Below are 72,089 nucleotides of genomic sequence, written 5' to 3' on the forward strand. Positions count from 1 at the left end.
ACATGGAGACTCAACTAACAGAAGTCGCAACAGGTCCAGTGATGTACACCGAACCCAGCACAGCGGAACCACTCAGGTGATCAGCCCGAATACGTCACTCTCCAGTCCTGTACACCCCTTCGGGTCCGGCGCAGCCGACCCCTGAGAGACAGCCCCAAGCGAAGAGGATGAAGGATTTTCCTTCTCCAGCTATCGAAATGGACGACCCGTCAGACTTGGCGGGGGGAGGAGTGTTATAACCCGACCCAAAGTCACAGGGTCCGCACCATCAGGTACCCAATAGCCTCATCTCCCCAGATGACGGGGTGGAGCTACACCCTTAACCTAGGGGACCCTGGGATGCAAATACCCCGGCCTAAGTGTGGGTCGGACACAGGAGACACTTCAGGGAATAGGGGTGTATTCGAATAGGTAAATATATAGTGTGTTTTCCTAAACCATCATCGCTTCCGTGAGATCACTTGCCTGGGCATTTATAGTAATCTTCTTTGCAAGTCATTTCTCATGCCCCTTTTTGCTCTTCTAATTGCTTTCTGAAGTTCCCTCTTGCACTTCCTATATTGCTCTCGGGCTGCAATTGAATTTCTCCCTTTGGACTTGCTAAAAGCCCTCCACTTCCTCCTTAGCCAGTCCTTGATTGTCCTAGACATCCAGGGTAGCCTGAACTTGTTGCTCCTATATTTTCCCTTATTGGGAACATGTTCGACCTGTACTCTCCCCATTTCCTTTTTGAGTGTCCTCCACTGTTCAGCTGTAACTTTTCCAGCAGGAAGCTATTCCCAGCAAACTTTGGCCAGATCCTGCCTTATTTTAGTGAAATCTGCCTTGCCCCAATCCAAAACCGTCTTTTGCAGGTCATCTTCTTCCTTGTCCATAATATACTTGAACCATACCGTGTTGTGGTCGCTGTCACTAAAATGTTCCCCACTGCCACATTGAACACTTATTCTGCTTTGTTCCCCAGAACCAGATCCAGCACTGCTCCATCTCTTGTTTGGCCTTCTAAATATTGATACAAAAAGCTCCGCTGGGGCATCACGGTGACGCAGTGGGTTAGCACTGCGGACTCACGGCGCCGAGGTCCCAGGTTCAATCCCGGCTCTGGGTCACTGTCCGTGTGGAGTTTGCACATTCTCCCCGTGTTTGCATGGGTTTCGTCCCTACAACCCAAAAATGTGCAAGCTCAGTGGATTGGCCACGCTAAATTGCCCCTTAATTGGAAAAAATGAATTGGATACTCTAAATTTATTTTTTTAAAAGCTCCCCTGAATGCATTTCAAGGATTTTGCCCCGTTACACTCTGACTATCCCAATCTATGTTGGGGAAGTTGAAATCCCCTAGTATAATTACCCGATTATTATTCTTGCACACCTCAGTAAATTGACGACATTTCTGTTCCTCTATTTCCCACTGACTCTTTGGGGGCCTAGAATACCCTCCCAGTAATGAGTCTGCTCCTTTCTGTTTCTAAGTTCTACACATAAGACCTCATTTGAAGACTCATCCAAGATATCATCTCTCTTCATTGCAATAATTGATTCCTTAATTAATAGTGTAACACCACCTCCTTTTTACACTCTCCTCTGTCTCGCCTAAAGATCACATATCCCAGAATGTTAAGTTGCTAGTCCTGCCCTTCCTGTAACCATGGGCGGGATTCTCCCACCCCACGCCGGGTTGGAGAATTGCCGGGGACTGATGTGAATCCTGGGCGTCATTCTCCGACCCCCCGCCGGGTCGGAGAATGGCCGTTGGCCGCCGTGAATCCCGCCCCCGCCCCCGCCGAAGTCTCCGAAGGGAGAAAAGTCGGCGGGGCGTTAATGGCGCCGCTGCCGCGGAGAATGTCACGGGCCTGCGCAAGGCAGCCGATTTTCGGCCTGCCGATATTCTCCCTTCCGGATGGGCCGAAGTCCCGTCGACGTGATGACCGTTCACGTCGACGTCAATCAAACCTCCTTTTCATCGGCGTGACCCGGTGCTCCAGGCTCACGCCGACCAGCGAGGAGGTGAGTGACGGCCTGGGGGGTTGGCTCTGGGCAGGAAATGGCGTGGCCGCAGACTGATTGCCTGAGAAGAGGTGTGTCTCGGCTTGTGTGTGTGTGCGGCGGGGGGGGGGGGGGGTGGTTAGAGTAGGCTGGGCTCCGGGGGAGTGCCGGGAGGGGGTCCGTGCCGGGGTGGAGGTTGTGGAGGGGGTCCGTGCCGGGGTGGAGGTTGGGGGTTGTGGAGGGGGTCCGTGCCGGGGTGGAGGTTGGGGGGGGGGGGTCCGTGCTGGGGTGGAGGTTGGGGGTTGGGGAGGGGGTCCGTGCCGGGGTGGAGGTTGGGGGTTGTGGAGGGGGTCCGTGCCGGGGTGGAGGTTGGGGGTTGTGGAGGGGGTCCGTGCCGGGGTGGAGGTTGGGGGTTGTGGAGGGGGTCCGTGCCGGGGTGGAGGTTGGGGGGGGGGGGGTCCGTGCTGGGGTGGAGGTTGGGGGTTGTGGAGGGGGTCCGTGCCGGGGTGGAGGTTGTGGAGGGGGTCCGTGCCGGGGTGGAGGTTGGGGGTTGTGGAGGGGGTCCGTGCCGGGGTGGAGGTTGGGGGTTGTGGAGGGGGTCCGTGCCGGGGTGGAGGTTGGGGGGGGGGGGTCCGTGCTGGGGTGGAGGTTGGGGGTTGTGGAGGGGGTCCGTGCCGGGGTGGAGGTTGTGGAGGGGGTCCGTGCCGGGGTGGAGGTTGGGGGTTGTGGAGGGGGGTCCGTGCCGGGGTGGAGGTTGGGGGTTGTGGAGGGGGTCCGTGCCGGGGTGGAGGTTGGGGGTTGTGGAGGGGGTCCGTGCCGGGGTGGAGGTTGGGGGGGGGGGGTCCGTGCTGGGGTGGAGGTTGGGGGTTGTGGAGGGGGTCCGTGCCGGGGTGGAGGTTGTGGAGGGGGTCCGTGCCGGGGTGGAGGTTGGGGGGGGGGGGTCCGTGCTGGGGTGGAGGTTGGGGGTTGTGGAGGGGGTCCGTGCCGGGGTGGAGGTTGTGGAGGGGGTCCGTGCCGGGGTGGAGGTTGGGGGTTGTGGAGGGGGTCCGTGCCGGGGTGGAGGTTGGGGGGGGGGGTCCGTGCCGGGGTGGAGGTTGGGGGTTGTGGAGGGGGTCCGTGCCGGGGTGGAGGTTGGGGGGGGGGGGTCCGTGCTGGGGTGGAGGTTGGGGGTTGGGGAGGGGGTCCGTGCCGGGGTGGAGGTTGGGGGGGGGTCCGTGCTGGGGTGGAGGTTGGGGCGGGGGGGGGTCCGTGCCGGGGTGGGTGATGGGAGGGCAAATGAGTTGGTCCACCTGGCCAGGTGCCAGCCTCCAACAGTTGGACCCATGCGGTCCATGCCACCTGGCTGGGGGGAGGAGGGGATATGGGCAATGATGACATGTCGTCGTTCCCCTCCCCCCCACCAGGTCGTCATGTTTTCAGATCATCCAGCGATGTTGGCCGCCGTGGTGGCAGCCGCTCATGTCTATGTTGCCCTGGATGAGGAGGAGGAGGAGGAGGAGGAGGAGGAGGAGCGTGCCAGAGAGGCGGCGCAGGCTGCCGCAGAGGGGCAGGCGGCAGCCGCCCAGGCTGGAGGGACACCTGACCGACAGGACGAGGAGGGGGAGGAGGACGTCGCGGCCCCACGGCAACGGAGGCACCCGAGGGCGCCCCGTGTGTACCGGCCCCGGCAGTCATACCAGGACCTCACGGACCGGGAATGCAGGAGGAGACTCCGGATGAGCCGGGAAACCGTGGCACACATCTGCCACCTGCTGGCACACCTGTCACCGCGTGGCACTGGCGGGGGACACCCTCTCCCCGTGTCCGTCAAGGTTACGGTGGCCCTGAACTTTTATGCAACGGGGTCATTCCAGGCACCGAGTGGGGACCTGTCCGGCATATCGCAGACATCGGTGCATCGGTGCATCCGGGCAGTGACAGATGCCCTTTATGCCATGGCGCACCGCTACATCCGCTTCCCCGTGGACCGGGCCAGCCAAGATGCCCGGGCCGTGGGCTTCTCTGCCATTGCCGGGTTCCCCATGGTCCAGGGCGCGATCGATGGGATGCACGTCGCCGTGCGGCCACCTGCAGATAACAGGGCCGTGTTCACTAATAGGAAGGGGACCTATTCGATGAACGTACAGGTGGTCTGCGACCACCGCATGATGATCCTGCACGTCTGCGCCCGTTACCCAGGCAGTGTACACGACTCATTCGTGTTGTCGCGGTCATCCATCCCCGGCATGTACGAGGGACGCCATCCCCGGCTGAGGGGCTGGTTGCTGGGCGACAGGGGCTACCCATTGCGATCGTGGCTGATGACGCCTATACGGAGGCCACGCAATGAGGCGGAGAACCGCTACAATGATGCCCATGTAGCGACAAGGGGAGTGATCGAGAGGTGCTTTGGCGTGCTGAAGATGCGTTTCAGGTGCCTGGACCTCTCTGGGGGCGCCCTCCAGTATCGGTCAGATAGGGTCGGCCGCATCATTGTGGTGTGCTGCGTCCTGCACAACATAGCCCAGCAGAGGGGCGATGTGCCGCAGGCAGAGGAGGGCGGAGTGGAGGAGCAGCAGGAAGAGGCCCAGTCCTCCCCAGATGAGGGGGATGGGGGCAATGGTCAGGGCAGACGGGGTAGACACAGACGGGTGGCTGTCCACCGTTACCGGCTGGCCCAGCGGGCACGGGACAGACTGATAGACGCCCGCTTCACTGACTAGATGGGCGTGGGAATCGGGTAGTATGGCCACAGACCGCACACCATGACAACAGCCGACCACCCACACCCCCCACCCATCCATCCACCCAGCACCATCACCCCCCTCCCCAACCCCACACACCCCACCCGCATGCACACCACCCCCCCACTCCCAATTGCCGATCCACCGGCGGCACAACGGGCCGGGCTCACCCAGTTGCGGGTGGACGCGTGTCTATCGCAGGCCATGGAGAATGATGACAGCCCGCCTCCGATGAGCTCCTGGCTCTACATCGTTGGACTATGTCTGACCCATGGCCACAGTACCACCATCCACCCGGACCATCCCTGCATGCGGCTGTGATACTGCAGCGCACGGTCCCGTCCTCTGCCCGGGGGATGTTGATGGCGGCCCAGGGGGAAGGGGGCAGACTCACCTGGGGCTGAGGTAAGACCACCCCTCACACACACACTTGCGCTCAACGTACATGACACCCCCGCACACTTTGGACAGAGCATAAAGGCAGCTTCGGTAGGTGTAACATTGACTTTAATAACCAAAGGAGTTCATGCACGTGCCCTAGCGCCTAAAACTCATCTGTGCCCTGCACCCGTGCCAACTTACTCAGTGTCTAATTGTTTGGCCTTACGGGCCCTTTGACTACGTCTACGTGGTTCCCCAGACGGTACAGCAGAACTGGAGGTGGACTCCTGTGATTCCTGCCCTCTGACACTGGATCCCTTTGGCGGCCGTTTCCTGGGGCGTCCTGGCCTAGATGGGCCAGGCTGCGGCCCGGGCGACTGGGATGGCGAGCTGCCAGCCTGTCCTGCCCGTTGCCCACCCGATGCACCTGGGACGGAAGGGGGGGAGTCCGAGGTGTCGCGGTGTACCGGGACCTCCCCTACAGAGGGAGCCGGGATGGACCACACCACCTCCTCCTCCCTCGGGGTGCCCGATGGCCCCCAGGCCTCTACATGGGTGGGGGATGCGAACGGACTGGCCATCCGACGCGCCCCCGACATCTGGCGCTGCCAGTCCTGGAGGCCCGTGCTGGTATCGACAGGGGTCTGCAGGTTTGCAGCCATGGAGCCCAGGGGGTTGTCGAACCCTGTCTGCGACAGTGCGACGCCAGCTCGCACATGGCCACTGGCGCCGATGCCCTCAGCGATGGCCTGCTGAGACTGGGCCATGGCCTGCAGAGACTGGGCCATGGCCTGCAGAGACTGGGCTATGGCCTGCTGAGACTGGGCCATGGCCTGCTGAGACTGGGCTATGGCGTTGAGCGCCTCTGCCATCTGGCGCTGGCACTGGCTCATGGCCTCCTGTGAGAGGGCAGCCATTTCCTGGGCCACAGACGCCGCCTGCACGGAAGGCCCCAGGCCTCGCAAACCGTTCCCCATGTCTGACACCGTCGCACCCATTGCCTCCACCGCGGACGCCACCCGTGCGGTGTCAGCCTGGGTGGCACGCATGACCGGGACCACTCCCAGCTCCTGGACGCGGGTGGACTCCTCCACCTGCGACCGCAGCCGCCGCAAGCCACCCGTCACCCTATTCGCTCGTCTCCGTGTCGGTGGTTGCATCGGATCTATGTGTGGGTGTGGTAACTGCAGGAACCCGGGATCCATCTGGGCGGCAGATGTTCGCTTGGCCTGGGCTGCCCTCCGACCGCCCGGTCCCTCTGCTGCTCCTACCTCCACCTGCTGTACCGGGACGGCTGTGTTGTGCGCACCAGTGAGTGTACCAGACGCCTCATCACTAAAGTGCCCAACCGTGGTGAGTGTTTCTGCGATGGTGGAGGGTGTTGGTGACAGCAGTGGCGTTGTGTCGTGCTCTTCGTCCCACTCTGAGTCCATGGCACTTTGGGGTGGGGGTTCGTCTCCACCCATCCACTCTGAGTCACTGTCCGGTATTTCGTCTTCCCGGGTAGGGGTGTCCTGGGTAGTGCTGTCCCGGGTAGTGCTGTCCCGGGTAGGGGTGTCCTGGGTAGTGGTGTCCCGGGTAGGGGTGTCCTGGATAGTGGTGTCCTGGGTAGTGGTGTCCTGGCTCGGATGTGACGGGGGCCTGTGGCTGCCCCCCTCATCGCTGGGTGGTCGCTCCCGCACGTGACGGGGGTGTCGTCTCCCTGTTGCTCCAGGTCTCTCCGTCTCCCGTGGTCTCCGAGGGGCATCCTGCGGGCGTCGCATGCTGGAGGGTTCGGGTCTCTCCGTCTCCCGTGGTCTCCGAGGGGCATCCTGCGGGCGTCGCATGCTGGAGGGTTCGGGTCTCTCCGTCTCCCGTGGTCTCCGAGGGGCATCCTGCGGGCGGTCTGCATCTGCGGGGATGGGTGCCTGGACGTTTGGTCCTGCGATACACAATGAAGCATGCATGGTTAGACATCAGGCAGTGATCAGGTGATACGGGAGAGGGGGATATAGGGGAGGGGGGATATGGGGACGGGCTGTTGGTGGCTCACTTGCTCGTGGGGCCCCGACCTCTGCATCAGCAACCTCCCGGTCGTCAGGTCCGCCAGCCAGTTCCAGGGCCCTTTCCTCGTGTACGGTCAGTGGCCTCTCATCAGCGGGCCCTCCTCCAGTCCTCACATGCTCCCTATTGTTGTGTGCGCGCTTCTCCTGGGGGGGGGGGGGGGGGGGGTGGTGGCAGGGGTAAAAGGCAACAGTGTTAGGCAGGTATATGAATGCACGCCATCGGTTGCGCGTGCATTGCAGAGGTTAAGGTTAGGGCTGGATTCACTTGGGGATATGGGGGATATGGGGGAGGGGGGATATGGGGGAGGGGGGATATGGGGGATATGGGGGAGGGGGGATATGGGGGATATGGGGGAGGGGGGATATGGGGGATATGGGGGAGGGGGGATATGGGGGAGGGGGGAATATGGGGGATATGTGGGAGGGGGGATATGGGGGAGGGGGGATATGGGGGAGGGGGGGATATGGGGGAGGGGGGATATGGGGGATATGGGGGAGGGGGGATATGGGGGAGGGTGGATATGTGGGAGGGGGGGATATGGGGGAGGGGGGATATGGGGGAGGGGGGATATGGGGATATGGGGGAGGGGGGAATATGGGGGATATGGGGGAGGGGGGGATATGGGGGAGGGGGGAATATGGGGGATATGGGGGAGGGGGGATATGGGGGATATGGGGGAGGGGGGGATTTGGGGGAGAGGGGATATGGGGGATATGGGGGACGCTCACCCTGCCTGCTCTGACGAGGTCGTTCACCTTCTTGTGGCACTGGGTGCCTGTCCGTGGTGTCAGGGCCACAGCGGTGACGGCCTCTGCCACCTCCCTCCACAGACGCCGGCTGTGGCGTGGGGCAACTCTGCGGCCGTGCCCGGGATACAGGGCGTCCCTCCTCTGCTCCACCGCATCCAGGAGCGCCTCCACATCGCGTGACTCGAACCTCGGGGCTGAGCGACGGCCAGCCATCAAGTCGGGTGTTGCGGTCGGCTGTTCCGGTCGGGTGGGGGGGGAGCTGCGCGGCCTTATGAGCCGTCACGCCGTGCAGCGCGTATGACGCTGCACGGCGTGAACCACTGCGCAAGCGCGGATCCCGTTACGTCGCTGCTAGCCCATTTCGGGCCGCAGACTATCGGCCCATTTTTATGACGTGACGCAAGTGGGATTTGCGCCGTTTTTTGCGCCGATCGGCGGAGTTTCCGCCGATAACGGAGAATTTCGCCCCCTGTCCCCGCCGTGTCCCAAAGTCTCCGCCACCAGAGATTCGGCGGGGGCGGGACTCGCGCCACGCCGGTAGGTGGGGGGGGGGGGTGGGAATCGCGCCGGTCGGCGGGGGCGGGAATCGTGCCGGTCGGCGGGGGCGGGAATCACACCGCGCCGGTCGACGGGCCCACCCCTGCCGATTCTCCAGCCCGCAATGGGCCGAAGTCCCGCTGCTGGAATGCCTGTCCCGCCAGCGTGGATTAAACCACCTTTGAACGGCGAGACAAGGCGGCACGGGCAGGCTCCGGGGTCCTGGGGGGGGCACGGAATAGCATTAAAGTAAAGACCCGGGGCGACATTCTCCGCCCCCCCGCCGGGTCGGAGAATCGCCGGGGGCTGCCGTGAATCCCGCCCCCGGTTGCCGAAGTCTCCGGCACCAGTGATTCGGCGGGGGTGGGAATCGCACCGCGCCGGTTGGCGGGCCCCCCCCCCGCTCGATTCTCCGGCCCGGATGGGCCGAAGTCCCGCCGATAAATTGCCTGTCCCGCTGGCGTAATTTAAACCACCTACCTTACTGGCGGGACAAGGTGGCGTGGGCGGGCTCCGGGGTCCCGGGGGGGGGCGCGGGGAGATCTGGCCCCGGGGGGTGCCCCCATGGTGGCCTGGCCCGCGATTGGGGACCACCGATCCGCTGGCGGGGCTGTGCCGTGGGGGCACTCTTTCCCTTCCGCCTCCACCACGGTCTCCACCATGGCGGAGGCGGAAGAGACTCCCTCCACTGCGCATGTGTGGGAAACTGTCAGCGGCCGCTGACACTCCCGCGCATGCGGCGCCCGGAGATGTCATTTCCGCCAGCTTGGGGGGCAACAAAGGCCGTTTCCACCAGCTGGTGGGGCGGAAATTTCTCTGGCATCGGCCTAGCCCCTCAATGTTAGGGCTACACCCCCAAAGGTGCGGAGCATTCCGCACCTTTGGGGCGGAGCGATGCCCGTCTGATTGGGGCCGTTTTGGGCACCAGTCGGCGGACATCGCGCCGTTTCGGGAGAATTTCGCCCCTTGTCTTACTTTCCTCAATACTGTTGAATTCACTCTGACTAGCTTACTTTACTAAAGCATGATGTGTCTCTATTTTACGAATGCACTGTGTTCCCTCCCCCTGCCAAACTAGTTTAAACTCCTCCCAAAAGCGCTAGAAACCTACCTGCAAGGATGTTGGTCCCAATGTGGTACTGGAGCAAATAGTCCTACTGCTACATGTCCCACCTTCTGCAGAAACCATCCCAGTTACCCAAGAATCTAAATCCCCACCCCTCTCCTGCACCAAATATTGAGACATGCATTCACCTGCCCTATTTTCCTATTTCTAAACTCGCACGTGGCACCAGAGATTACAACCTCAGAGGTCCTGCTTTTTAATCTGCTGCCTAGCTCCCTGAATTCTTGATGCAAGACCTTATCCTGCATTCTACCTATATCGTTGGTACCAACATGTACCCCAACCTCTGCCTTTTCGCCCTCCCCCTTCAGGATACCCTGCAACCATTCAGTGACATCCCTGACTGGCACCAGGAAGGCAACACATCATCCTGGGAGTCACGTCTTTGGCTGCAGAAATGCACCCCTGACTAATGAATCCCCAATTACTGTTGCTCTTCCTTTTTTCTTCTTCCACCTCTGTACAGTCAAGCCGCTTCTGGTGCTAGAAGCTTGGCTGTGACTGCACTCCTCTGAGGTACCAGCACCCTTATCAGCTTCCAAAATGGATTACCAATTTATGAGCAGGACGCGAGGATACTCCTGCTCCCCATGCCTGTTCTTCCTGGAACACTGACAAAGGAGAGTACTTGCAGGCATGGAGATGGGTTGAAGTGTGTATACTTCAACGCAAGAAGCATCAAGAATAAAGGTGGGTGAACTTAAGGCATGGATCGGTACTTGGGACTACGATGTGGTGGCCATCACGGAAACTTGGATAGAAGAGGGGCAGAAATGGTTGTTGGAGGTCCCTGGTTATAGATGTTTCAATAAGATTAGGGAGGGTGGTAAAAGAGGTGGGGGGTGGCATTGTTAATTAGAGATAGTATGACAGCTGCAGAAAGGCAGTTCGAGGAGTATCAGCCTACTGAGGTAGTATGGGTTGAAGTCAGAAATAGGAAAGGAGCAGTCACCTTGTTAGGAGTTTTCTATAGGCCCCCCAATAGTAGCAGAGATGTGGAGGAACAGATTGGGAAACAGATATTGGAAAGGTGCAGAAGTCACAGGGTAGTAGTCATGGGTGACTTTAACTTCCCAAACATTGAGTGGAAACTCTTTAGATCAAATAGTTTGGATGGGGTGGTGTTTGTGCAGTGTGTCCAGGAAGCTTTTCTAACACAGTATGTAGATTGTCTGACCAGAGGAGGGGCAATATTGGATTTAGTACTTGGTAATGAACCAGGGCAAGTGATAGATTTATTAGTGGGGGAGCATTTTGGAGATAGTGACCACAATTCTGTGACTTTCACTTTAGTAATGGAGAGGGATAGGTGCGTGCAACAGGGCAAGGTTTACAATTGGGGGAAGGGTAAATACGATGTTGTCAGACAAGAATTGAAGTGCATAAGTTGGGAACATAGGCTGTCAGGGAAGGACACAAGGGAAATGTGGAACTTGTTCAACGAACAGGTACTACGTGTCCTTGATATGTATGTCCCTGCCAGGCAGGGAAGAGATGGTCGAGTGAGGGAACCATGGTTGACAAGAGAGGTTGAATGTCGTGTTAAGAGGAAAAAAGAGACTTATGTAAGGCTGAGGAAACCAGGTTCAGACAGAGCGTTGGAGGGATACAAGATAGCCAGGAGGGAACTGAAGAAAGGGATTAGGAGAGCTAAGAGAGGGCATGAACAATCTTTGGCGGGTAGGATCAAGGAAAACCCCAAGGCCTTTTACACATATGTGAGAAATATGAGAATGACTAGACCAAGGGTAGGTCCGATCAAGGACAGTAGAGGGAGATTGTGTATTGAGTCTGAAGAGATAGGAGAGGTCTTGAACGAGTACTTTTCTTCTCTATTTTCAAATGAGAGGGGCCATATTGTTGGAGAGGACAGTGTGAAACAGACTGGTAAGCTCGAGGAAATACTTGTTAGGAAGGAAGATGTGTTGGGCATTTTGAAAAACTTGAGGATAGACAAGTCCCCCGGGCCTGACGGGATATATCCAAGGATTCTATGGGAAACAAGAGATAAAATTGCAGAGTCGTTGGCAACGATCTTTTCGTCCTCACTGTCAACAGGGGTGGTACCAGGGGATTGGAGAGTGGCGAATATCGTGCCCCTGTTCAAAAAAGGGAATAGGGATAACCCTGGGAATTACAGGCCAGTTAGTCTTACTTCGCTGGTAGGCAAAGTCATGGAAAGGGTACTGAAGGATAGGATTTCTGAGCATCTGGAAAGACACTGCTTGATTAGGGATAGTCAGCACGGATTTGTGAGGGGTAGGTCTTGCCTTACAAGTCTTATTGAATTCTTTGAGGAGGTGACCAAGCATGTGGATGAAGGTAAAGCAGTGGATGTAGTGTACATGGATTTTAGTAAGGCATTTGATAAGGTTCCCCATGGTAGGCTTCTGCAGAAAGTAAGGAGGCATGGGATAGTGGGAAATTTGGCCAGTTGGATAACGAACTGGCTAACCGATAGAAGTCAGAGAGTGGTGGTGGATGGCAAATATTCAGCCTGGATCCCAGTTACCAGTGGCATACCGCAGGGATCAGTTCTGGGTCCTCTGCTGTTTGTGATTTTCATTAATGACTTGGATGAGGGAGTTGAAGGGTGGGTCAGTAAATTTGCAGACGATACGAAGATTGGTGGAGTTGTGGATAGTGAGGAGGGCTGTTGTCGGCTGCAAAGAGACTATAGATAGGATGCAGAGCTGGGCTGAGAAGTGGTAGATGGAGTTTAACCCTGAAAAGTGTGAGGTTGTCCATTTTGGAAGGACAAATATGAATGCGGAATACAGGGTTAACGATAGAGTTCTTGGCAATGTGGAGGAGCAGAGAGATCTTGGGGTCTATGTTCATACATCTTTGAAAGTTGCCACTCACGTGGATAGAGCTGTGAAGAAGGCCTATGGTGTGCTAGCGTTCATTAACAGGGGGATTGAATTTAAGAGCCGTGAGGTGATGATGCAGCTGTACAAAACTTTGGGAGGACCACATTTGGAGTACTGTGTACAGTGCTGGTCGCCTCATTTTAGGGAGGATGTGGAAGCTTTGGAAAAGGTGCAAAGGAGATTTACCAGGATGTTGCCTGGAATGGAGAGTAGGTCTTACAAGGAAAGGTTGAGGGTGCTAGGCCTTTTCTCATTAGAACGGAGAAGGATGAGGGGGGACTTGATAGAGGTTTATAAGATGATCAGGGGAATAGATAGAGTAGACAGTCAGAGACGTTTTCCCCGGGTGGAACAAACCATTACAAGGTGACATAAATTTAAGGTGAATGGTGGAAGATATAGGGGGAATGTCAGAGGTAGGTTCTTTACCCAGAGAGTAGTGGAGGCATGGAATGCACTGCCTGTGGAAGTAGTTGAGTCGGAAATATTAGGGACCTTCAAGCAGCTATTGGATAGGTACATGGATTACGGTAAAATGATATAGTGTAGATTTATTTGTTCTTAAGGGCAGCACGGTAGCATTGTGGATAGCACAATTGCTTCACAGCTCCAGGGTCCCAGGTTCGATTCCGGCTTGGGTCACTGTCTGTGCGGAGTCTGCACATCCTCCCCGTGTGTGCGTGGGTTTCCTCTGGGTGCTCCGGTTTCCTTCCACAGTCCAAAGATGTGCAGGTTAGGTGGATTGGCCATGATAAATTGCCCTTAGTGTCCAAAATTGCCCTTAGTGTTGGGTGGAGGTGTTGACTTTGGGTAGGGTGCTCTTTCCAAGAGCCGGTGCAGGCTCAATGGGCCGAATGGCCTCCTTCTGCACTGTAAATTCAATGATAATCTATGATTAATCTAGGACAAAGGTTCGGCACAACATCGTGGGCCGAAGGGCCTGTTCTGTGCTGTATTTTTCTATGTTCTATGTTCTATGTTCCTGGTGGCCGCCCATTTCCTTTTTTCTTCTTCCCCCTTGAGCTGTGGCGAGACCACTTCTCTAGACGTACTATCCACGTAACACTCAGCCTCGCGGATGCACCAGGGGGTCTCCAGCCGCTGCTCAAGCTCTGAAACCCGGACTTCCAGTTTCTCCAGCTGGGAGCACTTCCCACCCGTGTGGTCATCTGGGACACTGGTAGGGTCCAAGAGGCCCCACATTTGACAGGCCACAAATTTCACTTGGCTATCTTCACCTGACCTACCTTTAAAAGTAAAAATTAAGGCCTCAAACTAGAACAAATTGAGAAGAAATACTTTTCCGAACAAATAATGTTTTTTTTAGCTTCAGTTATTGAGACACGTTCCCTGATATCAGTTTCCCACTAATCAGTGAGATTACTGCTTTGTTTTCAAACTCAGCGTGCTGTCTGAACAGTGAACGCAGGTCTAGTTGGGGTTAGAGTTCGGGCCTGGAGCCCTGCCCTCTCTTTTATCTTCTGTCCGGAAAGTGCGTCCCTCGCAGATCCGAAGCTCTTTGGTGCCTGACCGTAGGCCAGGCAAGGAAGACGAATTTCCATCCACAAAGAACATTGGTAAACTAGTTGGATTTTCATGACAATCGGACAGCCTCACTGCCACTTTTCCTGATCGCAGTTTTCTTCAAACAACATTTTTCAACTGAATTCTAAACCTCTGATTGCCACGATAGAATCCAAACTCCTACTTTGAAGCTTTCAATTATCAGTTCAGGCTTCTGGATCACAACTGAATAAGAATGCTTGGATTTATTTAGCAACTTATCACACCGAGCGATCTCAATCCCTTGTCACTGATTATTGTTGAAATGCACTGCAAGTTGTGACATAGACAAATGCACCTATTCCATATCAGTAACACAGTGCAAACAGCAATCAGGTGAATGACAATATGTTTTCCATTGTGTGGTAGCACTTAAGTGAGGAATTGTGGCCAAAATTCAGCAGAGCATTTTGTTCACGGGATCTTTAATGGAAGAAAAGCCAGGAAAGTTAAAGTGCACGGGATTGGGGGGGAGTGTCCTGAGGTGGATAGAAAACTGATTGGCAGACAGGAAGCAAAGAGTAGGAATTAATGTTTGTTTTTAAATAGACAGGCAGTGACTAGCGGGGTACTGTTGATAGTAAGCTGATAATTGTAAAGCTTCTTTCTTTGTTGTTCATAGAATCAAAGAATCATAGACTTTACAGTGCAGAAGGAGGCCATTCAGCCCTTCAAGTCTGCACCGGCCTTGGAAAGAGCACCCTATCTAACCCCATACCTCCACCCTATCCCCGTAACCCCACTTAACCTTTTTAGGACACTAAAGGCAATTTAGCATAGCCAATCCATCTAACCTGCACATCTTTGGACAATGTGGTTAATTCTGTGTTTCAATTAAAGTATGTTTTAACATAAAATATACCTACTGGTCAGAGTCATCACTCCTGGGTGAAGTATCCTTTCCTCACCTCTCCTCAACGAGTCTCCCTCGGACTGATCAGTTCCCTGTAAGGCACTTTTCATGACACCCTATGCTGCTTTTGTTCATGTATTTGCTTTGTTTGGCCCTTGTTCCGCACTGTAACTAATTACTTATCTGTCGATGTTGTCATGTGAGTGTCCCTTTAAGAAAGGTTTAGTCTCTTATCATGTGACTTGTAGCACATTAGGCTGTGGCTGGGGATGAGAGGGGGTTTCAGTTTCAGTTTCACCGCTGTGGACTAAAGAAAGAGAAAAGAAGTTTTTTCTGCCTGTCTTTCTCTGTTTTCATTTTAAAGGTTGTTCCAGAAAAAAGCACATTAGTTGCGGCTAACTTTAAAGATATGGGGCGTCATTCTCCGACCCCCCACCGGGTTGGCGAATCGCCGGGGGCTGCCGTGAATCCCGCCCCCGCTGGTTGCCGAAGTCTCCGGTACCGGTTATTCGGCGGGGGCGGGAATCGGGCCGCGCCGATTGGCGGGCCCCCCCGCTCGATTCTCTGGCCCGGATGGGCCGAAGTCCCGCCGATAAATTGCCTGTCCCGCCGGCGTGGATTAAACCACCTTTTGAACGGCGGGACAAGGCGGCGTGGGCGGGCTCCGGGGTCCTGGGGGGGGGCGTGGGGCGATCTGGCCCTGGGGGGTGCCCCCACGGTTGCCTGGCCCGCGATCGGGGCCCACCGATCCGCGGGCGGGCCTGTGCCGTGGGGGCACTCTTTCCCTTCCGCCTCCGCCACGGTCTCCACCATGGCGGAGGCGGAAGAGACTCCCTCCACTGCGCATGCGTGGGAATCTGTCAGCGGCCGCTGACACTCCTGCCCATGCGCCGCCCGGGGATGTCATTTACGCGCCAGCTGGCAGGGCAACAAAGGCCGTTTCCGCCAGCTGGCGGGGCGGAAATTCCTCCGGCGTCGGCCTAGCCCCTCAATGTTGGGGCTCAGCCCCCAAAGATGCAGAGTATTCCGGACCTTTGGGGCGGCACGATGCCCGTCTGATTGGCGCCGTTTTGGGCGCCAGTCGGCGGACATCGCGCCGTTTCGGGAGAATTTCGCCTATAGTTGTTTTCCGGAAGGAGCTTGAATCTGCTGTTTGAGACTGGATCAGAAGTTCAGACCAGTCCCATTCAAGTGAGAATACATGCCCTTAAAAAGGGATTTTGGTCTATTGGATTTTGTTATTGAATTGAAACAGTTAAGGGGGAATTCATTACGTGTCATACATAGATGACTGTAGCTGCGTGGTGTCTTTATGTTTGAAATTGATAAAAATTCTTGCTGTGTTTATATATATATATATATGTTAACTATGTTCTCAGAATAAACCTTGTTTTGATTAAAGTGTCTCGGAAATCTGATGAATCACACCTGCAGTGAGGGTTATCATGCTCATACTAGCCAAATTCAGCATACAAGTTATAAGTCAGGTGAACTTCACAACACACTTTGGAGTTTCTAAGCCCTGGCCCATGACAATGTACTTTGCCAATTATTGAACATAGAACATACAGTGCAGAAGGAGGCCATTCGGCCCATCGAGTCTGCACCGAACCACTTTAAGCCCTCACTTCCACCCTACTCCCATCATCCAATAATCCCTCCTAAACGTTTTGGACACTAAGGGAAATTTAGCATGTCCAATCCACCTAACCCGCACATCTTTGGACTGTGGGAGGAAACCGGAGCACCCGGAGAAAACCCACGCAGGTACGGGAAGAACGTGCATACTCCGCAGAGGCAGTTACCCAGCGGGGAATCGAACTTGGGACCTTGGCGCTGTGAAGCTAAAGTGATAACCCCTGTGCTACCATGCTGCATGCATAGTCTTTTTGTCTACTATGTACGTACTGTGTGCATCCTCTTGGCCGCATAAAAATACTTTTCACTGTACTTCGGTACATGTGATAGTCAATCAATCAATCAATTGCAGTTTTTACAAATTAAAAAAAATGTTTGTGGTTCTCAACCGGTATTCTAACAAATGTTGGGATCTGTTCCGTTATTATAGAAGCCAGGACCTTCCAAACCCACGACTGCTACCATCTAGAAGGACAAGGGCAGCAAATACCTGGGAACTACACCACCTGGAAGTTCCTCTCCAAGTCATTCACCACACTGATTTGGAAATACATCGCCATTCCTTCACTGTTGCTGGGTCAAAATCCTGGAACTCCCTCCCTTATGATGGTGTGCCCACACCTCAGGGACTTCAGCGGTTCAAGTAGGTGGTGAGCTCCACCAACCTCTCTTGGGAAACTAGGGATGGGCAATAATTGTTGGTCTAGCCATCGATGCCCAAATCCCATGAAAGAATAAAGTATGATTTCTCCCCAATTAACAAAATTCATGATTCATCTTACATGCAAGCTGAATACTGAATTGAGTCCCTGCTCAAGATGGGTTCGTGGAGATGTAAAGCCCAACAAAAAGAATGGATGTTTCTAGCAGTGACGAGGTTAAATCGGTCCCTGCCAAGGAGAAAGGAACAGACAGCTTACGTTTGACAACAGTGTGGGGAGTCTGAAGAAACAGACACCCCAAAGCTAGTGCAGGCAAGCATGTCGGCAAATTCAAGAACAAGCTGAAGGTTTTGGCAAATCACAGATTTGAAGGCGGTAACAGATGGTATTCAGTAATTTTGTATTTCTTTTGTATTATCCACTGACAAGACGTGGGCATTGTGGCAAGAACAACAATCATTGCCCATCTCTGATCGTGCTTGGGAAAATGGCAATGAGGAGGCGGGTGCAGTCAGTGTGGTGGAGGTATTCCCACAATGCTGCAGAAGATGAAGAGCCAGGATTCTGACACTGTGACAATGTCGAAGAACCATATTTGACTCAAAATATTCCTACTATCTCTCTCTCCATGGATTCTGCTGAGTATTTTCAGCACATTCTGTTTTATATCATTTATTCCTAGGTATAACTTCAACCAGTGGAGAATTTTCCCCACTTCTCATTGACTCCAATTTTGCTAGGTCTCCTTGACGGCACACTTGGTCAAAAAGTGTCTTGATGTCAAGGGCTGTCACACTCACCTCACCTCTTGAGTTCAGTTCTTGTGTCCGTGTTTGAACCAGGCTGAATCCAAACTGAATGTCAGTGCGCAGGTTATTGCTGTGCGAGTGCCACTTGTTAGCACTATTGATGAACCCTTCCATCACTTTGCTGATGATCGAGAGTAGACCGTTAGTTGTGGAATCGCTTAGCTCTGTCTATTACTTGTTGCTTATTGTCATGAGAATGTCACTTTAAGAAATGTTTGGCTGCTCATGTTTCTGCAGTGATGTCAGAGTGTGGGTGGAGCTGAGCTCTGGCTCTGTTTTTTAGTTTTACTTTGAGAAAAGCTTGGGTGTGTCTGTGTCTTTTTGGTTTCGTTTTCAATGGTGGAGCTGAAGCCAGACAAAGCAGGTGTACTGCTGTTCTCTCTGCCATGAAAAGACTATCTCTTGGTCATTTGGTGAATTCAGAAATATAAATGTTCTCAGTCGTGACTTCAACCTGATATGCTTCTGTTAAAGGTTATGTTTTTTGTAAGTCTTCTGGATGTTAAAAGGACAGCGTAAGCATTACTTAGTGTTGCATTCTTTTGGGGTTGTATTTGAATTGATGGTTGCTAAGATGTTCACTGTATGTTTTAAAAAGGTTAACTTGAGTTCATAGACTAAACATTGTATTGCTTTTAAAAAATACTTTTCCATTTCTGCTGTACCACACCTGTAGAGTGGGCCGTGTGCTCCTCATACCACAGAGAGCAGACTCTCATTCCACAGCGAGCAGACTCTCATTTCACAGAGAGCAGACTCTCGTTCCACAGAGAGCAGACTCTCGTTCCACAGAGAGCAGACTCTCGTTCCACAGAGAGCAGACTCTCGTTCCACAGAGAGCAGACTCTCGTTCCACCGAGAGCAGACTCTCGTTCCACAGAGAGCAGACTCTCATTCCACAGAGAGCAGACTCTCATTCCACAGAGAGCAGACTCTCGTTCCACAGAGAGCAGTCTCTCATTCCACAGAGAGCAGACTCTCGTTCCACAGAGAAACCCCTCGGATAACGCCATTGATCCCTGACAGCTGCCCTCCTCTTTCACTTACCACCCCCCCCCCCCCACACCCCAGTCTGCTCAGTGCCCTCTGCCCCATTGGACCCACTGATGCTCAGTGGAGACAGTGGAGCTCACCTCCTACCTCCCTCACAGAGGTCATGGTGCCTGGTTCCTGTTTTTGAAGAGCTGTAGTGATTCATGTCGGCCTGCTGTCACAGCTGGTGTAGGGGAAGATTCGTTGAGGGTAGAGGGTGCAACGTTAAGCACTCTAAGTATATTATAGTGCATTAACATTCATGCAAATCAGGTTTGCGCCTTTCTTGTGTGTGAACCTGATCATGTAATCAGATGGGAGCTGGGAGGTTCGTGATCAGGAATTTCGCTGACACAAATTGGCCTCTCATGAGATTTAACGGCCATTATGGGATTTATGCCCTCGGTTAACAGAGCCATTAAGTCCATGCATTACAAAGAACAAAGAAGAATACAGCACAGGGATAGGCCCTTTGGCCCTCCAAGCCTGTACCGGTCATGATTAATTGGGATAGGCAATGTGTGACAGGCTTAGAAGGGGTGGAACTGTTAAATTGCCCCCAGGAGAGCTTTTTGAGCCAGCACCTGGAATGTCCGACAAAAGAGGAAACGACACTAGACCTAATTTTAGGGAATTGAGCCAAGCAAGTGGCAGAAGGGTTAGTGGGAAAGTATTTTGGTGATAATGACCAAGAGGGTAACCAGGGAAAGAGTAGGGCCCATTCGGGACCAAAGCGGCATTCTGTGTGCGGAGCCGGAAGACATAGCTGACGTTTTAAATGAGTATTTTGCATCTGTGTTCACGATGGAAAAGGACGATGTAGGTACAGAAAGAGAGGGAATGTAACTCACCTGATGGAGGAGCTACGCTCCGAAAGCTGGCGATTCCAGACAAACCTGTTGGACTTTAACCTGGTGTTGTAAGACTTCTTACTGGGCCCACCCCAGTCCTATGCTGGCACCTCCACATCATGGGGAATGTGAGCTTGTGAGATGCCACACAGATACCCTGAGGTGTAGACGTGCAGGGCTGCGGTGACCTTGATGGCCACCGGGAACAGGTATCCTCCTCCTCCACATGGAGCCACGTCCACGAGGACACGGTACAGGTGCCGCACCGTCCACTTGTTGAGGCGGAACCTCTCATGTGTTTGAAAGACCAGCGATGCCTGTGCACCTTGGGCCATAGACGGGCAGATGGGCGGCGGGGTCCTCAGGGTGTGGGGTGGGGCCCTGCACAAAGGCCGCCGCCTTGAATCTCTGACAACGCTGCTGCCACTGCCTTCTCCGGTATCTGGCTGCCTAGCCTGCCAACAGCACCACGAGACAGCTTCTGCGAGCTCCAAGGAATCATCCATTGCGTGTAACATCTGTAAGGAATTGGGGGAGGATGTGAGACTGACAACCAGCGATGTCTACCATCCCGGGTCCCTCCATTGATCCCCCCTTCCCTCCACCCCCCCACCCCCCCACATCTCGTGCCATCCGACACCGGATCCCATACCGGATCCTATACCCTGTACGCCAGACGCCTGCATGTAATGTTACCTAAATCATGCGCTCATCTCCCCACTGGTGCACACCCCACCCTCTGGTTGCCAAAATGTCTGCTGGTGCCTACTCCCTCGGTGCTCGGATACTGGCTGCTGGAACAGTGGTGTCGTCTCCCACATTGTTCAGACACAGTGTCCAGACATCTGGGGCGAAATTCTCCGGTATCGGCGCGATGTTCGCCGACTGGGGCCCAAAACGGGAGTGGGTCAGTTAGATCGCAAACTGATCGGCGCCCGGCGCGGTTCTCAATTTTGGCCTCTCCTGCGATTTAACGGCCTCAGCGCGATCTCGCTTAAGCACGATGTGGCCATTAAATCACACCGGTAGTCTACATGGGCTTCAGTAAGGCTTTTGACAAGGTCCCACATGGGAGGCTGGTCAAGATGGTAAGAGCGCATGGGATCCAGGGCAATTTGGCAAACCTGGCTTAGTAGCAGGACGCAGAGGGTGATGGTCAAAGGTTGTTATTGTGACAAGAAACCTGTGTCCAGTGGTGAACCACATGGATCGGTGCAGGGAGTCTTGCTGTTTGCACTGTACATTAATGATCTGAACGTGAAATTAGGAGATGATCAGTAGGTTCGCAAATGACATGAAAATTGGTGGTGTGGTAAATAGCGAGGAGGAAAACTTTAGATTACAAGGTGATATACACGGTCTGGTCAGATGTCCAGAACAGTGCCAAATGGAATTTAACTCTGAGAAATGTGAGGCGATGTATTTTGGGAGGATGAGCAAGGCAATGGAAAACACAATGAACTATAGGACACTAAGAAGTACAGAGGATCTGACGGACATTGGGCACATGTCCATAGATCACTGAAGGCAGAAGAACAGATAGAGAAGCTAGCACACTAATGCCACCACCCCCACCCCCAATGAACCATACCCATTAAAGATTAACAGCACCACAATAATAGAGACCTGCACTGGGCCAGAGACCAAAAGCATCAAAATAATAGAGGCCCACAGTATAGAATCATAGAATTTACAGTGCAGAAGGAGTCCATTCAGCCCATTAGGTCTGCACTGACCCTTGGAAAGAGCACCCCTCTTAAGCCCATGCATCCACCCTATCCCCATGAACCAGTAACCCCATCTAACCTTTTGGACACTAAGGGGCAATTTAGCATGGCCAACCCACCTAATCCTGCACATCTTTGGACTGTGGGAGGAAACCGGAGCACCCGGAGGAAACCCATGCACACACGGGGAGAAAGTGCAGACTCCACACAGGCAGTCACCCAAGGCCAGAATTGAACATGGGTCCCTGGAGCTGTGAGGCAGCAGTGCTAACCACTGTGCCACCGTGCCACCTAGTGCGCCGGAGACCAAAAGCACCACAACAACTGAGGCCTGAACTGGACCTGCAAGCAGCAAGCACCCCCAAACAGCTGGGGTTCAACTCCCGTCCCGGAGAAAGGTTCAACTGATCCCTCACTATCTCTCTGGTGCGCCCTCTCCACTGGACTCCCTTGCGGGTCATGGTGACCTCTGAGCTCACCTCCATATCACTCTCGGAGCTGAGGCCGCCAGGTTCACATTTTTATTCAGCTGTGACCTCCCGCCAGCACGGTTTGTATATTCAATGAGGGTGGAAGTGATGGCTCACTCATGGTCCGATAATTTATCAAAATGAGGATCCCGACCTTCCGGCATGTTCTCCCCCTATCTGCGTGGATTTCCTCCGAGTGCTCCGGTTTCCTCCCACAGTCCAAAGATGTGCAGGTTAGATGGGGTGACAGAGTTATGGAGATAGAGTGGTGGCGTGGGCCTGGGTAGGGTGTTCTTTCAGAGGGTTGGTGCAGCCTTAATGGGCTGAACGGTCTCCTTCTGCAGGGAATCTCCGATGCTATGAATCTCGTTATGCCACCAGCAAGAGGCGTGGAATGTCGGAAAACAGGATCTCCCCAAGGAGACTCTGGATTTTCTGACTTTGGCCAGGTGTTGGGCTCACGTCGCTGTTTCCGCTGACAGCCCCCCTTTGTGTGAAATTCCTTCTTGACATCACCCCTGAATGGCTGAGCCCTCATTTTACTGTTACATTCCCTTGCTCTGGACTGAACTATTGTATCTCAGTGAATTAAGACTCTCTCTGCAGTCTTAATTCACAAAGAGGCGGCAATAAAGCAGATCGGGTGCAGTCTCTGGAGCTTCCTGATGTTAAATGTTCTTTCAATGTTGTCCAAGGAACTTTATGAAATAAGTGGGCTGCATTCATATCCCTGTCTTGTGGTCTTAAACGTTTCTCTTTCTTCTCACGGTGAGTTAATAACATGCTGTTTCTTTCCCATGCTGTCGAAGAGCTAAAACAATAAGCACTCTGTTATGCCAATAGTGTAGAATGAATTGAGTTGGGTTAATTCACAGCATAGATGCAATTATCCAGTTCTGATGCTTTGGGATCGGTGGTACTTGCCGCGTTGTGGATAAATGCCGATATTTGTATGCTGATGGGCAAAGTGAGCTATTTAGCATTCATGCTGCTATTTTACCTTCTGTCAACTATGTCGAACTCTGGAGTCAGAAGGAGAAAAAAAAGCAAAGAATGGCATAAATCCAAGTGCCATATCAGAATAATTCCCAGCTTGTAAGGCATGATTCCAAATAAATAATCAAACAGTTCTTAGCTGCTCCATGCAAAGTATCAGTTGCAGTATTTATATTATTTATCGAGTCACAGAAGCAGAGAGGGCAAAGGAGGACAGAAATCTGTTTGAATACAACTGATACCAACAACAGAACACATGGACACAAAAAGGTGCAGCAAACACGGCTCAGAAATGAGTCCCATTTTAAATTGGCAAGACATGGGATACTCAGTGTGGTAGATTTGATACATCGATGGCATCTACAAAATAGCTTGTCATCTTTTAGACATTAACCAGGTTCAAGGATACATAGATATACAGATACTTAGAAGATAGGAGCAGGAGGAGACCTTTAGGTCCTTCAAGCCCGCTCCGCCATTCATCACAATCATGGCTGATCATCCAACTCAATAGCCTAATCCTGCTTTCTCCCCAGAGCCTTTGATCCCATTCACCCCAAGTGCTATATCTAGCCGCCTCTTGAATATATTCAATGATTTAGCATCAACTACTTCCTGTGGTAATGAATTCCACAGCTCACCACTCTTTGGGAGAAGAAATGTCTCCTCATCTCTGTCCGAAATGGTCTACCCCAAATCCTCAGACTGTGACCCCTGATTCTGGACACACCCATCATTGGGAACATCTTCCCTGCATCTACCCTGTGGCGTTTTGGACCAACCAGGTTTCGCACATTTCCGATTCCCAAAATCAACGGGATTAAATGTACTCAGACACCTGGAATCATTTTGGCTGTTCCGGTTGGGTTTCTGGTCAGTGCCGACCTCAGGACGTTAATGGTCCGGAATCTTGTGGTGTTAATGCCATTGGATAGCAAACGTAGATTCCCTCTTGTTGCCGATGGTCATTGCTTAGGGATTGCGTAGCACGGGCATTGCTTGCCGCTAGGATTGGTTGCATGGGAAATAAAAAATAAGAACAAGCCAAAATAAAAATAATTTAAAAGTGAACACAGGTCATTCAGCCCAGCTGGTTTATGTCAGCATTCACAGTGTAATTTATTTCCAGCCTCCAGTAAAATGAGTTTTTGGGGGGAGGCGGTGGGGAGAGAGAGAGAGAGACACCAAGGAGGGGGGGGGGAACTGTTGGGGGCTTGGTGATTTTACCAAAACCAGCACACTGGCTGGTGGCAACAAATTACACATCTGCCCATCTCCATTCCTGTCCTACAGATTGGAGCTCACACCCCGGCCACCTGTCTGAAAGCCTCTGGTGTTGAAATGCTAGGGGCTCTATTTTAAATTCATTTACGGGATGTGGACATCGCTGGTTAGGACAGGATTTATTGCCCATCCGTATTTCCCCTTCAGAAGGTGGTGGTGAGCTGCCTTCTTGAACTGCTGCAGTCCCTGAGGTGTAGGTATACCTACAGTGCTGTTAGGGAGGGAGTTCCAGGACTTTGTGAAGGAGCGGCGATATATTTCCAAGTCAGGGTGGTGGGTGACGTGGAGGGGAACCTCCAGGTGGTGGGGTTCCCAGGTATCTGCTGTTCGTGTCCTTCTTGATGGTCGTGGTTGTGGGTTTGGAATGTGCTATCTAAGGAACCTTGGCGAGTTACTGCAGCGCAAAGGGTAAAGTGAGGTTATCTCTTTTGGTGTTGGCACCTGGATTTGGGATGGTATGCAGGCAGACGCACTTTCTACCCTGTGTGAAATAAACCTGAATTCCAATCCACTACATTCCTATGGAGGTAGTTGGGCGTTTCAGGGTCTTCTGCCTACAACTAGCTTACATCAGGGATCTTTGAGGGAGGTCCTCGGCACTGCCAGATGGTTCATCTATTTCACCCTAACTCTTCGACCTTGCAAAGGGCTCATTTGTGGCAGTTGAGGTAGGGGCTCCAATTATTCAAATCACCCCAGCTCGAGTTGCAGGCAGCTGCGAGTCCTGCCTTGCCACATTCCTGGTGAGACTCTTAACATTTCAAGCTCCTCAGTCTTCCTCTGTCCCTCGCCAACTTTAAAAACCTCATTAAAACTTCCTCACTTTGAATATGCTTGCGGTCATGCGCCCTGCTCAGTTCTAAAACTGCGGAACGCCTTGGGTTGTTTTGCTGTTGAAACCATGACAAGAACGCGCGCTCTCGTTGTCCATTGTTGCTGCTGTCTCAAAGCAGCAATCGGACATCTTAATAGGACTTAAAGATGATTACTCCTCATATTAAAACTAATCAACCAGCCAAACACATCTCAAAAGATGTCTGTGAACAAGGGAATGCAAACGGGGTGAATGTCAAATCTGTGCCATCTCTTGAGAAGAAATTGGATGTGATCCTAAACAGGAAGCAGGTGGAACGTTCCAGCCTTCATGCTGAACAAAATAGAAAAAAATCCCTCAACTGTATGGAACACATTACCAGAAAATAGACTTCAATTAAAGCAAGCTTATGGCCTTCTCCTCATCCTCCTTAAACCGTCAAAATATTTTATAAACCAAAATAATACTCGAGGCGCAGAATCTCATTTGGCATCAGGTTCCCAGGAACTAAATATTTTTCTATCATCACATCTACGCAGTAAACCAGAGGATAAGTTGTTGGAAGCATCTGCATTGCCATGGCAACTACGGGGTTGCTGGGATACCAAATTCTGATTTTGCAACTCTTGAGCGTGGAAAGTGAATTTGACAAAGTGCATTGGAGGCTTCCACCCGACAGCTTGCAAGGCCGTAAATTCTCCAGAATTTATATAATCTCTTGATGGAGGTGTAGCCACAGTTGAAACTGTAAAGAAAAGCAAGCCCATTTATCCTTCAGCTCTCCGTGGTGTGAGAGCATTATGATGCTCAAGGTCAAGACGGTTGAATTCCTAAAGGCTGCATGCACACCTTTCTTGCAGAGCCGTTAACTCTTTGACGGCTGAGGCGTTCAGGAAATTCAGGTCCTGCTCTGGGTGACCAGTTTTCAGCTCCCCCAAAGTGACAGTGTAAGATACATAGGGTTGGGATTTTCTGTCCTCTCGGATTTTATTTCTACCTATTCCCGCTTCTGTTTTGAATACCTTTGCTCGAGAAACCATTTATGAAAATACCTGACGTTCATTTTTGGCTACTCTAAGCTCATTTTCAATTTTACCATTCCTGAATAATTTCTTATTTGCCTTCAGCTAGTTTTCAAAAATTGAGGTGCACGATGCTAACTTCAGCCTTGTACATAGAGCCAGAGAGTCATGCAGCACAGAAAAGGCTCTTCGACTCATCAGGTCTGTGCCAGTCAAAACAACCACCTAACTATTCTAATCCCATTTTCCAGCCCACAGCCATGTATGCCCTGGTATCGTAAGTGCACATCTAAATACTTCTTAAATGTTATGAGGGGCTCTGTGTCGACCACCCTTTCAGGCAGCGAGTTCCAGACTCCCACCACCCTTTGAGTAAAAAGTTTTTAACTCACACCCCCTCAAAACCTCCTTCCCCTTAACTTAAGTCTGTGCCTCCTGGTCATTGACCCCTCCACCAAGGACAAAGGTTTCTTCCTGTCTACTCTACCTGTGTCCCTCATAATTTTATACATATCAATCATGTCCCTCTCAGTCTCCACTGCTCCAAGGAGATCAATCCCAGTCTATACAATCTCTCTTCATAATTAACACTCTCCAGCCCAGGCAACATCCTGGTCAATCTCCTCTGCATCCTTTCCAGTGCTTTCACATCCCTCCTACAATGTGAATTCCACAACTGCACACAACACTCTAGCTGTGGCCGAAATAACAATTTATACAGTTCCAGCATAATCTCCCTGCTCTTAAACTCCATGTTTTACCTAATAAAGGCAAGTATACCATATGCCTTCTTAACCACTGTATCCACCTACTCTGCTACCTGAAGAGACAAGTGTACATGCACATCAAGCCCTCTGATCCTTGGTGCTTCGCAAGGTCCTGCCATTTACCATGTATTCCCTTGCCTTGCTGGTCCTGCCCAAGTGCTTCACCTCACACTTATCCCGAATGAATTCCATTTGCCACTGATCAGCCCATCTGGCCAGCTCGTCAGCATCGCCTGCAATCAAAAGCTATCCTTCTCACTATTTACCACCCCGCCAATTTTCATTTCATCCTCAAACTTACTGATCAACCCTCCGATATTCATATCTAAATCATTTAATAAACCACAAACAGCAAGGGCCCCAACACTGATCTCTATGGGGCCCTACTGGACACAGGCTTCCAGTCAGAAAAATGCCCCTCGACCATCACCCTCTGCTTCCTGCCACTCACCCAATTCTGGATCCAATTTGCCAAATTTCCTTGAATCCTATGAGCTCTTACCTTCACTATCAGTCTACCACGTGGGAGCTTATCAAATCCTTGCAGAAGTCCATGTCCAAGTAGACTACGTCACATGCATTTCCCTCATCCACACACTTGGTCACCTCTTCAAAAAATTCAATCAAGTCGGTCAGACATGACCTCCACTTAACAAAACCATGCTGACTGTTCTTGATTAATCCCGGCCTCTCCAAATGCAGATTAATTCTGTCCCTCAGAATTGTTTCCAATAGTTTCCTCACCACTGAGGATAGACTGGCCTGTAGTTTCCTGGTTTATCCCTTCCTCCCTTCTTGAATAATGGCACCACATTGGCCCTCCTCCAGTCCTCCGACACCTCCCCTGGGGCCAGGCAGGAATTGAAAATTATTGCTAGCCCCTCTGCTATTTCCTCCCTTGCCTCACTCAGCAGCCTGGGATACATTTCATCTGGCCCTGGAGACTCGTCTACTTTTTTAGCCTGCCAGACCACTCAGAACCTACTCTCTGTCTATGTTAATTTCTTTAATTTTATCACACCCTTTCTCCCTGGTTTCTATACCCACGCTGTCCATCTCATTCGTGAACATCGACACAAAGTATTCATTTAGAACCCACCTACATCCTCCGGCTCCACACACAATTGACCGCTGTGGTCCTTAATGGGCCCAATTCTTTCCCTAGTTATCGTTTTACCCTTAATGTACTTGCAAAACTGCTTAGGATTTTCTTTTATTTTACCTGCCAGTATCCTTTCATGTCCCCTTTCTTCGCTCCTAATTTCCTTTTTAAGATCTCTCTTGCACATTCTATATGCCTTTAGGTCCTCTGTGGTTTTGAGCCCTCGATATCTGCCATAAGCCTCCCTTTTTCTCCTGATCCAATGCTGTATATCCCTCTACATCCAGGGTTCACTATGTACTTTGCCACTACTTCTGCATTGCACCCAAAAAAGTGGCAATGGGGTGAAACATTCTTCAAGTTTAGTTGAGTGTCCAGAGTTTGAGTCGAACAAGTTGTAAGGTTTTCTAATCCAAAATATATGGATTTTAACTGTTCTACTTCAGCAGCCTCCTTTTACTTGATGTCCTGGAAGACTATGGCCGGGCAGCATGGTGGCACAGTGGTTACCACTGCTGCCTCACAGTGCCAGGGACCCGGATTCGATTCCGGCCTTGGGGGACTGTCTCTGTGGCGTTTGTGCGTTCTGAGGTCGGAACTGTCCAAAACTCCTTTTTGAGTTTGATGCTTTCCTGTGTTCTAATCTCTAACATGGTCCTTTGGGAGGAGATTGGGGATGGCGGGGGGAGAGGAGAAGCTATTGGTTTGGAATTCGGAATGCTTACCCTCTTCCCTCTGCAGACATAGCTGAAGGCACATTTTGATCAGTGTATGTAATGTACAGATGTCGAGTCTGCCAGTAACAGAGTTAAATGTATTGTATCTGAACGATAATACTTATTTGATTGAGAATGTCTTGTCCATTGAGTGAAGCACACTGAAAGCCCTGATTATGCATACTGTGTAGGCTGCTTCCTATAAGATGTATTGAATTGATCTGTTGGTTGGTATGGGGCATGCTGAATGACAACCAACTTTATTCGTGCCTAAAAACTTCAAAGCTTTTCGCCAATGAGGTCCAATTGTGTTGAACTTGCCAGCAAAAATAATCAGAGAAATTGCTTCTCATTGGTGCTTTCTGCTCTTTGTAGATCACATCAGGATCGAGTGTGATTGGGCCAGCTCATGCATCTCTGGTCATCCCTTGACATTAAGGAAAAATAGCTTTATTAACTCAACATGTATGTTATAATTTCTTAATTTGATGTGAGACAAAATGAAAGGCAAGGCATGTTTATATGTGCCAGCTGTTCCAACTAAGGTTGCAATATTGTTTTCTAGAATCCTTACAGTGCCATTCGTCCCATCAAGTCTGCACCGACCCTGGAGCGCTCTACCTCGGCCCACCATCCCGCCCTCTGCCTGTAACCCACAGCCAATCCGCCTAGCCTACACATCTTTGGACAGTTGTAGGAAACCGGAGCACTTGGAAGAAACCCACACAAAAACGGGGAGAACGTGCAAGCTCCACACAAACAGTCATCCAAGGCCAGAATCAAACACAAGTCCCTGGTGCTGTCCGGCAGCAGTGCTAACCAGTGTGCCACCCAGGCCACAGTCTTCTGACCCCAGTCCTGTACCCAGTCAGATGTTTTATCCCCATTCTGCCAAACACAACACCACCAGAAAAGGGAAATTATGACATTAAATATATACAGCTTTGGTTGCCTTACCTGAGAAGGGACATATTTGCATTGGAAGCAGTTTAGATAAGGCTCACTAGGCTGATTCCTGGGGTGAAGGGATTGCCTTATGAGGAAAAGGTGAGTAGGTTGGCCCTATTACTCATTTGAATTTAAAAGAATGAGAGGTGACCTAATTGAAATACATAATATTCTTAGGGGACGACAGGGTAGATGCTAGGAGGATGTTTCCCCTTGTGGGAGAATCTTGAACGAGGGGGAATAGGTGAACAATTGAGGGATGTCCCACTTCAGACTGAGATGAGGAAAAATGTCTTCTCCCATAGGGTCACTGGTGTTTGACATTCTCTTCTCCAGAGAGCAGTGAAGGCTGGTTCATTGACTTCATTCATGACTGAGTTAGACAGATTTTGGATCTACAAGGAAGTCAAGGCTGAGGTGGGGCGGACAGAAAGCAGGAATGTGGAACGAAAGCCACAGTCATATCAGCCCTGATCCGATTGAATAGCAGAACAGGCTAGAGGGGACGAATGGCTTCCTCCTGCTCCGATTACTTATGATACTCGAACCAGAAAAAGCGATGGTTGCAAAGTTGATACTTCGCTTTAAAACAAAAATGGTAAGTGGGTAAAAAAATGTAATTTTAAAAGGTCAGGGGCACGATGGAAATCGGGCCAAAAGGTTAGCTGCTTCAGAAAACTTGCACTGGGCTGAATGGCTTCCTTTCATGCTGTAAGATTCTGATTATCTCATAAAACACACAAAATGTTCATGTATTTTTTTAAAAAGCTGTGAGCCTGAAAAGGGATTTAGAAGAGAGATTTGTTTTTCGCTGGAATGAAGAGAAAAGGGCCTAAAATAAAATAACTGGCAATAAATAGGCACTGTTGCCAGTTTGAAGAGAAAGCAATCCCCAGTGTTGTCAATCGCAGGTGTCTCTGCGCAGCTCCTCGTTGAATGTGACATTTTCAACTCAGTGTCATCACTTGTCTGAAATGAAGCGTGCTGAATTAATCTTTAGATTGTCTGAAAATCCTTTATTAAAGACAATCCTCATCGAATGAGAGAGGAGCCCGAATACCTTTTAGCGACGCTGCTGCAAATGTCACATCTGAGAAATTCTGTAAGCTGCACATGGCCCGAAGTCTCCAGTTAAAGCCAAGATGTTTATCACAAATCTGAGGCCCTGAAGTGAAGGCTTTAATAAACAAACTGGAAGGAGTAAAATGCTGTTTAATGGACAAATTTAAACAGATCACGACAAAATATGTGATCTTTTGTTAATTATTTTTTATTTCTCTCAAAGTCCTACACTGTGTATTAGAAACATAGAAACTGGGAGCAGGAGTCGACCATTCGGCCCTGTGAACCTGTTCCAAATTCAACGTGAGCATGGCTGATCCTCAATCTCAATGCCATATTCCAGCTTTCTCCCCATACCGCTTGAGACCATTACAATCTAAAAAATTATCTATCTCTTTCTTGAATACATTTAGTGGCTTGGCCTCCACAGCCTTCTGTGGTAGAGAATTCCACAGGCTCATTACCCTTTGACTGAAGAAATCTTTCCTCATCCCAGTCCTAAATGGTCTACCCTGTAACCTGAGACTGCGTCCTTTGGTTCCAGATTCCCCAACCAGGGAAAACATCTTCCCTGCATCTAGTCTGTCCAGCCCTGTTAGCATTTTATACATTTCAATCAGACCTCTCAGTCTTCTAAACTCTAGTGAATACTGGCCCCATCGAACCAATCTATCCTCATAGGACAGTCTCATCAACCCAAGTATGAGCTAGGGCGGCACGGTAGCACCGGGATTAGCACTGTTGCTTCACAGCGCCAGGGTCCTGGGTTTGATTCCCGGCTTGGGTGACTGTCTGTGCAGAGTCTGCACGTTCTCCCTGTGTCTGCGGGGTTTCCTCCGGGTGCTTCGTTTCCATGCCACAAGTCCTGAAAGACGTGCTGTCAGGTGATTTGGACATTCTGAATTCTCCCTCAGTGTATCCCAACAGGCAGTGGAGTGTGGCGACTAGGGGATTTTCACAGTAACTTCATTGCAGTGTTAATGTAAGCCTACTTGGGACACTAATAAAGATTATTATTATTAGTGAACCTCTTCTCCACTCTCTCTCTAGCTTTCTTAGGTAGTGAGCACAAAACTGCTCGTAGTACTCCAGGTGTGGTCTCATCAAGGCCTTGTATTACTGCAGTGAGACATCCCTACTTCTCAACTCAAAACCTCTTCAACATACCATCCGCCTTGCTAAATGTTTGCTGTACCTGCCTCTCCACTTTCATTGGCTGGCATGCAAGGTTCCCTTGAACATAGAACATACAGTGCAGAAGTAGGCCATTCAGCCCATCGAGTCTGACGCACATTAATCCATCGCTTCCACCCTATCCCCATAACCCAATAACCCCTCCTTTTTGGACACTAAGGTGTTATGGACCAGGGTTTAGAGAACCCCAAAGTGTATCATGGAGTTCACCAGACCCACACCTTTTAATAGATTGTGGTATGGGGAGCACACGGCCCACTCTACAGGTGTGGTACAGCAGAAATGGAAAATTATTTTTTAAAGCAAAACAATGTTTATTCTATGATCTCACGTTCATCTTTTAAAACATACAGTGGACATCTTACCAACCACTAATTCAAATACAACCCCCAAAGAATACAACACTAAGTAACCCTTAATAACTTCCCAAACAACATCCAGAAGACATCTGGGGTTATGCTGCAACTGTACGGGACCCTGGTGAGGCCACATTTGGAGTATTGCGTGCCGTTCTGGTCACCTCATTATAGGAAGGATGTGGAAGCATTGGAAAGGGTGCAAAGGAGATTTTCAAGGATGCTGCCTGGATTGGAGGGTAGGTCTTATGAGGAAAGGTTGAGGGAGCTAGGGCTTTTCTCATTGGAGTGAAGGAGGATGAGAGGCGACTTAATAGAGGTTTATAAGATGATGATGGGGATAGATAGAGTGGACGTTCAGAGACTATTTCCTCGGGTGGATGTAGCTGTTACTAGGGGGCATAACTATAAGGTTCGGGGTGGGAGATATAGGAGGGATGTCCGAGGTAGATTCTTTACTCAGAGAGTGGTTAGAGTGTGGAATGAACTGCCTGCTGTGATAGTGGAGTTGGACACTTTAGGAACTTTCAAGTGGTTATTAGATAGGCACATGGAGCACACCGGAATGACAGGGAGTGGATAGCTTGATCTTGGTTTCGGACAAAGCTCGGCACAACATCGAGAGCCGAAGGGCCTCTTCTGTGCTGTACTGTTCTATGTTCTATGTTCTAAGACAGAAGAAACACCTTTTAACAGCAGCACATTAGGTTTACATTCACTACTGAGAACATTTATAATTCTGAATACACCAAACGATCAAGAGATAGTCTTTTCATGGCAGAAATATCAACAGTGCACCTGCTCTGTCTGGCTTCAGCTCCAACACTGAAAACGAAAATAAAACACACCCTGCAGCAAACAGCCTGAAATGAAAGTAAAAAGCTGACAGACAGCCCAGCTCCTTCCACACTCTGACATCACTGACAAACAGCCATTTTTTAAAGGTACATTTCTTAAACCCCATTTCTTAAAGGTACTCTCACATGACACTTCCCCCCCCCCCCAAGAAAAAAAAAAATCATCAACTTCAAGATGGTTTCATTTTTCACCTTTTCACTATCCTTTAAGAAATGCACACATTAAATATACGTTTTCGTGTCAAAAAACAACACACGCAAACAGGTATAATAATACAGTCCTTTTTTTTTTGCTCTTCTTCCTGCAACTGAAATCTGTCTCGATTGACAGTCCCTTTGAACAAGAAGGTCTCTGTACGATCCATCCATTTCTCTACGCCTCAGCATGTCACTTTAAAGTCAGATACTTTAGTTCAATCTGCTCACAGAGTCCCTTGTAATTCTCCAACACAGGAGCATTGGTTCTCACAGCTTTCAGGCAGTCAAATGCCTGTTGAAACTCCGCTGTCCATTGAAATTTTTGACGTTTCTTCAGCAAGTCCATCAGTGGAGCAATCACGCTACAAAACCTTTGCACAAATGTTCGATTAAATCCACTCATGCCAAGAAATCACATTATTTCCCTTTGTCTTGAGGGTATTGAAAACTCCTCAATAACTGTTGGTTTCACATCCCTTATGACCATTCGACCCTGTCCGATTGTATGGCCAAGGAAAGTGACTTGGGCTTTTCCAAATTCACTTTTGGCAAGGTTTATCACCAAACCCGCCTCCTGAAGTCGATCGAATAACTCCATCAGATGTTTTAAATGTTCTGTCCACGTCTGGCTGAAAATTACCAGATCGTCGATGTATACCGCACAATTGGGTAATCCTGAAACAACTTTGTTAGTTAACCGTTGAAATGTGGCTGGGGCGTTTTTCATGCCAAATGGCATAACTTTGAATTGGTATATACCATCTGGGGTCACAAAAGCTGAAATCTCCTTCGCCTTTTCGGATAAAGGTACCTGCCAGTAACCTTTAAGTAAATCCAGATTAGAAATAAAAGCTGATTGTCCCACTTTCTCAATGCATTCCTCCAAGCGTGGTATAGGATACGAGTCCGTTCTTGTAACTGCATTAACCTTTCTATAGTACACACACAACCGTTGGGAACCGTCTGGGTTTGGTACCATCATTATGGGTGAGCTCCATTGGCTGCAACCCAATTCAATTATGCTATTTTTAAGCATAATCTCAATCTCTTTGTTAACCTGTGCCAATTTTAACAGGTTAAGTCTGTCTGGATGTTGTTTGATTGGAACAGCATTTCCCACATCTACATCATATACAGCCATTTTAGTACTTCCCAATTTCTCTCTACAAACTTGCCCACGTGATATCAATAACTCTTTCAGGTCAGTTTGTTTTTCCTCTGGAAGGTAACTCAACATTTTATCCCAACTTTTAAGAACATCCTCATTTTCCAATTAAATTTGAGGTATGTCAAATTCACTGTCATCTGGATTTGGTTCATCACTTTCAGTTAGAATCATTAAAACCTCCTCCTTTTTCTCTCCTTCCCTTTCAAAGTACCTTTTAAACATATTCACATGACACACTCGGTGAGTCTTCCTTCTATCTGGTGCTTTTACCTCATAATTCACCTCACTTAATTTCCTTTCAATCTGATAAGGTCCACAAAACCTAGCTTTTAAAGGTGCACCTACCACTGGTAACAACACTAAAACTTTATCTCCACTGGCAAAAATATGAACTTTGGATTTCTTGTCCGCTACCCGTTTCATCACATTTTGTGCAACTTTTAAATGTTGTCTAGCCAATTCACCTGCTCTATTTAATCGTTCCCTAAAATTTGACACGTAATCCAATAATGTAATTTCCGATTTTTCACTCACCAATTTTTCCTCAATCAATTTAAGTGGTCCTCTTACCTCATGACCAAAAATTAGTTCAAAAGGACTGAATTTGGTTGACTCATTAGGAGCATCCCTAATTACAAACAGTACGAATGGAATTCCTTTATCCCAATCCTCTGGATAATCATGACAATAAGCCCTCAACATTGTCTTTAATGTCTGATGCCACCTTTCTAACTCTCCCTGTGATTCTGGATGGTATGCAGTTGATTTAAATTGTTTCATTCATAAGCTATCCATAACTTCTTTGAATAACCTCGAGGTAAAATGTGATCCTTGATCCGATTGTATTTCTGTGGGTAGTCCATATCGAGTAAAGAATTTAAGTAACCCCTCCACAATCTTTTTAGCTGTAATATTACGTACTGGAATGGCCTCTGGAAACCTAGTAGATAATCCATTACCGTCAAAAGATATTGATTCCCACTTTTTGTTTTAGGAAGCGGTCCTACGCAATCAATTAGGACCCTTGTAAAAGGTTCCTCAAATCTGGAATAGGTATTAAGGGCGCTGGTTTTATCACTGCTTGAAGTTTCCCTATCACTTGACATGTGTGACGTGATTGACAAAATTTAACTACATCTTTATGTAGTCCAGGCCAATAAAAATGTTTCTGGATTTTAGCTTGAGTTTTCCTTATTCCCAAATGACCTCCCACTGGTACCTCAGGTGCAACTCGCAACACCTCCTTTCTATACCCTACCGGCAATACTACTTGATGAACCTCTGCCCACTTTTCATCCACCTGTATACCATCTGATCAAAAATCGTTTCTGTTAAGTGCACTTCAACTTCATCTTCACTCTTTGATTTCTCCTCTTGTCTTAACCTGTGACTCTGCGACCTTGTTGCTACATAATCTGGAAAAATCCCAGGATATTCATCCTTCAACACTTCAGTTGTCTGATTCTCCACTGGCTTTTCAACCACAGTAGGCATCACTCCCACCTGCGATCCAGCTATATCATTACCGAAGATAAACTGTATTCCTGGACAAGATAGTTTCTCTATTACTCCTACTACCACTTCACCACTCTTCCCTGGACTTTCCAACCTTACCTTATATAATTGAACACTATTCCTCTCACCCTGAATTTTCTAGCAACATTCTTCCCAGACTACATAACTCCTCATCTCTTACCACTAAAGATGGATGAGCTCCCGTATCTCTTAAAATTGTGACTTCTTTACATGCTCCTCCTGATACACATGAGTAAACTTTACCCACTCAAGTAAATTCTTGAAAGAAATGTGGCACCTTCTTATCAATCACCTCTTGATCAGGTTGTACAATCTTTTGCACCTCCTTCTCTTCACTTGGGCTTTCCTTTACCACTTTAACAAACCCCACAGTCTTATCCTGTTTTACCACATCAGCCTTCCCAGTGCTTTTCTTCAACCACCAACACCGTGACTTTACAAGGCCTAGTTTATTACAGTGAAAACATTTGAAATTTTTCATTTCTTTTCCACCCTCCTGGATTTCTTTTTTAATCTGAGGTACACTCTCCTTATTAACTCCCATCAGATCACCTTTACCGTTACCACTTGAGTATTTCTCATGTCCTCAGTTTCAACCCTCACAGGCTGAAACTGATGTCAGAAACCAAGCTTTGATTTATGAACTAATTCATAATCATCTGCCATTTCTGCTGCTTATCTCGCAATTTTAACCCTCTGCTCTTCCACATGAGATCTCACTACATCAGGAATTGAATTTTTAAACTCCTCTAAAAGTAGAATTTCTCTGAGAGCTTCATACGTTTGGTCTATTTTCAAAGCCCTTATCCACCTATCAAAATTACTCTGTTTGATCCTTTCATGCTCCATGTATGTTTGACCAAATTATTTCCTTACATTTCTAAACCTTTGTCTGTAGGCTTCAGGCACTATGTAAATCAGGGCCAAGGCTCGAGGCCTACTCCCTTACCTGAGAGTCAGAGAGGAACACCAGAAAGTTGCTCAAAACTAGCTTGCGCTGAGTTCAAAAGGGAAATGTAAGAAAACAAATAGTGACATCACAGCAAAGAAGCAATTTAATTAGTTGGAGAAGAAGCTACCTGTTTACTGCGTGTCTGATGAGCGCCTCGTAAATGTTAAGGTTTATTCTATCACTTAGGTTTAAAATGGTATAGGATTGTAGGTTGATATTAAGCTGAGTGTCCGGTAAGTGCTTTGTGTTAGGGACTGTGTACTGATGGCCCGTTTAGGACAGGGTAGGTAAGGTAGCTCTAGAAATAAACATTTCAATAAAAAATAATTAAAATAAGCAACTTACAACATATTCCCTGTGTGATATGAAACGTCTTTCAATTATCAGAGGTACTAGCATTTAATAAGCACAGTAAATTGCAGTATTCATTATTCTAAGTTAATTAATAAGTAATTAAATTAACTAAATAATATAAGTAACAATGGCAGCACAGGTGTTATGTTGAAGCTGTGGAACTGGGGTGCTTTTGGATGCCAAGGCAATCCAGGACAAACATATCTGCAGAAAGTATAATAAGCTAGCGGAATTCCGGATCAGAATTATTGATCAGGAAGCCAAACTTCAGAAACTACGTAACACAAGGGAAGGGGAGAAATACCTGGGGCAGGATTCTCTCGTACCCGGCAGGACGGGGGGGTCTCGGTGGGACAGAGTGGCGTGAACCACTACGGCGTTGGGCCACCCCAAAGGTGCGGAATCCTCCGCACCTTTAGGGGCTAGGCCCACCCCGGAGTGGTTGGCGCCCCACCACCAGGCGGGACAGGGGCTTGGTGCCACGCCAACCGGCGCTGAAGGGCCTCCGCCGGCCGGCGCGAGTAGGCACATGCGTGGGAGCACCAGTGTGTGTTGGCGTCATCCCCGCGCATGCGCGGGAGGGTTGGTCTCCGCATCAGCCATCGTGGAGGACCACAACGGCCGATGCGGAGAAATAGAGTGCCCCCATGGCACAGGCCCGCCCGCGGATCGGTGGGCCCCATCTGCGGGCCAGGCCACCGTGGGAGCACCACCCGGGGCCAGATTCCCCCGCAACCCCGCCAGGTCCCGCCGGTAAGGGACCTACTCTGATTTACGCCGGCGGGACTGGCAACAGACGGGCGGGACTTCGGCCCATCGCGGGCCGGAGAATTTGGGTTGTCCCGGCACCCATTGAGTCGCGGCGGACCCCGCCATTCTCCGAGGCGGGCGGCGCAACTCATGCCGGGACGGTTTTTGGGGGGCGGGAGAATTGAGACGTCGGCGGGGGTGGGATTCACACCGACCCCCAGCGATTCTCCTACCCAGCGGGGGGTCGGAGAATCCCGCCCCTGATGTTTGTTCCAGAAGAAAGTCGCGCTTCTTAGAATAGGGTCCCCTGTTTAGGTCAGCAGTGAGGGACACAAGGGCGTGACCGTGAGTGAGGCAGGGAAAGGGACAGTAGTGGAGGAAACTCAGGCTTTGCAATTGAAGTAAGTCATTAATAGGTGTGGTCTTCAGTCCCCCTATCAGTAACCATAATGTAGGACAATGTATACAAGGAGAAACATTGGCTGCATGCACTAAAAGAGCGGCATTAATCATCGGTGATTTTAATCAACATATAAATTGGAAAAATCAGCACATAATAATAATAACCTTTTACTGTCACAAGTATGACGTATGTTCTCCAAAATGTAGAAGAAGTGTTCGCGCCGTCGTGAACGCCGTGCCGGGGACGTCCAATTCTGTCTCCCACAGGGGGCCAGAAGCGCGCCGGCCTTGACTCAACATGGCGTCGGTGTTCAGGAGCCAGCCGCGCAGGAAAGTGGGCCCGAGGGGGAGAGGCCTGCCCGCCGATCGGTGGGCCCCGATTGCGGGCCAGACCCCATCGGAGGCCACCCCCGGTGAAGGATCGCTTTTCCCCGCCCCACATGCCTCCCCGCGACCATTTGCGTAGAGATACCGCCAGCAGCGACCAGGGGTGAACGGCACCGGCGGGACTCTGTCGTATCCGCGCGGCCGCTCCGCCCATCCGGGCCGGAGAATCGGCGGCCCTGCCGATTCTAGCGGCCCGCGACCGGCGCCGCGTCAAACGCGCCGGCGCCGATTTTCCACACCTGGGAGCATCGCGCTCCGGCATCAGGGCGTCATGGCGCCGTTGGGGCTCGGAGAATCGCCCCCCAAGAAACTGCGAAAAGCCCTTAGTCGCCACATTCCGGCGCCTGTTCGGGTAAGTAGTTACGGGAATTGTACCCGCGCTGCTGGCCTTGTTCTCCATCACGAACCAGCTGTCTAGCCCACTGAGCTAAACCAGCTAAACCATTCTCCCTGTGTCTGCTTGGGTCTCACCCCCACAACCCAAAGATGTGCAGCAAAGGTGGCTAGGTCACACTAAATTGCCACTTAATTGGAAAAAAAAGAACTGGGTACACTAAATTTATTTTGAAAAATAATAAATAAAGAAATTGGAAAAATCAGATTGGCAGCAGTCACCTGGATGAAAAGTTCATCGAATTATTTTGAGACCGTTTCTTAGAGCAGCACATTCTGGAACCAATCAGAGAAACCGGAGTGCCCGGAGGAAACCCACGCAGGCATAGGGAGAACGTGCAGACTCCGCACAGACAGTGATGCAAGCCGGGAATCGACCCTGGGTCCAGGGCACTATGAAGCAACAGTGCTAACCACTATGTTACCATGCCACCCCAACAAAACAAAAGAGTAAGTACAGTGGTGTCGGTCCTCCAGCGAGTGAGAACGCAGAGGGAATATCGGTCCTCCAGCGAGTGAGAACGCAGAGGGAATATCGGTCCTCCAGCGAGTGAGAACGCAGAGGGAATATCAGTCCTCCAGCGAGTGAGAACGCAGAGGGAATATTGATCCTCCAGCGAGTGAGAACGCAGAGGGAATATCGGTCCTCCAGCGAGTGAGAACGCAGAGGGAATATCGGTCCTCCAGCGAGTGAGAACGTAGAGGGAATATCGGTCCTCCAGCGAGTGAGAACGCAGAGGGAATATCAGTCCTCCAGCGAGTGAGAACGCAGAGGGAATATTGGTCCTCCAGCGAGTGAGAACGCAGAGGGAATATCGGTCCTCCAGCGAGTGAGAACGCAGAGGGAATATCGGTCCTCCAGCGAGTGAGAACGCAGAGGGAATATCGGTCCTCCAGCGAGTGAGAACGCAGAGGGAATATCGGTCCTCCAGCGAGTGAGAACGCAGAGGGAATAGTCGATAATAAGGATAGGAATTAGGAGAAGTCGGCAATTCAGCTCTTCGAGCCTGCTGTGCTATTCAATCAGATGAAGGATGAAGGGGGAAAATATTTCACTTCTGTCTTCATTGTAGAGGATACAAAAACATTCCAGTGATATCTGGAAATCAGGAGGTGGAAGGGCCAGAAGAACTTGATGAAATTAAAATCATTAGGAAAACGATACCAAACAAACGGATGGAGTTGACAAGTCTCCGGGTTCTGACGGACCTCATCCTAGGGTATTAAAAGAGATGGGTAATGATATAGTAGGTGTGTTTGTGTTTTGGGTTAAAATCACCCATGATATCCAAAATATGCCAGATTCTGCAGAGGTTCCATCAGACTGGGAAGTAGCAAATATGATCCTTTTATTCAAAAGGGAGGGAGGCAAAAACAGGAACGATAAGCCAGTTAGCTTGTCGTCTGTCATGGGGCACAGTAATAAAAATGCAAGGTGATTGGAAGAGTCTGCAGGTTTTGTGACAGGGAAATCAGGTTTAACTAATTTACTAGAGTTCTTTGGAAAAGTAATATGTACTGTGGATAAAGGGGGACCTGTAGATGTACTGTACTTGGATTTCCAGGAGGCATTTGATGTGGTCCAATATCAAAGATTATTACAGGAAATGAAAGCTCATGATGTAGGGCTTAACATATTAACATGGATAGAAGATTGGCTGGCAGAAAAAAAGGAACCTTTTGTCCCCCTCCCCCACCATTGGAATTTTCCGGATGTTCACAATGGCGGAATTTTCTGGCCCCACTGTCAAAGACGAGGGTTTCCTGTTGAATGCAACAGCTGCCACCAGGAAACCCATGGCAGGAGAGTGCCGTCAGTGGGACGGGAAGATCCCACCAGCATGAAGAGCCAGAAGATTCCATTGAGAGAGGATGTAGAAATGTGTATTTTGCAGATTGACAGGATGTGACGAGTGGAGTCTCACAGGATTCTGTGCTGGGAACTCAACATTCTTCAATTTATATCAATGACTTAGATGAGGGTAATGAAGGCACGTTAGTTAAATTTGTAGATCTAACAAAGATAGGTGGGAAAGTATGTTGTGAAGAAGGTACAAGGAGGTTACAGATGGATATAGATAGGTTGAGTGAGTAGGCAAAACATCGGGCAGATGGAGTAAGTGTAATGTGGGAAAATGTGGGCCGGAATTCTCTGGCCATTCGTTGGCAGTGGCATTCTCTGGTCCCGCCAACAGCGCACACCCGCCCTTGGTTTTCCCAATAGCGTGGGATGGCATCAGTGGGAAATCCCATCGACATTGGCAGGAACAGAAAATCCCGCCACCAGCGAATGGCGCGTCACCTCTCGCCGCCAAGAAACACATGGCTGGGAGGCCAGGAAATCCTGTTCAGAAGTTATTTATTTTGGCAGGAAGGATAAATAAACAGAGTATTCCCTGGACAGAGTACGACTACAGAATTCGGAGGTGCAGAGGGATCTCGGAGGTCTCGTGCATGAGTCACAAAAAACAGTATATAGGTACAGCAAGTAATTAAGAAGCCTAATAGAACACTATCTATTATTCTGAGAGGAATTGAACATAAAAGCAAGGATATTATGCTTCACTTATGGAGGGTATTGGTGAGATTGAATCTCGAATACTGTATGCAGTTTTGGTCTTTGTTATTGAAGGGAGTATGTAAATGCATTGGAAGTGGTTCAGAGGAGGCATAGTGGATTGACACCTGGAATGAGCTTGCTGTGTAATGAGGAAAAGGTGGAAAATCTGGGCTTATTTCCACTGGAGTTCAGAAGAATGAGGGGTGACATGATTGATGTATATTAGAATGGTTTTGACAAGACAGACGTGGAAAGAATGTTTCCTTTTGTGGATTCTTGTTAGGCAAGAGACTCAAAGGCAAATTCCTCATTCAAAATTCAAAAGACAAATGCATCCGCCATGATCTTATTGAACGGTGGAGCAGTCTCAAAGGGCTGAACGGCCTACTTCTGCCCATAGTTCGAACGTTCGCATGTTTTCAGTTAACAGTCTTATTCCTTTAAATGCTTCAATCGAACCTGCCTCCATCACACGCTCAGGCAGTACATTCCAAACCCCAACCAAGCACTGCATGAAGGTTTTACATCGTATCACTTTTTTGCTTCTTTTACTAATTACTTGAAATCTGCGCCCTCTCGTTCTCGATCCTTTCACGTGTGGGAACAGGTTCTGCCTATCTGCTCTGTCCAGGCCCCTGAAGATTTTCAATACCTCTATCAAATCTCCTCTCAGCCTTCTTTTCTCTAAGGAATACGGCCCGAACGTCTACAATCTAAATCTGACATGAGCACATGAAGCAGAGAGTAATTTCCAGGTTATAGATACTTTCTGAGACCAATTTCTTTTCATTTGAATTTTGAGAAGCTATTAATGTTTTTACTGAGTTTTATAAAGACCCTCATTGGGCTTCATTGAGATACTGAGAGGGGACCAAATCCAGCTGCCTACAGTGCTCAGTGGTGTGGATAATTTGGATGTAAGCCAGATATTCAAAAGATCACAGAGCAGAAATTGGTGAACTTCAAGCACATTTAGGGATAAGGCAGATTTTTCCCAGTTTTGTGAACTAACGTTTTGCCAAAGTTCATTTTGCAAGGTAAATTAATTCATTTTACAAGCAGCTGTACTAGCATTTGATTATAAAAATGATTGAATTCTATTAGTATATCAATTGGCATTCTATGAAGCACCGAGGCTCAGGCCTGATGGAACAGTGGGATTGTCGTCAATGAATGAAACTCATTAGGGATTATTTGTGTGAGGTGTATTTGTGGTAACTTGACCACAAAAACGTAGTTGAAACGTGTTGTTAATAAAGTTAAGAAATAACTCTCACATTAAAAAATAAAGTTTAAAATGCAATATGGACTTAAAAACAGGAACAGCTAGCGAAACATCAAAATAGGGGCTGGTTTAGCTCACTGGGCTAAATCGCTGGCTTTTAAAGCAGACCAAGGCAGGCCAGCAGCACGGTTCGATTCCTGTACCAGCCTCCCTGAACAGGTGCTGGAATGTGGCGACTAGGGGCTTTTCACAGTAACTTCATTTGAAGCCTACTTGTGACAATAAATGATTTTCATTTCATTTCATTTCAAATAACAGTAATAGAATTAGAACTAACGGCAGTTAAATACGAGTATACACATATAACAACAACTAATGATGTCACAGCACTTACTGATGACACCAGCAATGGATTTAAATAAGAAGATGCATAATACGAATACTCCATAACACTTCTCCCCCTTTCCATTTTAATCACCTTTAAAGACAGAAATACAAAAACCAATGCCTTCATTATCTGTCAGTCTTTCAGGAGCTTTGAGACCAGGCTGTAATCTTCCCAGTACCACTGGTGGCTCCTTCAATTCTGGTGATGCTCGTCTTTAGTTCAACTAAACTTGTGGGAGCAGGTATAGGCTGAGTATCTGTGCATAAGTGTCCCTCTCCTGACGTAGAGTCCACTGGAAACCCTGGTACAACTGGAACGATTTCTTGTTGGATTTCCATGGCAGCATTTCCTACTATTGTGTTATCTGGTTCTTTTGCTGTGTCTGAGTTATGGTGTAGAAAACCATCATCTTGGTGCCTGTGACCAACTCTTTTGTTCAAGTTCACTACCAAAGATTCTGGACCCCTTCAGTTAAGAATAACTCAAGGTAGCCAGTACTGGTTATTGCCAAAATCCCTGATATAAACACAATCATTCCGGTTAAAAGCCTCTCCTCAGCATGAGAATCATGCCTGGCTTTCTGCTTTTCTTGTCTCCTTCCCACTTTTTCTTTGACATCTGGAATAATTCAGTTGGTGAGAGCCCCATAGTTGTTTGTGATGTGATGCGATATTGAAATAAGAACCTCGAAAGTTTGGTCCCTAAAGTATCCTCTTCAATCCTTCCTTCAAGCAAACAGCTTGTTCTGCCAACCCATTTGAGGCTGGGTGTAAAGGTGCGGTACGCACATGGCATATTCCATTTCTTTGCACAAACCCTTGGAACAACCCGCTGGTAAATGTTGTACCATTATCAGAACTGAGAAAATCTGGTAACCGATGAGTTGCAGAGAGTTTGTGTATCATCTCTATGCTAACACGAGCTGTAATGTTGCTCAAGAGGTATACGTCTAACCACTTAGATTGCACATCCACGAAGACTAAAAACACGTGACCCATGAAAGGACCGACAAAATGAATTCCCGAATAAGATCAATCAGGCCACTATCAAGGATGTAATGGTGCTAATGGTTGGATGGGCATGCAGAACAGAAATTCACTTTGTCCTCCAAATGCTAGTGCACCAAACATACGACGTGTCTGGACTCTTCATTCGAGATGCACCTGAATGAGCCTCATGCATTTCATCCTTCATTTGCGAATGACCAAGGGATGGGACAACCACTCTCAACCCCAACAGTATGCAACCATACTGTACACTTAACTTGCACCTCCCATAGGCTTAAACCCACCCTCTTCTATGACAGATGGCCATCCTTGCATCAGAAATATTTTAACTTGTCACAGAATAGGATCTCTGTCCACTGCTTAATTTGTTCAGCACTCACTAGAGATTAACCAAGTCTCTCTAGTAAGGAAATCATCTCAGGAGAACACAATATCTGAATTGGTAAATGAGGTAAAGGGAGACGACTTCACATGTTCACGTTAGCAATGTCATTCTCTGCCCTGTACACGGCTGTCCTGATACGCTGACAATATAAGTGCCCAGCACTGTATTCTTGCAGGGGCCATGGGAGGAATACATTCTGACTCAGTGAAAAGGTTCATCAACGGATTGTGATCAGTACATAAACGGAGGTACTGATGGAATCTTTTTACCGTACAAGCGATAGCTAGACCTTCTTTGTCCAGCTGCGAATAAGCTTAGTTAGTCATTGTCAGTGTCCTAGATGCAAGACCAATGGGTTTGTCAGACCCATTCTCTATTACGTGTGAAAGTCCCACCCCCACACGTCGGGTGAGGCATCGCACAACAATGGATCAAAACGGACTAACATATTTTTTGATTGCAGCAGCTCACTTACATCTTTATAAGCAGCCTTCTGTGCAGACTCCCACTTCCATTTTGTTTCTTTGTGCAGAAATAGGTACAGTGGAGCCAACACTGCAGACATGTCTGGCAAAAACTTTCCATAATAGTTTATCAAACCTATAAATGACTTGAGCTCGGCCACATTCTTGGCCTCCAGAACTTCTTTAATTGCTCAAACTTTCCCTTCCACAGGAGATAGGCCTTGTGCAGTGATTCTGTGGCCTAGATACTCAACACCTTGGTGCCTGAAAAATGCACTTGGTCTGCTTCAGATGCAGTCCCATCTCTGAGAACCTCTTTAAAATTGATCCTGGTTTCTGAGATGGTCCTCCTCAATCTTACCCATAATTGAAATGTCATCTCCGTAGACTGCAGCATAAGGAATGCCTTGTAACAGGTTGTCCATCGTCCTTTGGAAGATCATCCGACTGGGGCATCTTTTCTTCTTCTTGGGCAGTCCCTCAGGGTCGAGGATGACTTGCTGCCACTCCGGGGAGGTGGGTTCTGCGATGGCTGAATAGTCCAACCATGGATCCGCAGACTCTGCCACAGGTTTGGCACCTGGTATTTGATGAGGTGAGTGGGTGGAAGGCTGTGGATTCTGCGCTCTCCTTCCGCTGTTTACAACTGACCTCCGCGTGCTCCACCCTGTGGTGCTCCAGGTGATTGGTATCTTTGCAGATGCTTTTTCTCCAGTTTGTGCGTTCTAAGGCAAGCGATTCCCACGTGTAAGTGGATATGTTGCATTTATTTAGGGGGGTTTTCAGAGTGCCCTTATAGCATTTCCTCTGCCCTCCGAGTGATTGCTTGCCATTGCGGAGCTCGGAGTCGAGTACCTGTTTCGGGAGTCTTGTGTCGGGCATGTGGGCAATGTGGCCCGCGTATCACTGCTGGTCAGGCATGACCAGTGCCTCGATACGGGATATTGCACCCTGACAAGTAAGTCTTCACTAATTGCCCCTTCTTGTTGCACTGGTGAAAAACTATAAACTTCTAATGATTCCCATCATGCAACCCCCCTCCAAACCTAAAACACTCCACTGTCTTCACCTTTATATTTGCAGCTTTTCTTTCAACTTGATGCAGTGCACCCGCCTGCGCACCGCGATTGGCCGTCTGAATATTTTTTGCATCATCGGCAACCATTTCCATGCCCTGAGAAATTTCTCGAACCTTTTTAAAAATAAGTGCAGCTTTTTCCAGCAAACGCCACTGAATGCTATCCTCATTAATGCCGCAGACTGGTCTGTCCTGGAGCATATTTTCCAAAACTTCCCCAAACTCACAATGTTCAGAGAGCTGGCGCAAATCAGCAACAAAGTTAGCTAAAGACTATCCCGTCTTCCAAAAATGACTGTGGAATTTTAAATGTTGTACATTTACTGAGGGCTTTGGATTGTGTTGGTTTTGAACGAGGGTAAGTAAATCTGCAAATGAGATGCCCCTTGGTTTCCGTGCTATAGCTAAATTTCCCACCAGCTTGCAAGTGCTTTCTAGCCTCATCTGCGTTCCCATTTGTCAGGAAAAAGAGTTCCAAACTTCGTTCTGTTCCATAAACTCATTGATAGACCCAAACATAGCTCTGTTCACTTGCCTTCCATCGGTAAACTTAGCAAAACATCATGTTGAACGTGCTGAAACTCAAATTTATTTTTATTCCTGTTGCCAAGAAGGTGTGGAGCACTATTTAACGGAACCATTTCTAAGTGTCATTTAGGGTGAGTTTAGCAGTGTGTTTCCTGCCGGCCTTTTGGGTGAGATCCACACTGGTATTCCCTTACTTGGGCCTTGGGGAGTTTTTCCGCGCTGTGACCCACACTTAGAAATGTTTCATCACTGGGGAGCTGATCCCGCCAGCCAGACCGGTTCCTCAGAGATTAGGCCGCCATTTAAAGGGTGCCCGATCTCTAAGTGGGCTTGAGGGACCCCCACACCCCATACCTACAGACAATGTCACCCTCTTCATACATGGGCTTACCCCCCTCCCGCAGCCCCAAGTGAGGATACCCTGCTATGAGGTCACTGAGGGCACCCCCCTTTACAGGCCTCCCCACACCCTTTTATGGGCCCCGCCATTCAGGACCCCCAGCCTCCACCCCCCTCCCTCTATGAGGCCTCTTCATGGCCGCCCTTCACCCCCACCCTTCATAGCCCCCTCATCACCCCTTTTATTGACATGGCCACTCAGGCTCAAACCCTTGGCAGTGTCATTCTGGCACCCGAACACCCTGACACTGCCACCCCAGCACCATGACTGCCCCTGCCAGCCTGGCAGTGCCACATATGCACCTTGGCAGTTCTAGCATGTCAGTGCCAAGGTGGCTGGGTGCCAGAGGGTCATGTGACTCCAGATCCACAGCAATGTGGTTGACTCTTAAATGGCCTTAGGGATGGGCAATAAATTGACGCCCACATCCCATGAACGAATAATGAAATAACATTGGGAAACCCTTCCAAAAGATGGGCAGCTTCCTTCTGTCCTGTTTGCTGATTAGTATTGGAACCCAGTTCCCTAGATGCCACGTTGCTCCAGCACATCTCCTATTCATATGTTGGACTTGGCAACAAGGACTGGAAGACCATTTGACTATGAGAAGCTTTTGGCAGCAGAGCCTGATACCGTTCTGTTTCACCATCCATGCATGCACACAAAAAAGTTTGTGGATAGTGATCAGGAGCAGGGAGCCCAGCTATCCATTTTCCTCTTACCCTTGATGCAGAGGCCAGTGAGGGATCTTCAACTCTTGTTCTGACCCTGGAACCTTCTATTCTAAGTCAATACCTTTACCCCGTAGACTATCAAGGAGTTAAAAATCCATAATGGCAGATGATCAAACTGTCTATGGTGTTTTCAAGGTCCATTTTGTAAGGACTATGTCGCCAATGAAAGCAACCAGGAAAGGCTGGACAGTATAAATTGCAGTGTTGAAATGGCACACTGGAGCTTAATGGTATTTAATGGTCAGGAGAAATTTGCTTTACTTGCAAATCTTTAGTAGCTGTAGTTCACCTCACTAGTGAATTAGTTAACCAAAACCGAGTACATGCTTGGGCAAATTGTCAATGGTTCCTTGGCTGGACGTACTCCGTTGGCCAAATTGCTTTTTTCTCTTTTTCTATACTTTGCAATCTTCAATTGAATCACTGAAATAATTTCAGTTCTTTAAAAGATCCATTCACAATCCGCAGGTAGAAGCAAAGCATGTCTGTAAAACCAATCCATTGAAAGCTTAACATGGATATTGAATCGGTTTTTTTCTAATATTCATTGACATGCAAGAAGTGAGAACGAAGAGCCAATTACAGTTAGTCAAATCAAGCAACTGATTGAGGAGTGAAGCTCTTCACTGGAACATCATTCTCTGAATTAAATCAAGATGCTTTAAACATTCCTGGCAGCACATTCCTGTTTGATGCAGTGGCTGTAATCTCAAAGGATTAAAAAACCCTCAGAAACTGAACTAATAATCCTTCATTAAAAGGCAAATGCCCATCAGGCTTTGGGAAAAAAACGAGACAGTGGGCGCGATTCAGCAAATGTGTTGCGCCCGGACCTCATGCCAGGCCAATCATAAGTCAGCCGACTCGCTACGCCTGCAGTGATTTAGAGCACGTCCTCACTGGGCATGATCCAGATATTGATATTTAAATGTGGCATTATGCTCATTTAAATATTTGGCTGCTGTATTCACCCGGCACCTGGGAGTCAACGGCAGCACCTGTGAGGCCTCAACACTTCCCCTGCCACTGGGGCACCTGGGCATTGCCAGCCTTGCTCCCTGGCTGTGCTATACGGTCATTCTGGCAGTGCCAACCTGACACTGACAGGGTGCCCGGTTGGCACTGCCTGGATGCCCAGCTGGCACTGCCAGAGTGCCAGGCTGGCAGTGGAAGGGTCTTGAAAGCGGGGGTCCTGAAAGGAGGGGTGTAGATTGGGCAGCCGCTGAAAATGCCTTGCCGATCTGTGAGGAGCCGGACCCGCTGGCGAGTTCTGCTCCTCGGTGCAGAAAATCTCTCCAAGTGCGTCGCCGGAGGGGAGAAACTCTCCGAGGTTCAAAAGTAAACGGCAAAGTCCCATTGAATAGTGGTGTCATCCACGGCACTGCCGCCATTGAGAAAGACCCCGCCAAACACGCCGGAAACTGGACCATGAAATCCTTTAGCTGAATTGCGCGCGGTGTTTTCATGAAGACACAAGCTTATATCCTTTGTTTGTACAACTCTGTGACCAGTTTTCCTTTCCTATTCCTGTCTGGAGCAATTATTTGTCAGTCAACCCTGAATAAGAAAATTGCACTACAATGTTAATTCAATCTCAAGTTCTCAGGGTTGTCGCAAAGAAAAGGAAGTGAGGGCTGAGGAGGCCACAAAGGTTTAGGAAAGACAATGTAAGGCAAATCAGGAAATAAAAGAGGGAATGACTTGCATATCTTTCATAGCCTCAAGACACCCTAAAGCATATTATAACCAATGAAGTATGTTTCTTTTTGAATCAGAGTCACAGACATTTATTGCACAAAAGGAGGCCATTCGGCCTATCAATTCCATGCCGGCTCCCTCCAGAGCCATCCAGTCAGTCCCGCTCCCCCACTTGGTTCCCATACCCCTGAAGGTTTATTCCCTTCGAGTGCCCATCCAATTTCCTTTTGAAATCATTGACTGTTTCCACTTCTGTCACCCTCGCGGACAGCAGGTTTCAAGTTCCAACCCTTCATGGCGTTCAAAAAAATATTTTCTTCTTCACGTCCTGTACTCACTGCTGGAATGGTAATGAAGCCTGGTAGCCAATTTTTCAAAAGAAAAACAGCAACGATATAAGGTGAGAGAATCTGATCTTGATTGAGGAATAAATATTGGCTGAGAGATTGGTGAAAAATCCCCCTCCGGGCTCTTCTTTAACGAGTGCCATGGTTAGCTTTTATATTCACCTCAGGGACAGGGCGGGCTTCAGTTCAATGGTTCCAACTGAGAGACAGCTCCTCCAACAGTGCAGCACTCCTGCCGTTACAGGACGATCAACCTGGATGATGTACTCAGATACCTACAGTAGAATATAGAATTTCTGACATGGAGTCAAGCGTGTTATCAGTTGAGCCACGGCTGACGTCAAAAGTAGCGGATGGACGGTGCTCACCTTGTGTTTAAATAAGAGTGAGGAGGGAGGAGAAGTACAAACAGCAAACAAGAGGGGAACAAAAATAAAACAAAAAAGCTGCAATTGTTAAAAAGCTGAACTAAAGACAGAAGATTCTGGAGAGGCAGATAGAGTTAACATTTCAGGTCAATATCCCTGTGTCAGAACTGATTCTGATAAATGGTTGTTGACCCGAAACATACTAATAACCGCAGAGTTGGCTGTCTGTCGAGCTGGGTTTACACCATTTTATAGAAAAGAGAAAAATATGCTCTCATGGCCACTGAGGACTGTCCTTAGTGATTTCTGTCAGAAGTGTATGTGATACAACCACAGGAAATCAAAAGTGCGATGGTAGCATTCATTATAGTCACACTGAATAAGAAAATTGCACTACAATGTTAATTCAATCTCAAGTTATAAGTCATCGTGTGATGTTGAATGATCTTGACTGAAGTGAGCATTGGCCCCTTCGAGGGTGAGACTGGGGAATTAATAATGGGAAGCCAGTAAAGGGCAGCACGGTAGCACAGTGGTTAGCACTGTGGCTTCACAGCTCCAGGGTCCCAGGTTCGATTCCCCGCTGGGTCACTGTCTGTGCGGAGTCTGCACGTTCTCCCCGTGTCTGCATGGGTTTCCTCCGGGTGCTCCAGTTTCCTCCCACAGTCCAAGGATGTGCAGGTTAGATGGATTGGCCATTCTAAATTGCCCCCTTAGTGTCCAAAAAGGTTAGGTGGGGTTACTGGGTTATGGGGATAGGGTGATGTGGGCTTGGGTATGGTGCTCTTTCCAAGAGCCGGTGCAGACTCGATGGGCAAAATGGCCTCCTTCTGCACTGTAAATTCTATGAAATGGCAGGGACTTTAAACAAGTATTTTGTGTTCGTCTTCAGAGCAGCAGACACAAAAAGCACCCAAAGAATAGTTGGAAAGCAGGGAGGAAAACAGAGTGAGGAATTTAAAACAAACACTAAGAAAACCAATGGAACTGAACTAAAAGCTAAAAATTCAGTCCCCTGGACCTGATGGTATGCATCTTAGGGTCTTAAAGAAAGTGGCTGCAGAGATGGAGAGAAGTGATATAGGGCGCGCTCTAACCGAATTGCAACTGAGTCCCTATCGAGCGTGCTTAGCCGGGTGTTTCCCAGCACCCGCAACATCAAGAAAGACCACGCTATCGAATGGGACTCAGTTGCAATCTGGGGCCTCAGTGGGTAACGCGCTTAGTCCCGTTTCCTGCACTGAGGAACTCCGCTCGCCAGAACTCCTTAGGAGGAGATCGGGATGTCATTTTTAAATAGCGGTCCGATCTCTTGATCACCCACCCACCCCAACACTCAGCGTGACCCTGGATGCCCCAAAGTCCCAAATTACCTATTCGGGGGTTCTTGAGGCCCCTGCACCCCACCTCAAATGGGCCGGGCACCCACAAGCTTGATCCTGGGTGCGGACACAATGCCAGTCTGGCAGTGCCAGGGTGCCTGGGTGGCACCAGCAGTGCCAGGGTGCCACCGTGACAAGAGGCCTATTAACGGGGGCCTCCAATTCCCTGGGTGTGCTGTTCCGCCTGGTCCCCATTTGTGGGAACCACTACTGAACGGTGTAATGATATGTAGACAGACATGTAACTAAAGGGTTAATCACAACACTTAGCTGTATCACAACCACTAGAGGGCACCACTAGATCCACTATAAAACTGAGCTCCCAAAGGCTCTTGGTCTCTTTCCACACAGGAGTAGTTAGACAGCAGTAGTGTAGCAGAGTCAGATTACAGCCTAGCCACCACGTGTAGTTCAGATACAGTTTATATAGTTATATCTCATTATTTTATTTTTAGAGTTAGTTAAGTAGAGTGTCAAACTCATTTATTAGTCTTATCCTTATTTAATAAATTCACTTACTTTACATCGAAGACTCGTGTATTCTTCAAGATCATCTGCAACCAGAAACGATAGATATAACTTTAACCAAGTAATACAACATGCTACCAGGCTTAGCAATATAATATAACAAAGGGCGCTCGCCTAAGGCTACTGAGAAAAAGAGATTAGATCCCAATGCCTCGTGTAGATCAGACGAGCTGTATATTAGCGTGAGAGTACTTACTTTCTCTAATATGCAGTTTTGCCAAATACTGATCCCGTCCACAATGGACGGGATCAGATCGCGACACCTCATAAGATCCTGTTAAATCTTATGAGGCATGGCGAGCCGGGTAAACCCTGGAAGAGGCTTCTTGTGGCACCTACCAGCCATGTCGTGCTCCCGTTTCGGTGAGACATGGCCGGTAGATCAAAAAAAAATATATAGCTTTTTGTCACAAGTAGGCTTCAATGAAGTACTGTGAAAAGCCCTAGTCGCCACATTCCGGCACCTGTTCGGGGAGGCTGGAACGGGAATTGAACCCATGCTGCTGGTCTTGTTCTGCATTACAAGCCAGCTGTCTTAGCCCACTGTGCTAAACCAGCCCATAAATCAAGCCCATAGATTGGAGAGATCAGAGATGGAGAGGCATTCAAGAGTGCATTAGATGATTACTTGAATAGAAACAGTGTGCAAGGGTTACGGGGAAAGGCAGGGGAACGACAATAAGTTGTGATGCTTGTTTGGCGTCCCGGTGCAAACACAATGGGATGAATGACCTCCTTCTGCACTGTTACAATTCTGTGATTCTGTCAATAGTGGATGCATCAGTTGACATCTTCCATAATTTGCCAAATTCTGGAAAGATCCCAGAGGATCAGGAAAACGCAAATGTAATACTTCTATTGAAGAGAGGAGACAGAAGCAGGAACCTATAGGCTAGTTAGTCTAACATCTGTCATTGGGACAATACTAGAATCCCTTATTAAAGAGTGAACAACAGGATAGTTTGAACATAACAATACATTCAGGCAGGGTAACCATGATTTTGAGGAAGGGAAATCGTGTTGGTCGGCGCAGGCGTGGAGGGCTGAAGGGCCTGTTCCTGTGCTGTACTTTTCTTTGTTCTTTGTATTTTACAAATTTTTTAGAGTCCGTGGAGGATTAAACGAACAGGATGGTTAAAATGGAACCAGTGAATTTAGATTTACAAAAGGCATCCATAAGTTGCCACATAAAAGATTACTGCATAAGATAAGAGCTTACAGTTTTAGGCGTGATGTACCAACATGGAAAGAGAATTGGCTAACTAACAGGTAACAAAGTTGGGATCAATGGTTCATTTTCAGATTGGCAAACTGTAACTCGTGCCACATGGATAAGAGGTGGCCTCAACTATTTACAACCTATATTAATGGTTTGGGTGAAGGGACGAATGTCATCGCAGCCAAACTTGCTGCTGGTATGGTTAGGAAAGCAGGCTTTGAGGAGGTTACCAAAGGGAAGTTCTGCAAAGGGTTATAGTTGGGTTAAGTGAGTGGGCAAAAATTTAACAGCTGAAGTATAATGTGGGAAAAAGTGAGGTTGTTCACTTTGGCAGGAAAAATCAAAAAGCAGAATATAATTTCAATGGAGAGAGACACAGACTGTTGCAATACAGAGGGATCTGGGTGTCTGGTTACCTGAATCACAAAACGTTAGCATGGAGATGCAGCTGGTAATTCAGAAGGCAAATGGAATGTTGATCTTTATTTTCATGGTGATGGAGTATCAAAGTGGGAGCTACAACTGTATAGGGCCCCGATGAGATCACATCTGGAGTACTGTGCACAATTCCGGTCTCCTTAACTAAGCAGGGATGTGCAGGTGCCTGCATTGGAAGCAGTTCAGAGAAAGCTCACGAGGCTGATTTCCTGAGATGAGGTTGGAATTGAGAAGAATGATCTGATTGAAAGATAGAAGATTCCGAGGGGGGTCGATACGGCAGATGCTGCGAGGATCTTTCCTCTCATTTGGGGAATCTAGTACTCGGGGTTAAAGTTTAACAAATAAGGGGTCTCCCATTTACGACTGTGATGAGGAGGAACTTCTTCCCTTAGAGGGCCACCTGTCTTTCGAATTTTCTTCCGCAGAACAGTGTAGGCTGGATCATTGAATACATCCAAGGTTCAGTTTGACAGCTCTTTGATCAACAAGGGAATTAATAATTATGAGGGAAAAGGCGGGAAATTTGAGTTAAAATTGGATCAGCAATGATGTAATTGAATGGCGGAACAGGTTCAAGGGGCTGAATGGCCTGCTACTGCTCTTATTTCTTATGATTTTCTTATGACCTTATGAGATACACACTCCTCTAATTCTGGCCTTTTGAGCATCCCTGGTTTTAATTGTTCCCCCTTTGATGACCCTTTCCCCTGGAGTTCCCACCCTAAACCTTTCCATCTCTCGTCTTCCCTTCCCTCCTTCAAGACGCACCTTAAAACCGACCAAGGTTTTAATCGTCTTCCCTTATGTGACTCATTGTGAAGTGCCTTCCAACATTGCAATATAGCAGCTACATTAATGCAGATTGTCGCTGTAGTTGTTGAATGCTGCCCAGATCTTAAGGGAAGACAGTAGCACTTCACCTCTATAATTCAGCTCTTGTGTCCTGGCTTGGACCAAGGCTGTAATGAGGTCTGGAGCCAAGTGGCCCTCTTGCAACACATATCCAACTGGTTTCCTTCTCTCTCACATAACACCAACAACAGTCATTTTCAGGCTTTAATTCATGACACCACTTGGAAAAGAAGATCTTCTTGGGGAACAGGGAAAACAAATGAGTTGTTGCCTCTTTCGACACTGAGGGTGGAACTCCAGGCTTTGCAATGTGTTTCGATCCACTTTGAGTTCCTTGGTGTGAGAAATTATGGATGAACATGTATTGATTAGCAATTCAGCCAGACTGGATGAAGAACTACAAAAAAAGCTTAATGCATTGCAGGCACCAAATGGGAAGGGGCATGAGGGTTATTGCCAGTCCACTTGTATTGGAACAAAGAGACCAATGATTCCTGAAATATTCAGCCACAGAACTTGGAAATTGCTGTGTAAAATAAACTGGCTATTGACTCTTTAGCAAAGGAATGTCCTATACAAAGGTTAAGCTTTAATATTTTAGTACACAATATATTTTCCAAGCATGTATTCAGACGAGGGATGGTTTATCAGCAACAGGGAATTAACTGAACAGTGTAATAAAATGATTCTTTCATAAAGTTAACAATCTCTTAGCTAATGAAGTGAACAGTGCTGCTCTGCATGTTCATAAAGACAATTCATTTACAGTGGCATATTCAGGTGTAAGGCACAGAGTGTCACAGAGTAGTGACTGAATGATGCTTGGTTTGGATTCCCAAAAGATTACACTTCAAATGTACTTCATTGGCTGTAAAGTGCTTTAGGAAGTCCTGAGGTCATGAAAGGATCCACGTAAATGGATTATTTTTCTTTCTTTTATCCATTTCCTGGATTAGTGAAGGAAGGGACACCTTGAAGGGTTAAGGAGTGGCACAGTTTTAAAATCTCAGAAGTAATCTGTAAGATGTAAAACTGAACATAGATAGTCACTTTAGAATTAGACTCTGCAGTGGTTTGAGCAGCTTAAAGGATTTTGATGAAATCCTTTTTTCTGCTACTTGAATAAATGTACTGATCCATTTGGAAGAATCGGCTATTGTCTTCAGTGGAAGTTTGACAGGGGTGCATTAGCCATTCTGCAACCTGACTGTGAACAGCAGACTGGGAATCCATCAAGCCTGTGTCCTCAGCATACTCGCCTACAGCACTGAGACCTGGACAACGTGTGCTAAGCAGGAGAAAAAGCTGAACAGTTTCTACCTTCGCTGTCTCAGATGTATCCCCAGCATCTCTTAACAGGACAGGTCACCAACTCAGAGGTCCTAGAATTTGCTATTTCCATCACCATACACACATTACTAAACCAACAAAATTTGCCCTGGCTTGGCCATATTCAGATTCATGGGATGGATGTTAGCCCTACACCCAAAGACCTTCTGTATTGTGTTATGGGCCATGGTTTAGAGAACCCCAAAGTGTATCATGGAGTTCACCTGACCCACAACTTTTAATAGATTGTGGTTATGGGGAGCACAAGGGCCTACTTTACAGGTGTGATGCAACAGAGATCTAAAATACTTTTGAAACAACACCATGTTTATTTATGAAACCAGTTAACACTTTATAAACCCACAGTAAACATCTTAACAACTATCAATGCCAATAATCCCCACAAATACAACATTCTATAAGTAACCCTTCATAACTTTCCTAACAACATCCATAAGTTCGAAAGACCATTTTTACAGAAAGACAGCAGGTTTATATTCTCTACAGAAACCGGTATTACTTTGAAATCCTCAAATGAGCTGAAGTCTGTAGCTTGTAGAGAGAGATCATTATACAGCTGCTTGCTTTGCCTGCAGCTATACAGCTCTGAAAACGAAACTGAAACACACTGTAGCTGCCTGCTCAAAAACGAAAGTAAAAGACAGCCAGCCCAGCTCCACCCACACTCTGACATCACTGCAGCTATTTGATAAACACACACTTCAAAGGTACATCCACTAAGTCAGCTATTTGATAAACACCCATTTTTTAAAGGTACTCTCACATGACAATTGTGAACTGGCCACTGGACTCAGTACTGGACTAACAATGTAGATGCCCACATTAATGCTTCAGAGACATAAGTTCAAATCCCACCCATGACAACCGGAGAACTTAAATTCAATTAATTGCTAAATTCCAGAATTAAAAACTAGACTTGGTAAAGATGACGATGAAACAGCCAGATTGTCGTTCACATCTTCAGGGAAGGAATTCTGCCATCCTTACCTGGTCCGGCTCACATGTGACTCGGGGTCTACAGCGATGTGGTTGGCTCTTAACTTCCATTTGAAATAGTCTAGCATGACACACAGTTGTATAAGCCTGCCAAAGAAAAGTTAAATAAGATTAAATTGGTTAGAAAATCTGATGTAGGCCTAAGCTTATCCTGCACAGTAAATCACACAAATCCTCCTCACTAAGTCCATGCTCTTGATTATGTCCTAACTGTACTACTGAAGGTTTGTGCTCTAGAATTAGCTATATCCATAGCCAAGCTTCTCCAGTACAGCTACAAATTAAAACATGGAGAATAGCCAATGTTATTCCTCTGTTTAAAAAGGGTAGCAAGGATAATCCAGGGAACTACAGACCGGTGAGCCTTACGTCAGTGGTAGGGAAATTACTGGAGAGAACGTTTTGAGACAGGATCTACTCCCATTTGGAAGCAAATGGACGTATTAGTGAGAGGCAGCACGGTTTTGTGAAGGGAGGTTGCGTCTCACTAACTTGATAGAGTTTTTCGAGGAGGTCACAAAGATGATTGATGCAGGTAGGGCAGTGGATATTGTCTAGATGGGCTTCAGTAAGGCCATTGACAAGGTCCCTCATGGTAGACTAGTACAAAAGGTGAAGTCACACGGGATCAGGGGTGAGCTGGCAAAGTGGATACAGAACTGGCTCGGTCAAGAAGGCAGAGAGTAGCAATGGAAGGATGCTTTTCTAATTGGAAGGCTGTGACTAGTGGTGTTCCGCAGGGATCAGTGCTGGGACCTTTGCTGTTTGTAGTATATATAGATGATTTGGAGGAAAATGTAACTGGTCTGATTAGTAAGTTTGCAGACGACACAAAGGTTGGTGGAATTGCGGATAGCGATGAGGACTGTCAGAGGATATAGCAGGATTTAGATTGTTTGGAGACTTGGGCGGAGAGATGGCAGATGGAGTTTAATCCGGACAAATGTGAGGTAATGCATTTTGGAAGGTCTAATGCAGGTAGGGAATATACAGTGAATGGTAGAACCCTCAAGAGTATTGAAAGTCAGAGAGATCTAGGTGTACAGTTCCACAGGTCACTGAAAGGGGCAACACAGGTGGAGAAGGTAGGCAAGAAGGCATACGGCATGCTTGCCTTCATTGGCTGGGGCATTGAGTATAAGAATTGGCAAGTCATGTTGCAGCTGTATAGAACCTTAGTTAGGCCACACTTGGAGTATAGTGTTCAATTCTGGTCGCCACACTACCAGAAGGATGTGGAGGCTTTAGAGAGGGTGCAGAAGAGATTTACCAGAATGTTGCCTGGTATGGAGGGCATTAGCTATGAGGAGCGGTTGAATAAACTCGGTTTGTTCTCACTGAAACGACGGAGGTTGAGGGGGGACCTGATAGAGGTCTACAAAATTATGAGGGGCATAGACAGAGTGGATAGTCAGAGGCTTTCCCCAGCATAATGGGGTTAATTACTAGGGGGCATAGGATTAAGGTGCGAGGGGCAAGGTTTAGAGGAGATGTACGAGGCAAGTTCTTTACACAGAGGGTAGTGGGTGCCTGGAACTCGCTACCAGAGGAGGTGGTGGAAGCAGGGACGATAGTGACATTTAAGGGGCATCTTGACAAATACATGAATAGGATGGGAATAGAGGGATACGGACCCAGGAAGTGTAGAAGATTGTAGTTTAGTCGGGCAGCATGGTCGGCACGGGCTTGGAGGGCCGAAGTGCCTGTTCCTGTGCTGTACTTTTCTTTGTTCTTTGTTCTATGGCAGTATGATATCATTGCCGTCACTGAGACATGGTTGAAAGAGGGACAGGATTGGCAGCTCAATATTCCAGGATACAAGGATCTTCAGGCGAGACAAGGAAGGAGGTAAAAGAGGAGGGGGTGCGGCAATTTTGATCAGGGAATCAATTACAGCAGTAAGAAGGGATGACATCTCTTCAACTGAAGCCATATGGGTAGAACTGGAAAAGAATAAAGATGGGCCTGAGATCAAAGTTCTAAACAGGGGGAAGGTTGATTTTAATAAGATCAGATATGATTTGGCCAGAATGGATTGGGAGCAGACAATTTTAGGTAAATCTGTGACAGAACAGTGGGACGCATTCAAGAAGGAAATAGGGAGATTAAAGGGCCAACATGTTTCAATCAAGAAAAAGGGTGGTACCAACAAATCCAGTGAACCCTGGACATCGAAGGATATAAAGCATTGGATAAGGAGGAAAAGGGAGGCGTGTGGCATATATCGAGGGCTCAAAACAGCAGAAGTTCTTGAGGCGTGAAGAATGTGCAAAAATGAACATAAAAAGGAAATTAGGAGAGCAAAAAAGGGGACATGAAAGGATGCTGGAAGGTAAAATGAAATGAAAATCCCAAGTTGTTTTACAAGCTCATTAAGGGTAAAAGGATAACTCGGAAAAGAGTAAGGCCCATTAAGGGCCACAGTGGTAATTTGTGTGTGGAGTCAGAGGATGTAGGTAGGGTTCTAAATGAATACTTTGTATCAACGTTCAACGGTGTGGGTATAGAAATCAGGGAGAAGGACCGTAACAAAATTAGTGAAAGTGAAAATCGCTTATTGTCACAAGTAGGCTTCAAATGAAGTTACTGTGAAAAGCCCCTAGTCGCCACATTCCGGCGCCTGTTCGGGGAGGCTGTTACGGGAAGAGATGTAAAGAGATTAACATAGACAGAGGGGAGATTCTGAGTGGTCTGGCATGTTTAAAGATAGATAAACCTCCAGGCCCAGCCAAAATGTATCCGAGACTGCTGAGTGAGGCAGGGGCACTGATTGAATTTTTCGAAGAGATAACCAGGCGTGTAGACAAGGAAAAATAATTTGACTTAATTTGGCAAATGGAATTCAACCCCGATAAGTGTGAGATGATGCTCTTGGGCAGGACAAACAAGGCAAGGGAATACATGATAAACGGCATGACCCTGGGAAGCACTGAGGATCAGAGGGACCTTGGTGTGCATGTACACCGGTCCCTTGAGGTAGCAGAGCAGATGGATACAGTGGCTAAGAAGGCATATGGTACACTTGCCTTTATTAGCCAAGGCATAGAGTTTAAGTGAAGGGAGGTTATACTGGAATGGTATAAAACATTGGTTAAGCCACAACTAGAATGTTGTGTGCAGTTCTGGAATCCACATTATAGGAGGGATGTGATAACACTGGAAATGGTGCAGCGAAGATTTACCAGGATGTTGCCTGGGCTGGAGAGTTTTAGTTATGACGGGACATTGGATAGACTTGGATTGCTTTTCTTGGAGCAGAGGAGGCTGAGGGAGAACATGATTGAGATGTATAAGATTATGAGAGGCATAGACAGGAAGAAACCATTGGTAGAGGGGTCAATGACCAGGGGGCATAGATTTAAGTTAAAGGGCAGAAGGTTTAGAGGGGATGTGAGGAGAAACGTTTTTACCCGGAGGGTGATGGGAGTCTGGAACTCACTGACTGAGGGTGGAGGCAAAGACCCTCATCACATTTAAGAAGTATTTAGATGTACATTTGCGATGCCAAAGCACACAAGGTTATGTATTAAGTGCTGCAAAATGGGATTAGATTAGTTAGGTGGTTGTTTTTGACTGGGGCAGATGCATTGGGCCGAAGGGCCTTCTTTGTGCTGTAGACCTCTATGACTCTATCCAATGGAATGCTCTGGGGACAGAATTACAGAATACTGCAGTGCAGAAGAGGCCCTTCGGCCCATCGAGTCTGCATTGACACATAAAAGGCCCTGGCCTGCCCATCAAACCCACTTGCCAGCACTTGGCCCATAGCCTTGAAAGCTCTGGCATGCCAAGAACTCATCCAGGTACTTTTTAAAGCCTCCCAGGCAGTGCATTCCAAACCGTCACCACACTCTGGGTAAAAAATCTTTTCCCCAAATCCCCCCTGAGCCTCCCACCGCTCACTTGAACTTGTCTCCCCTCGTAACCAACCCTTCAACTAAGGGGAACAGCTTCTCCCTATTGTAGCCACCTGGGTTGGCCACTTCCCAACTTAAAATGGAGATCCGCAAAGAATGCAGGGAAATTCAGTCAAGCCAGGAAAAACTAGCAGGTGCAAAGTTTCCTGTGTATTAGAACTTGCAGAAACCCAGACAGCACTGAAACTAGCAACCATCCGCATATTAATGAGCGATCCCCAGGAACAATTGAAACATTTGAGGTAAACAAGGCCAAGCCAGACCCCTCGGCGCCAGCAGGAGCCAAGACAAAGGAAGGCCAACGGATACTTAGGGACCGCCCAGCGATCAGGGAACGGCTCCAGTATTGGAGAAATCGATCCAAGTGATCGGAACGTAGTCCAATCACTTGGAACCAGATACTGGGTCCGCCCCGAACGGCACGAAGCCCCTGGGGACTATAAAGTAGAGTCCCCAAGTTCAATTAGTCCTTCTTGGCAGGGTCACTCAGCAGCTCGAACCAACCCTTGACAGTGGCCTGCCTCGCTGCCGCACCAACCAAGTAAGTCTCCAGTCAACGCACGCTACGAGATAGGCGCTCCTAGCACCAGTCCATACCAGCTTTTGAATCCGACAGACTCAGAATCGAACAAAAGGCCATTTGTTCCCCTGACCTGGTGGGCCAGTTCCGAAGCTAAGTATAGGCCTTTCAGTGTTACAGATAGTCTAGTCAGTAGAGTTTTATGCATGAGTAGTGATTGACTGTGTATAATAAATGTGGTTTGATTTGAATCTTACTAATTGGTGTGTCGAGTTATTGGTCAGCACTTGAACTTGAAGCTCGTGGCGGTATCATAAAGATACCTGGCAACTTTAGAGCAAAGGTTATAGAAACAGAGCAAATTAAGTAAAGACACAATGGGCAACATTTAAGAGCCAACCAAAAGTTAGCAACACTATCCACCCTGTCCATGCCCCTCATGACCTTGAACACTCGATCAGGTCACCCCTCAGTTTATTTCATAGAATTTACAGTGCAGAAGGAGGCCATTCGGCCCATCAAATCTGTACCGGCTCTTGGAAAGAGCACCCTACCCAAGCACCCCCCCCCCATCCCCCATCCCCCATCCCCATAACCCAGTAACCTCACCCAACACCAAGGGCAATTTTGGACACTAAGGGCAATTTAGCATGGCCAATCCGGCTAACCTGCACATCTTTGGACTGTGGGAGGAAACCGGAGCACCCGGAGGAAACCCACGCACACACGGGGAGAACATGCAGACTCCACACAGACAGTGACCCAAGCTGGGAATCGAACCTGGGACCCTGTAGCTGTGAAGTAATTGTGCTAACCACTATGCTACCGTGCTGCCGTGCTCCAAGTCTTCTCTGCTCCAGTAAAAACAACCTAAGCCTATCCAAACTCTCTTTATAACTTAAATGTTCCATCCCAGGCAACATTCTGGGACCCGGGTTCAAATCCCACCATGGCAGATGGTGAAATTTGAATTCCATTAAAAATCTGGAATTAAAAGTCTAATGATGACCGTGAAACCATTGTTGATTGTTGTGCAAATCCATCTCATTCACTAATATCCTTTAGGGAAGAAAAACTTTTGTCCTTGCCTGGTCTAGCCTACATGTGACTCCCGACACACAGCAATTGCCCTCAGGGATGGGCAATAATTGCTTGCCCAACCAGCGACGCTCATATCCCATGAGCAAAGAACTTGGTCAATAAAACTTTAGCCCACCAGATTCACTCCAACTCACTGGCGGGCAGTCTCTGGGTTGCCTGCCCTACCATCACCTCAGGGCGTTAATGATGGCAGCGCTACATTTAAAGGCCACCCAAGCGCTCACCAGTCACCTCGCCTTGGTGGATGGCAAGTGGCGACCTTTAGGAATTCTGGATGCAGTGGAGAAGCAACATTGACATCCTCCACCCATGCACAGGGAGGAGACCATCGAGCCACGACGCCAACCCAGCATGGGAGATGCTGTCAGCGGTGGCCATCATGAACACTTTGCCCTGGACAGACATCCAGTTCCACTTGCATTCCCATTATAGAAACACAGGGAGCTCACCTACCGCCAGCTCAAGGGAAACCGCCATCGTTCACCCACACAAATCTTCACCTCCCCTGTGGGTCGCGTCCTCTTCACCTCGCTGGTCCCACTCACCATCCACATATGCCAGGCATCCTTATCGTCTGCCCTGGCATGTGTCCTGCCTGCAGTCTCTCCATTTGTTCTCATGTAGGACAAGCTGGTACATAATAAAAGGGAGCGATCCCAGATAGGCGAAGGGATTCCAGAGATGAAAAATCCTCACCAACCTCAAGGAAAGAGCCTCCAGGGTGATGACCACTCCTGTCCTGATGGTGAGGTGGGCGATGATAGCACAAGTGAGGATTGAGCACAGCATCATTCATCGCACAACTCTGATGTGAGTTTTGTCTCCTGTATCTGAATGTCCCTGCCATGCACTCATGAAATATCCCTTCTCTCACAGGCCCTGCAAGTCCACAGCCAGGTCCCAGGCAGCTCAGAGACAAGACGATTTCTCTGATTTAGAGATTGAAGATCCGTCACTGCTTTCACCCACACCCTCCACCAGCGCAGAGACACAAAACTCAGTGGGACCCTGTTTTAGAGATGCCTCAAGGTTACAATCTGGGCAGCACCTCACATCTTCCTGTTTCACAGCAAGCGGAGTAAGGGACGTCCCAGGCTGCTGGCACCCGGAGGATTTCTGGAGGCCAGGAATCTACTGAGGCCCAGACTGATGATGTGGCTCTGGATTCATTCATGCCTCGGTTATTGGAGCTCCAGAGGCAAAGACGGAAACTCAGGAAGAGATGTACCACCTTCTCTCCGAGGACATAGTGCCGACACTCCAATGCAACAAGGTTAACACTGCAAGGGTGACAGTCACCGTGGAGACCTTGATACAAGAACTCTGTCCTGCACAGCTGGGCGTCTATTCCATGGTGCAGGATATGCACTCCAGGGTGCAGCACTTGTGGGGATCCACAGGTGCCAATGTCAGTGGTCAACAGGGCTTCTTAAACTCACTCCAACTGTCCCTCTATCCCACGGAGGAAGTCATGGGCTCTCAGGCACCCATACGAAGGGGGAGAAACTGGTGCACACACCAGGGTTATCCACCCACCAGGATCGTCCACCCACGTGACTCCAGGAGTTGTTACCCATCTAAATCCCCTCATCCTGTGACCGCCTCAGCTCTAGCTCCATAGGTTGAGGAGGGTGGCACTGCCACACAGCAGGACCCCCAGAAGCAGGCCGGGGTCCTCCAGGCATCGGCACTTCAAGGCCATCATGGACAACTGGCCTTGCAGGCAGCAGCTGGCCCCACCTCCACTGCTGATTCTGGGGATGTACCACGGCGTGGTGGCAGGAATAGAATTGTTAAATAGGTCTAGTTGCATTGCATTTGTAGATAGTGTACACCACTGTAAATAAACACTCTTTAATTGCACCTTTTCTATAACCCCTTGATCCTGTTGTGCCGATCAGAAAACGTGATTCTTATACCTTAGTAAGGCTGGATGCCAATCCAGAGTTTCTTCCATGTTCTCTCTGAAAAGTTGCCAGCACGTTGGTAGCGTCCCCTCGTAGTAACTGAACACATCAGTCATGCTTGTTTCTTGTAGGGAATGAGAACACCTCCCACAATGTTCACGGATAGCATCACTCATCCCAGTCATTGTCAATGTGTGCTCAATGCACATATTGCCCTGCTATTTCCCCCCATGTTCCATTAGCCTCAGTCTCCATTGACACTGAACCTGAAGGAAAAGGATCATCAAGGATGCCCAAAGATCAGGTGAAGTGACACTCACCGCCCAACATCACCATTATATGATCCTGGTCATTGAGATTAAGCGAGCTGGCATCAGCCAAACCGGATTCAAACATTGACAGAAACCCTGTGGGGATCTACGCACTGTCCCCAATGTTAGTCGTCATCATCCTCCTGCACTGTAGGGGCTAAGTGTAATCACCTCCTCCTCATGATGCAAGCCTTATCGGTGAAGGTGTGCACTGCCACAAGTCAAACAGGAGAGCAATGCTCACAGAAGGGATGTGAGGATGATGGGCTTTCCTCACTGGCTGGCCTTATCACCCTCTATGAAGCTGGCAGCAATGGCCACATCCAGAGCTTGCCTGGCCCGTCTGGCCATCGCCACTGCCTTCTGGCCAACGTCCTCATCCTGCACAACCTCCTCTCCATCGTTCACCTTGATATCCTCCTCATCCGAGGAAAAATGCCACTGTCATCTTCTCCTCAGGTAGTTTTTCCTGCCTGGGCGAAGCACCAAGTTATGCAGGCCGCAGCAGACAATCCAATGCGTGACACCCTCTGTAGACTATGCTGCAGGGTTCCACCAGACCAGCCCATGCACCGAAACCTCACCTTCAGTATCCCTTTGGTCGGCCCCACGTAACATCATTGAAGCTTGTCTCAGCTACAATGTGTGGCCTGCACACAGGTGTCATCAGCTACATCCTCAGTGGGTAGCCCTTGTCCACATGGAGACAATCCTGTAGTCTCTGGTCACCCTGAAACATGTCAGGGATCTGGGAGCAGCTCAAGATGTATAAGTTGTGCACACCCCCAGGAAACCGAGCACACGGCCGGAGGATTTGCTTTGTGTCGGTGCAGGCCAGCAGGACATTCAGTGAGTGGAAGTCCTTGTGTTTCACAGTCTTCACTCCTTGACGTCCTGGGGATCTGAGAGCCAGACGTGTGCAGTCAATTGCACCCTGCACCTGTGGAAAGCTATATATCTGCTCAAATCCCATGGCTCTTGCATCCTGACTTGCTTGATCTCGATTGAAATGGAGGAAGTTGTGCGCATCCTCCTGGAAGCAGTTATGTGCAGAGGCTTGCAAAATGCCACAAAGGTCACCTGTGGAGCCCTGGAAGGAGCCAGCCCCATGAAAGTTGAGTGCATGCCCTCCAAGTCCCCATGGCATCAAATCCTGCAGAAGGGTGCATGTGTGGACAACCAGTTCCCTTAACAGGTGAAGTTTTCAGTTACACTGGTTCTCGGGAGATGAGAGGGATATCAGGCGCCCCTGTACATCCTGGGTTTGGGAAGGCACCTCCAAACGACCACTCTCTGGGGTACCTCCTGTGCCTGTGGAGCAGACCCTGCAATCACGTTCTCCTTAGGGTTTTCTTCGTGATTCTGGAGAGCCTGGCACTTCCATTTAAGTCTTCTCTCCTGTCTACGAGCCAGAAGAATGATTGCTAGTTCATCAGGCTCCATCTCTTCTTCACTCTCCTCACTGCAATATGAAAGAAAGAGGTGTGATGGCTGGAATTTGTCTCTTGGAATGCACCATTTGCCCAATCAGCATCGACAGCTGCGATTCCAAGGTCATTAACTCATGTGCTGGTGACCACATTGGCGATCAGCCCTTCAGACATCTTCTGAATGGGGAATATCCCACACCACCCTGCTCTCAAACATTGTGGCTGATTGTCCATAGCTTTGGCCACTCTACTGCATCCTGAGTTCTTATCTCCAAGGCCTTGCGTGCAATGCAGTCTATTAGAGGGTGAAGGGGGTGTCCAGAGATGAGACCTCTTAAAACTGAATAGCTAGGATAACACTAGAATAATTCTTTATAAGTTAGTTTATTAAGGACTGATAAGGATTTATTAAGAGATTAATCATAGAGAGTATACGCAGTAATCATTATTAACCATTAAACCTGTACTTTAGGACATAGCAGTGATAATTATTTAAACTCTAGCTACAAGCAGTGGCCACAATGCATGATGGGGTTTAAGGTAGCTAATCTTGCCCATATAATCTTGCCCATAATCTTGTGTGGTCAGAAAATTACACAGTCAACTCCGTAAACAGTTTTTATCAGTGGGCCCCAATATCCTGTCTCAAACAATCCATGGAGTAAAGAGGAAACCAACTTTGGTATCCATCCTTGGATGAACAATGAGGTGGACAGGAACTGATTGTGATACTAGTTTGGCAATGTCCAAAAAACAACTTTAGAATGGACACAAGATCCTGGTAAACAACAGGTGACAGGAATGGGTTAAATCATTAGCTGATCACAAGTCATCATTTTGTTTGAAGTAACTTTAGGATAATATAGTAGAGCAGCTCCAAGGATTGGATCAAGTCCAACTGGGTGGCTATTGATTTTTGGAAAATCCTATGATTGATGTGTTTTTATCAGTGTTAGGGAGATTGATCTTGGCATTTATCCCGATCTCTCTCTCTCTCGTGTACATGAAACCAAGCTTGGGATAATAAAGCCGTCTTAACTAGATTGATGTTTACCTGCTCTGTTTATTAGGCTAAGCCATAAATATGACGGAGGAATCCCACGGAAAGGCTGGCTCAATACTCAGGCCTTAGAAAACTCGTATAATGGGCACCTGTCAAAACATACCTCAGCACACATCTTACAGGTCTGAACACTCTCCTCAGCCATTGTGCCCTTACTAACTGCCTAAGGGGATGTAAACGCTTGTCCAGTTGGCCTGTGGTTCAGGGAAACTATAGCAGTTACTGAATCTGGAGGTCAGTGCGCCAACTGAGCATAATAGCTGAGTGATAATCAGTAGCACTCACACACATCAGTGGTGATTTATTGTGCATAATTGGGCGAGCAGTCAGATTACAGGCATGGTAATTGAGTTGTAGCTGAACGATCACAGCTGCAATGTAATGTTCATTACTGACACATCTCACCATTAGACCTGCCCTTGTCAGCAATGAGCCTGCGGAATGCACCCCCTCCCTCCCATCGAACAACGTTCGAGTAGATCCGTCAATCCGAGATGACTGGCCACCCATCCACTGTTGTGGCCCAGGTTGTCCTCCCATGCGTGAAGGCCTTCCAAGAATGCTGTGGCCGAGGAGCAGCAGACAACCTCCGGAACAGTGATTTTCATACTTGGCTGTCTTCCTTCTTCTGTCCTGGAGCCTCCCCCCGATGACCTGGAGTCTTCCTCCATTCGGCCCGCGAATTTCCACGGTGCATCCTGAATACATTCCCAGTGCCCTCTCGCCCTTGTGAATAAGCAATACTGCTTCTCGAGCTTTGTGCTCACCTCTGAACTGCCCTCGGATGTCTGCTCCAGGTGCACGCCGTTTTAAAGCAGTGATGATTCACACTACCGTGACGTCATGCTGCCGTGGGATGATTCCTGCAGAGAGGCCCATTAATTAGATGCAAATGAACGAAAATGAGGTTCCTGGCTTTGCATGGTGGGAAATGCGGCCCGTGACTGACGGGGCTGAGAACAATCGCGGCAGGCTTTACCACCGACACAAAACATGATTTGGCCATCTCACAAGATTTTCCGCTCCCGCCGCCGAACCTAACCAATGAAAACGGGAATGGAAACTCCAGCCACTGTGACTACCACGCCCCCCCCACCAGCCACCTCCTAACCATGGCTATGTTAGCCGCCCAGTAGTAATTACTGAAATTCGGCAGCGCCAGCCCACCATCCCTCCGACTCCGCTCGAGCATTGCCCTCTTCACCCGTGGGGGCTTGCCCTCCCATTACAAAGCCCACAATAATCTTATTGATCCACTTAAAAAAGGACCGCGGGATGAAGATGGGGAGGCACTGGAAAACAAAAAGGAACCCCGGGAGGACGGTCATTTTTATCGACTGCACCCTACCCGCCAGAGACAACGGGAGCGCATCCCATCTCTGGAAATCCTCCTTCATCTGGTCCACCAACCGGGCCAGGTTCAATTTGTGTAGCCTGCCCAATCCCTCGCCACTTGAATACCCAGGTACCTGAAACTGTCCCCTACCACTCTGAACGGCAGTTCCCCCAGTCGCCTCTCCTGACCTCTCACCTGAAGCACAGTCAACTCGCTCTTCCCCATATTAAGCTTGTACCCCGAAAACCGGCCGAATTCCCCTAAGATTCCCATAATTTTCCCCAACCCCTCCATTGGATCTGAGACATACAACAGTAAGTCATCCGCATACAGCAAGACTCTGTGCTCCACCCCCCCCCCCCCCCCAACCCCTTCCAGCCCCCTGAGGCCCTCAGAGCAATTGCCAGCGTCTTTATCGCCAGCGCAAACAGCAGTGGGGAGAGGGGACATCCCTATCTCGTCCCCCTGTGTAGCCTGAAATGTTCCGAAGTTGTCCTATTTGTCTGTACACTAGCTACCGGAGCGTGGTACAGCAACCTAACCCAGTCTACAGAGCCCCTTCCAAACCCGAACCACTCCAGCACCTCCCATAAGTAATCCCACTCGACCCGGTTGAAGGCTTTTTCCGCGTCCATCGCAACCACCACTTCAACTTCGCTACCTTCCTGGGGCATCATGATCACGTTTAGCAACCTTCTTACATTGGCCCCCACAGAACCTTCATCTTCAGGCTGTCCATACACATATCAATGGAGTGCGGAGGTTTGCTGAAAGCTCCCATTGGAAATCATGGGTGGTGTTCTCCGTCCCCCAGCCGTATGTTCCTCGGTGACGTGCCGTTCGCTGGCGGTGGGATTCTCTCCACCCTCCGCTTGCCAGTGGGATTTCCCATTGAAGTCACCACACACCAATAATAATAATAATCTTTATTATTGTCACAATTAGGCTTACATTAACACTGCAGTGAAGTTCCTGTGAAAATCCCCTAGTTGCCACATTCTGGTGCCTGTTCAGGCACAGAGGGAGAATTCAGAATGTCCAATTCATCTAACAAGCACGTCTTTTGGGATTTGTGGCAGGAAACCTGAGCCACCCGGAGGAAACCCACGCAGACACGGCGAGAACGTGCAGACTCCACACAGACAGCGACCCAAGCCGGGAATCGAACCTGCGACTCTAGTGCTGTGAATCAACAGTGCTAACCACTGTGCTACCGTGCTGCCCTTTACTTGCTTCCCATTATTAATTCCCCAGTCTCACCCACGAAGGGGCCAATGCTCACTTCAGTCCACACCGCAGGGAAACCCGTGGGCAGGAGAGTGTGCTGTCAGCGGGAAAAGAGAATCCCAATGGCCCTTGTGACATATCCCCCAGCCCTGCTGTACACACTGATTAACCTGAGTGGCAGAAAAACCTAAGCATTTGAAAGTAAAATTATTTAAACTACAAAATTGCATAGTTTGGCAAAGACCAAGACGACTCCTCATCTGTGCTCAGCTGGCAGGAATAGCAATGGCAATGCTCCTACCGGTGCTGGCATTGGAACTGGAGAAAGGGAAAACATTGTGCAGGATTTTCATGTCTGGTCACCAACTGATTCTTGCTGGAACGTTTGTATGTGTGACGAGAGTAACACTGGGCTTAATTATACTTCCCATCATTCAACATGTCGTCAATGCTCATAGCAACAACAACAACCTGCAGAAAGTCTTTTTCAAGACATTTAATTACGAAAACATGGCAAAAATAGATGCTGTTTACCAATTATTTGGATGTGGTTTGGATGTAGAGGCAATCTGCTGCCAAATAAGGTCAACAGCAAATTGTTTAAAAGTCAAATAAATAAAGTGTCATTTTTTAAAAATGAAGTACTTCCTTGTACTCGTCAAGATTGAAGTGTTCTGCACAAGCACGCTACTCTCTAATTCCACATTCTGTTCGTAGCACTACATCAGAGACAAACAGTGATGCAAAGGTAATTGGTTTAAAAGAGTATTCTCTGCTGTCAATCACTAATCAAGCATTCCGAAGACGTCAGAAAGAACACAGCACTGTTCCTGAATAAATATATGAGTGAATAAATAGACAGTGATACAAAAGATCGCCAACTGATGTGCTCTACCTGTAGTCTACAGAAAACTTATTCCGAGCACAGTTCGGACCATGAGAAGAAAAAATTATTTGTACATTTATATGTTTTATTTATACTTCGCTTGTATACTAATCAGTATTCTATACATGCAAATAGGATAACAAATTAAAAACTAATTAACACCATCTTTAATTAATTCTGGAATGTGGATGTCACTGGCAAAGCTAGCATTTATATCCATTCACTCAATGCCCTTGAGAAGGTGAGTGCTTTCTTGAGCCGCTGTATTCTGTGTGGGGTAGGTGCTCCCAGTGTTGTCGGGGAGGGAATTCCAGGATTTTGACCCAGTGACAGTGAAGGAATGGCGATATATTTCAAGTCAGGATGGTGAGTGACCTGGAGGGGGACTTCCAGGTGTTGGTGTTCCAAGGTTTCTGCTGCTCTTGTCCTTCAGGATGGTAGTGGTCATGGGTTTGGAAGATGCTGTCTAAGGAAACTTAGAGAGTTCCTGCAATGCATCTTGTAGATGGTACATGTTGCTGCTGCTGTTTGTCGGTGGTGGAGGGATTGAATGCTTGTGGGTGAAGTACCAATCAAGTTGGCTGCTTTGTCCTGGATGGTTTCAAGCTTCTTGAGTGTTGTTGGCGCTGCACTCATTCAGGCAAGTGGACAGTATTCCATCATCCTCCTGACATGTGCCTTGTAGATGGTGGACAGGGTTTGGGCAGTCTGTCGGTGAGTTACTCTCATCCTACTCGGAGGATTCCTAGTCTGTGACCTGCTCTAGTAGTCACAGTATTAATGTAGCTAGTCCAATTCAATTTCTTATCAACCAGAATGTTGATTGTGGGGGATTCAGCAATGGTAATGCATTGAACATCAGGGGGCAATGGTTAGATCCTCTCTTGTTAGAAATGGTCATTGCCTGGCATTTGTGTGGTGTGAACATGACTTGCCACTTGTCAGCCCAAGCCTGGATATTGTCCAGTTCTTGCTGCATTTACACATTGACTGCCTCAGTGTCTGAGGAGTTGCAAACAGCAGCAAACAGCCCCAACTCTGACCTTATGATGGACGATAGGTCATTGATGAAGCAGCTGAAGATGGTTGGGCCGAGGACACTACCCTGAGGAACTCCTGCAGTGATGTCCTGGAGTTGAGATGATTGACCTCCAACC

Source organism: Scyliorhinus torazame, chromosome 3 (genome assembly GCF_047496885.1).
Source record: "Scyliorhinus torazame isolate Kashiwa2021f chromosome 3, sScyTor2.1, whole genome shotgun sequence".
Taxonomy (NCBI): Eukaryota; Metazoa; Chordata; class Chondrichthyes; order Carcharhiniformes; family Scyliorhinidae; genus Scyliorhinus; species Scyliorhinus torazame.